Raw genomic sequence first — 72,089 nt, 5'->3', positions numbered from 1 at the left:
CTTACAGGGATGACAGGGTTCCGACGGCGGAGGCCTGGCACGGAGATCTTCCTCTGATGCTGCAGACGGGCAGCGCAGAACACAGGGGTCCCAGGGGACCGGGGCGAAGAGATGCATCCTCCCGTGGAACTAGGAAGCGATGCGCGCCGGCTTGACGTCTGGAGTGGGAGCGCGCCGGCTTGACGTCTGGAGTGGGAGCGCGCCGGCTTGACGTCTGGAGTGGGAGCGCGCCGGCTTGACGTCTGGAGTGGGAACACTGGAAAACCTCCCGTAGAGAATTAGAGAGCGCAGACGGTGTCCCACTCCAGGCAAACGGCGACAGGTGGTGATGGCTGGCACGTCGTCTCATGCCGGAGACGCGGCAGGTGATGGTAACGTCCAGGACTCCATGAACACTGAACACAGATAAAGATACAGAGTCCAGAACACAGAACCAGCATACAGAACGACCCGACAAGGACTGGAGGGGAGGTCCAGGTATTTAAAGCCCTCTGGGGCGCTAATCATAAACTATGACAGCTGTGAAAGGTAGTCCAAGGGTGGGGGCTGGTGAAGAGTAGAGGAGAGTAAAACATCGCAAGGGTGGGGGCTGTTGAGGAGAGTAGACAGGGAAAGTCCAAAGGTGGGGGCTGGTGAGGTGAGGAGACAGGGAATAAAGGTCCAGGGAACAGGCGAATCCTCACAGTACCTCCCCCTCCACGGAAGCCACCGGGCAACCCAAAAAATCAGACAGCGGGGCAGGAGACACGATAAAGCAACAAACAAAAAAAAACTGGGCCATGCTAGCAGGGGAAGCTACACCTAAAGTGGGGCTAGCAGAGGGACTGGGTAGCTGCCAGAGCACTGCTAGCTACAGGGCCTATGCTAGCTGTACTGCTACATTAGCATAGAGGCTGCGCTAGCTGCTGGAGCTAGGCTAGCAGACAGGGCTGGACTAGCAAGGAGAACAAGCTAGCTGGAAGGACAGTCCTAGCTGTGGGGAACAGGGTAGCTAACAGGGGAGCTAACGAGGCTAACAGGGGAACTAACAGGGGAGACTAACGAGGCTACCAGGGGAGACTAACGAGGCTACCAGGGGAGCTAACAGGGGAACTAAAAAGGGCTAACTCACATACACTGTCTGTGCTGGCTGGGGTCGTCGACGGGTCGGGTCATACTGTTATGGTTTGTAACCGACCCCAATCGCACAACACAAGACAGGTATGAGAGTAAGCCAAAACAGGGCATTTATTCATTACATAACAAAAAGCGGCACTGTCCCTTTAAGGGAGAACACAAAAACACTGGAGTCAAAGAAAATAGGGAAAATGCGGCACTGTGCCTTTAAGAGGCGAACAGGCCAAGGGACTAAGGCTAAGGGACAGGGCCAGGGCAAAATGTCAAGGACCAGGACCAGGGGCACTGGAGAGGGGGACAGGGACAGAAGCCCGGAGAGGCGGGCTGGAGACAGGGACAGAGAACAGGGTTAAGGCCTTGGACAGGGCGAGGGCCAGAGCTGCTTACAGGGATGACAGGGTTCCGACGGCGGAGGCCTGGCACGGAGATCTTCCTCTGATGCTGCAGACAGGCAGCGCAGAACACAGGGGTCCCAGGGGACCGGGGCGAAGAGACGCATCCTCCCGTGGAACTAGGAAGCGATGCGCGCCGGCTTGACGTCTGGAGTGGGAGCGCGCCGGCTTGACGTCTGGAGTGGGAGCGCGCCGGCTTGACGTCTGGAGTGGGAGCGCGCCGGCTTGACGTCTGGAGTGGGAACACTGGAAAACCTCCCGTAGAGAATTAGAGAGCGCAGACGGTGTCCCACTCCAGGCAAACGGCGACAGGTGGTGATGGCTGGCACGTCGTCTCATGCCGGAGACGCGGCAGGTGATGGTAACGTCCAGGACTCCATGAACACTGAACACAGATAAAGATACAGAGTCCAGAACACAGAACCAGCATACAGAACGACCCGACAAGGACTGGAGGGGAGGTCCAGGTATTTAAAGCCCTCTGGGGCGCTAATCATAAACTATGACAGCTGTGAAAGGTAGTCCAAGGGTGGGGGCTGGTGAAGAGTAGAGGAGAGTAAAACATTGCAAGGGTGGGGGCTGTTGAGGAGAGTAGACAGGGAAAGTCCAAAGGTGGGGGCTGGTGAGGTGAGGAGACAGGGAATAAAGGTCCAGGGAACAGGCGAATCCTCACACAAAAGCTTATTTCCGCGTCTGCAGTCTCCATATTCTACCGCCGGGCGCCAGGTACGCACGGTCGGAGCTGTGCGTAGATATACGCACAAAGTCAAGCACACGTTCAAATTTGATAAGTCCCACACTTTGCTTAGAAATGATCGTACGCATGGGTTACGCACATATCTGTGCGTACGCAACATTGATAAATGAGGGTATTTATATCCAGCCTCTTCCAATTACTGGTCCTTTCACAGAGGGGGACTCAGTCAGGAGGAAGCAGCATTAGCTGCACTCGGTGATGGTGAACGCAGAATGGACATTGTAGGAGGTAAAGGGTTCCAGAAGATGGCGGTATTGAAGAATTACTGGTCCTTTGCCAGTTGCCACCAGGAAGAGCAGAGCACCGCCCGGAACACCAAACAAACATGTAAGACAAAGAAACAGCATGAGCAAATACAAACTAATGATAAATAAACAATTATGATAAACAATGTAAACTAAGTGTGCACTAACTTAGGACCTTGTAATATATCATAATGCAAATAAAGATGGAAGTATGGTATATGAAACAATAATAATGTGTGGTGTCATTATTTGATTTGTGTATGGGTATTATGGATGTTAACAATGCATAAGGACAAAATGAAAAGAAAGGGAGTGTAGTGGTTACCGACATTAGTGCTGATGTGCGGCAAACGGTGGTGTAGTGGTTAACACTGTCGCCTCACAGCAAGAAGGTCCAGGGTTCGATTCCCGCTTGGGGACCAGGTTTCCATGATGCCAGGTACCCAGGTGGCGTATCTCCCAGGCCTTTCTGTGTGGAGTTTGAATGTTCTCCCCGTGCTCGCAAGGGTTTCCCCCCCGATAAGATAAACCCAATGGAAAAACATGCACAACAACAGATCGCTAACGCTGTGGCGTCCTTGACGAAGACGGACAGGAGCACTTGGATTGGTCCCCTGGCGCGGCTCACGTTGACGCCTGTCTGCTCCCGGCTGCCCTTGGGGGGGAAGGACGACGGGATGGGTTAATCGCAGAGACGAATCGCATCGGCGATCCTAAAGAGACAATGCATGCGTGTGTGTTCCGGTGTGTGTGCTAAACTAACAGCTGTGTGTACCGCTAAAAAAACATTGAGTGTCGTTGCATGCCGAATAAAGACCTATGCAACAGGTCCTGCATTATTATTATTATTATTATTATTATTATTATTATTATTATTATTATTATTATTATTATTATTATTATTATTATTATTATTATTATTATTATTATTATTATTATTAATGGTGTGGCCATCACATGCCTACATGTATGAAATTGCTGATAAACTGTGTCTTGTTTTGTAAGCTTGTCGTCGCGGTCAATGGAAAATATCCTATGTTTCATCCTATTACTTTTCTTTGAACAGCTTACTATTAGCACTCTAGTGTACAGACAGCATGTGTGGAACCATTTTAACACTAGCACAGCCATGGAGAAAATGCCACTAATTCCCGCCAGGAACGGGTCAGGCGACCCGACAGCTTATATGAGAAATATGAGAAAAATAAACAGTGCAAACTATTTACTAATTACCTCTGAATATAAAAATATGAGGTTTACCACAATGACATGTAGGTTTGAGTGACATGAAAAAAAAAATTTAAATAAAAGAATATATATATTATAATAAAAAAAAAATTGGATGGAAGAGCCACACATTGACGGGCAAAGAGCCACATGCGGCTCACGATCCATGGGTTGGCCTCCCCTGCGCTAGACGCTCGCAAAGTGCTGTGACTTTCGTCTGTTCCAACGGCCCATATGTGGAATAACGTTCTAATTACATTTTCCTGAAGTCATTTTGAAACTTCAGAAACCGTGCCAGATAAAACGGGTACTTTTAGTAAAAGTCATTGAGTGACAGAGCTGGAGCTCGACCGAGTGACGAGGATACATTTATTGAAAATGCCTAGGGGTCAACAAATGCTAGTGTTAACAACCAATTATCTAATAACAAAATATCCGTTCACCCACGCTGTTATGAGAACTGCCTGACGTTTCTTCTGTATGCAAAACCTTGTTTTCTTTTACTATAAGGCTGGAAGCATCCTTGGGCTCCGGGCTCACTTCGCAGATTGTCTTCCGCTCTCTGTATCGAACTGTGAGCATTGATCTGTGTGCACAGAATAAACTATCTTTGTTTTTTTCCCTATCCTTGATTCAATCTCAATTTCTACAAGCTCATTGCATTTGCTAAATAAGAATTGTCCACAACAAACCTCAGTGTCTTACGAGTTGAAATAAAGGTTTGAAATTAAATTAACCTTCGGTAGAAGCCTTTAGTGGAGAAAAACAATGACTTTCAACTGATAAGTGTATAAATAAATTAGATTCTGTCCTAATAGTATGGTATCAGTAACAAATACATTGCATGCAATATGCAGTTTTTACTTCACAAAATTGGATCGGATGATCAGTGTAGCATGACCGTCTGTAGCTAATCACCAGTCTCATTTAGAGTGAAGATCTATTCTTGGTTGTAACAGACTTTGTCAAAGAGACTGGAGCAGATAGCATAGAGGAAGTACTCGCCTACAAACGCAGAGATTCTTGGAACGAATCCAGTTGTTAGCGGTACCTCTGGCTTGGTCAGTCGTCCCTACGAATACAGTTAGTCAGTGTTAGTGGGTGGGAAGCCGGTGGGGTATGTGTCCTGGTCATTGTAAACAGCGACTCCTACTGGTCGGCAGTGGCGGCTGGTCCATAGTGGGCGCTAGACCGCCGCCCCCCCTGGTTAAAAGAAGAAGAAGAAGAAAGTATTCACGCCCCCCCAGCCCCTAGCGGCCTAGCCCCGTCCAACCCCTTTTCATGGGCGCTCGATCTCAGCTCCACGGTCTGTGCGCAACTCACAGGGCAAATACATACGTACGTGTAAATAAATACGTACGTACAACATAACACAATCAAATACGATATCCGAGGGCGCTTGGTCTAGTGCCCGAAGTAGTCACTCTATTGGCTGAGAGTGGCACGTGACATCGCCTCGAGGAAATACGCTCTGCTAGTAGTTGTCTGGTTGTCTGCTAGTAGTTAGCTGGTTAGATACTGTACATTCAGACAGTGTTGGATCTAACTAAATAGATTTATATGGAAACTTTTATGGAAAGTTCAAGCCCTGGACCACAAAGCTTCTCGAAGGATTAAGGCTATACTCGGTCAACAATAACAACAACAACAACAACAACAACAACAACAACAACAACAACAACAACAACAACAACAACAACAACAACAACAACAACAACAACAACAACAACAACAACAACAAGCAGCTATAATGGCTAGCTGGATGCAGTCTGGACAGTGGACATCGACAACAGTCTGGACAATGGACATATACTTTGTATTTTATTTTTTTATTATTTTTTAAACAAACACATAAACAAACATGAAAACACACGATAAGATATACAAGCATTAGTTGACAGTGCACATCCAATGAAATCACATTTTAGTTAATTGTCTTATATAGGATATACCCTTAATACCTGTTATCTAAAAACCTACACACATATGCTCCAGCTCGTACCCCCCCCCCCCCCCTCCTGGACCCCCCATTGGATAATCCATCCATTTTCCCTCGCTCCTAACCAGACATTACCATTATATGCTAGCTTTTATTTTCTCCACCACTTCTAACCACAATGTCATTTTGGATTCATTGAGACAATGGACATATACTGTACACTTTATCAAGCCGTGCTGGACCGCGTTTGAACTAAACAAGTGAGTCGCGGTCGCGATATCTCTCTCTCTCTCTCTCTCTCTCTCTCTCTCTCTCTCTCTCTCTCTCTCTCTCTCTCTCTCTCTCTCTCTCTCTCTCTCTCTCTCTCTCTCTCTCTCTCTCTCTCTCTCTCTCTCTCTCTCTCTCTCTCTCTCTCTCTCTCTCTCTCTCTCTCTCTCTCTCTCTCGCTCTCCCTGTTAGAGCGATGCTGTGTTGTTGTTGAACTAACTAATTAATTTCGCAGCAAGGGGCCATAATCACCCGGACAATGGATGGTAACTTGTTTAAAATGACAAGATATACATATGTGATTATTATTGAATGGATCAGAGAGAGAGAGAGAGAGAGAGAGAGAGAGAGAGAGAGAGAGAGAGAGAGAGAGAGAGAGCTGTGCGTGTTTGTGTAGGGCTATTGGAAACGTGGTTGCATTTGACTGACTGTGATCATATATTGATTGATGGCAATGGTGATAATATTCGCCAATGCGTGCCTTGTACATGTTTGCAAAATGTTTGGTATAGCGCCCCTCCTGGAGAATAATTCACCGGCCGCCACTGCTGGTCGGTCTGTTCAGCAGGGAGGGGATCTGGGGGAGATGGTGTGAACCTCCACACGGGTTACGTTCCCCCAGTGAAACTCCTCGCTGTCAGGTGAAAAGAAGCGGCTGGCTGACTCCACATGTATCGGAGGAGGCATGTGGTAGTTCTACACCCTCCCCAGACCAACAATAGGGCAATGCGTGCAACGACCAGGAAGGAAATTGGCATAACGACTAAATTGGGTGATGGGAGGAAATTATGGAAAGACAAAGAAAAAAAATAGACTGGAGCAGGACTGGTGTATACTGTAGATGTTTGTGTGTCTGTTTGGGGAGCAGGGGGGTTGCTGATACAGTGATCTATCTGCGTAGCTGGCTGCTGGCCTATGGTGGTCATGTCACACAGATTGACAGGAATATATCATTTTCTTCTGTGAATTATCCTGCGTCTCCCCCATAGCTGTGTGCCCAGGGCAGCGAGAGCTGACTAATTTGTGAATGAATGGACCCAGCTGTGGGTGGTTATAGGCTTGATTGTGGGACGAATTTGTCCTCGTCTCTCATAGGTGCATGATGACCTGCGCACCTGGGCTTTATAATGGCAGCCCAGCGTTGAGAGGACCGATCAGATTAGATTCAAATGTATTGTCATTATACAGCACAAAAACCAAAAGAAGTTTGGTATCTGACCAGAGTACAAATGTAATGGTAGATTTCCTACCCCCAAAATATTATTCTTTTTTCTTTCCAAATAAATATTTACCTCATAATGCACTTATGAGAGACTAGGAAAAAGTCTTCCCACAATCAACCCTAACCATCCACAGCTGGGTCCACTCGTTCACTAATTAGTCAGCTCTCGACCGTCCTGGGCACACAGCTAGGGAGGAGACAAGATAATTCCGTCAACGGGCACAGAAAAGAAAACTCAGGAAATAGGCAAATCAATCTGACCACCATAGCCTCTGTTACATTTGACATTATTTTTGTCAGCTGACGCTTGTATCCAAAGTGACTTACAAGTTCTGTATGACAAGTCAGCAGGAAGGGTACAACTCTTTCAGCTGAGTGACAGTAACAACATTGTTAGTGGAAAAGTGCATGATAGTAGAAGGTTATATTTCTTTCATATATATTAATTTTTTTCCAGCTAGTGATTGAAGAAATGTGTTTTTAGTCGACGGCGAAAGATTGGTCGGGTTTCGGTCTGTCCTGACTGTGGTGTGAAGTTCGTTCCACCATTGTGGAGCTTCTCTTTGATTACCCTCCTGGAGCTCGGATAAGAGGCAGCCAGAAAATGCAGAGCAGTGGGGTCTTGAGGCCCCTTTCACCCTCCTCCCTCCTTCATCTTTCGCCAGCCCCTCCCTTTGACCCCCGCCCACATGTCTTCTTCTTGTACGCTGTGACCTGCTGGGGCAGCGGACTGAGGCTTTGGTTACACTAAAGGAAAACAACAACGTTTAATTTTCGAATTATTTCGTTTGCATGTCCAAGTTAAAAGGCAACGCCGTTTTAGCTGGCATTTTCGTTTTCCTAGCGGCAACGCTCAAAGGGGGTTTTCGTTGTCAAAACTCCCTTGGAACGGTGGCACGTAAACAAAGCGAGCCGAAGACGGAGCCATTCACGGCCAAAGCCAACGCCCATGCGCACTAGACACTGACGGATGGTGATAGAGGGTTCGTTCGGACGTCTGAAGGGGCGCTTTGCTATGTACAGTCATAAACACAGAGGACCTGCATACACGCGCGCTGTGCCCTCTCATCTGTCTGAACGAGGAGCGGGGCTCTGCTGTGCACGCGAGGACAAACAAGGCACACACACATGCACACACGCTCACTCTGTGCTCTCTCTCTCTCTGTCTGGCTTGTGCACACGACAAATACCTCCTGCGCACACAGGAGACAAACGACGTCTAACCTGACTGCATAAACGCAATGTTCAGAAAAGCGAAAATGAAACGTTGTTGTTTCCCTTTAATGTAACCGCAGCCTGAAAGCAGGGGACGCAAACAGGCTGGATGAGTTGGTCAGGAAGGCCAGTAGCGTGGTTGGGGTGGAGCTGGACTCTCTAGCGATGGTGGCAGAGAGGAGGAGCCTTACATCAGAGAAAACCCCTCCCACCCACTATACACAGACTTGGCTGACAGGAGGAGCATGTTCAGTGCTAGGCTAACACTCCCTAAATGTAGTACTGAACGGCACAGGAAGTCCTTCATTCCGACAGCCATCAGACTTTACAACGCATCAATGTGCCTCACTGCATCACTGAGCACAGGGTGACAGTTACCATCTTCCTGGACTTTTACTTTTAAAACAACACTGTTCAATATTACACTTACTGTTGACTTCTGTATATTTTTACTGTATATTTTTTCTTATTCTTGACTTTGTTCCGTCTAAATGTCTAAATGTTTAATGTGAGCAATGTGAGTGTCAAATTTCCCTCGGGATGATTAAAGTATTTCTATTCTATTCTATTCCATGTCTCATCCTCCTATCCTCTTTCCCCAACTACTGGTTAACCCCGCCCCCATGCCTCATTTACATTTACATTTACATTTAGTCATTTAGCTGACGCTTTTATCCAAAGCGACTTACAAGTTCTGTACGACAAGCCATCAGGAAGGGCACAACTCTATCAGCTGAGTAACAATGTTCATCAAAGTGTTGAGTGCTACAGTGTAGGTTAGTATATTAGGACAAGTGCATGACAGTATCCTCTTTCCCCAACTACTGGTTAACCCCGCCCCCATGTCTCAACCTCCTATCCTCTTTCCCCAACTACTGGTTAACCCCGCCCCCATGTCTCATCCTCCTATCCTCTCTCCCCAACTACTGGTTAACCCCGCCCCTATGTCTCATCCTCCTATCCTCTTTCTCCAACTACTGGTTAACCCTGGCCCCATGTCTCATCCTCCTATCCTCTTTCTCCAACTACTGGTTAACCCCGCCCCCATGTCTCATCCTCCTATCCTCTTTCTCCAACTACTGGTTAACCCCGCCCCCATGTCTCATCCTCCTATCCTCTTTCTCCAACTACTGGTTAACCCCGCCCCTTTTGTAATGTATAAATGTCGATGTACACTTCTATTCTGGCAGCCACTTCTGGGGTCTGCGGGGCCAAGACCTCCGGTTTGGTTTTCTGGAGCCAACTCCTGTTTATTAATCAGCTATTATTGTAATTAATAAAAAATAACAACCAACTATGACTAGCAAATGATTCCTCTGGTACATCCACAACAGTATGAACCAAGATGATTTGATCACGCACATAATTAACCAGGCACAGAAAGGTTTTTTTTTATTTTTTATTATGAAGCCACATCTCGTTTGACATCAAACTTTTCTCCATTTTCAACACAACTCCATTTAAAAAAAATATATGTAATTCCATTGTCTCAAAAGTGATTTTGAGAACCTAAATCTGCCGTGTTGACTCAGTTTTAGATCAAGAATGTCAAAAAATAGATAAAATGACACATTTATAAGACAGGTGTGGGGGTTAAGGGGGAGGTTTGGGGACATCGTAAGTGAGTTTAGTAGGAGGAAATTAAATTTTAAACATCAGTTTGCACGTACCACACTTGAACAGATGTGTCCTTCAGTTATTGGTGTAAAGTTGTGGAATTCTCTCCATAGCGAGCTTATGGGATGTAATAGTGTTTGTCAATTCAAAAAGAATTATAAAAAGAATATATTTAGTCAGTATGAAATTCAAATGTGAATCTGAATAGTGAGATATTTGCTTTTCTTGTTTATTATTATTATTATTATTATTATTATTATTATTATAATTTTTTGTATTTGTTTCTTTAATCTTTGGATTGGGAAGGAAGGAAGGAAGGAAGGAAGGAAGGACGGACGGACGGACGGACGGACGGACGGACGGACGGAAGGAAGGAAGGAAGGAAGGAAGGAAGGAAGGAAGGAAGGAAGGAAGGAAAGGAAGGAAGGAAGGAAGGAAGGAAGGAAGGAAGGAAGGAAGGAAGGAAGGAAGGAAGGAAGGAAGGAAGGAAGGAAGGAAGGAAGGAAGGAAGGAAGGAAGGAAGGAAGGAAGGAAGGAAGGAAGGAAGGAAGTTTTATTTGTCATGGCATACAAGTATACAGTGAAATGCGGGGGGTCTTGCCCGCAACGATTATGCATAATACAATAATAATAATATAATAAGAATCCAATAGAACGACATTGTGCAATAATACAAGTAATCAAAGTAGGGCATATCGGTATATGTACATGAGTTATTTACAGAGCATGGTAGGACATGCTAGGTCCTGTGGTAGTGCAGTACACTGTTAGCTACGGATGTGGCACTGGGTCTTTATGTACACTGCTATACAATGCTATATTATACAATCTCAAGTTATACTATACTATTCTTAAAGTGACCTTCCTTTTGTAAAGTGACATAAGTGTGAGCGTGTGCAGCATGAGTGTGTGTGTGTGCTCATGTTAAAGTGGCTGCTAGTGTGTGAGCATGTGCAGTGTGTGGTGTGTTGTGTGTGTGCTCATTTGTGCTTGTGTGTGGAGAGTTCAGTGTTCAAGGCTCTGATGGCCTGGGGGAAGAAGCTGAGCCGAAGTCTCTCTGTCCTAGTTGCTGGTGAAGGAAGGATCGGAATCGGAATCTAGGTGTGAGATCCAAGCTTGTCATTACCTCCAAGGTGAACACCGGCAGGTTAGGCTTCGGCACAGATGGTTGACGAAAGAGGTCGGCGTTGCTGGAAAGACGGATGTGTGGATACTGGATACGGTGCACATCGCCCACCTGCCGGTCGGTAAACATGGGGAACACTTAACGGTACTTAGGACTCAGGGAGTAAAGCCTGTGATTATCCATGCAGTCAGGACAAAGAAAATCTGTGAGAACATCTATTAAAGGACCGCTTTCACAGTCTACAACTGCCCTACTCTGTAATCATAATAATCATAATTACCTACTTCATACCCATATAACTCTGTATGGTAGCATGTACAATAGTGCTGTATATACCGTATATAAACATAATTTACTGCATATATCCATATCTGTCTGAATTTACCTGCATATAATCATTCTTTACACCTACTTATACACCTGCATATAACTCTGTATGATAGCATGTACAATAATGATGTATATTTATTCTTACCATACATCTATCCACATCTGTCTGTACATACAGTACCTGCATACATGGTGTCAAGATAACAGCCTCTCCCTGAACATCAGCAAAACAAAAGAGATGATTGTGGACTTCAGGAGGTCGGGGTCAGGGACTACAGCCCCCTCAGCATCGACGGGGCACCGGTTGAGAGAGTGAACAGTTTTACCTCGGAGTACCTCGGAGTCCACATATCTGAGGACTTGACATGGACCACACACATTGACAGTGTTGTGAAGAAGGCACGACAACGCCTCTACCTCCTTAGGCGCTTAAGGAAGTTCAACGTGAGTCAGAAGATCCTTAAGAACTTCTACTCATGCACAATAGAGAGCATCCTGACTGGAAATATCACCTCCTGGTTTGGGAATAGCACTGCACAAGACCGTAGCAGACTACAGAGAGTGGCCCGTTCAGCCGAACGCACAATTGCTGGGGGGCTTCCCACTCTCCAGGACATTTACAACAAGCGGTGCATGGGTAAGGCTAAGAGAATAATCAAAGACCCCAGCCACCCAAACAACTGCCTCTTTGAACTGCTGCGGTCAGGCAAGCGATACCGGAGTCTCATGGCAAGCACAGACGCATCCACACGCACATCCACACGCACACACTCACTTTAAATAAACAACACACTGTAGCACCCACTTTACCACTTTAGACACTAACACACTTTACACTTTATATTTATATTATTGGTAAGGAAATTGCACATCAATCTCATTCCTTATTGCACCTCATTGCACATCACCACCACAAGGTGGCACCACAAGCTAAGCTATACCTCACCATTTCTACACTGTACTGTACCTGCACTGTATATACTGTACATACTGTATATAGGTATACTGAAAAAGTTTGCCGTTTACACTTGTTACGTACTTGAATTTCTTGACTTTCTATTTTATACTTATATTATACTTATTTTATACTATCTTGTTATTATCTAGCACACTCTCAGGAGCAAAACAGAAAGAAGCATTTCATGCAAAGTATTCTGTATTTCTGTATGACAACTAATAAAGAAACTTGAACTTGAACTTGCTATCTGTAGATACTATATCTATATCTGTACATATCCCTTACCTACTCTTACTTGTTACACTGCTGGCCAGTATGACTTACTACCATAGTGTCTGTATACCTGTATCACTGTACATATTAATACTACAACTCTGTACATACATCTGATTAGCACCGTTACATTTGCATTCTGGTTGGATGCCAAACTTATTTTCATTGTACTGTACCTGTGCTGTATAATGACAATAGATTTGAATCTAATCTAAACAACAGCCTATATCTTACTGGTCAAGTCTCAGGCCCTGTCCACACGAGCGCTGGATTTAATGTGACCGAAGTTTGAAAAAAATAAACCTCTGTCCACACAGGTGAACAACCGCATATAATTGCGTACCCACGGCGGCTGGAAAAACCAGCAACCGATACATGTAGTACAATGCCAAAACAGTAGGCGGCGATGTTGTTCAGACATGAAGGCCATTTCAACCAATCAGAAAAGGTTGAACGCTCACTAAACTTCCTGTTTAGAAACACCATAGCCGCCATCTTTAAATATCATTTTGCCAACGGAACATATATTTTCAGCAAAGAAAGAAACTGCAATAAAAGTGCAATAAACAAACGGATACATTCACTGTGTGTTCTGCCTCTCATTTGTTGATGAAACAAAACCAACAGCAACACAATTTACCACCAAGAGCGGATAGTTTAGTCTCACAAAAGACCACCAGTGTTGATAGCTACATGCTAATGTGAATGGCTATATCTATGTATAGTATATAGCTTAAATGCTAACGTCATGTGGTAACGTTACCGCTATGAATGGATGCAAACGTTATTTAACACATTGCAGAATGGGTACAATACAATACGGCTCAATACAAACAATTGTTAAGGGGATGCAGTCTGGACTGGGTTCCTTATAACAATAACTTGACAACACATGAGTTTAGTTTAGCCGCAGCTACATGTTTACTCTGAGCATCAGGTCAGGAATGCGACAACAGACATCAGTCGATCACAACACTCTTCAAAACAGACAATACGTTTCGAACAAAAGTTTGTTACAATCATTTTCATATAACGCTACTTGGGACAGCTCTGCTGTAAACACTGGTGTAGCTGGCTCTGCGCTAAACTCTCTACCCCGCGCTCGGTTGCTAACTTGCTATTGTTTGACAGTCTGCCGTGAACATGGGAAATAATTGCGACAGCTCTGCTGTAAACACTGGGAATAACCTCGGTTGCTATGCCCACACGCAACCGCAAAACCGCAAAACTTCACCCTGGACTCCGGTTTTCAAAGACCGGGGTTGCAGTGTAGCAAATCCCCGGTTGTGTGTGGCCGAACAGTGCAACTGCGCACATACAATCATGGTTATATTAAATCCAGCGCTCGTGTGGACTGGGCCTCAGTCAGTGATATAGTTTTTAAAACAAGAGCCTCACATAATGGTTAGTGAAGAAACACTTTGCACATGTGGATTTTGTTTGTCCATCCGTGACATAACCATATCGTACACTATAGTAATAACTGCAGCCTGCAGTATTATCAGCCATATACTATTTTGAAATATGCATCCGGCAGCCTAACTGGGCCATTATGATGTGTTTCATCTGCTCTCCACGGCATCTAAATACATAAAGTGTCAGGCAGATGTTCATGCTGCCTGGTTTACTAACTGATGCTGCTTGAGTCATGTCAGTGTTCTGTATGTTCCTTTACTCCATGAGTTTACTTAAAAGAACAATGTGTGATCATCAGCTGAAACACTGACACCCACAATGCCTTTGTGTAATCTATGGATAATTCATAAAAATTATTTGTATAGTCTGAGATTAGATTTGAGATTACCTTTAGTCTTGATTAGATACAAAGGTATTGTCATCATGCAGCACAAGTACACTGCCCTGCAAAACAAAGCTAACCACAGTAACAAAAACAATTTGAAATTGAATTATGAGTGTGAGGATTCGCCTGTCCCTGGACCTTTTTTCCCTGTCTACTCTCCTCAACAGCCCCCACCCTTGCGATAACTTTTCCCTGTCTCCTACTCTTCACCAGCCCCCACCCTTGGACATTCTTGTTCCTCTACCTTCACGCACCTGTTGGGAGTTTGCATTCAGCTCGGGAGTGTACTTAGGTTGCAGACTCCCCTCCAGTCCTTGTCGGGTCGTTCTGTGTTCTGGACTCTGTGTTCGTTCTGTATTCTGTACGTTACCATCACCTGCCGCGTCTCCGGCGTGAGACGACGTGCCAGCCATCACCACCTGTCGCCGTTTCCGGTGCCCGGCCTCCGCCGTCGGGGCCCTGTCCCCGTGCCCGGCCTCCGCCGTCGGACCCCTGTCCCCGTGACCGGCCTCCTCCGTCGGGCCCCTGTCCCGGTGCCCGGCCTCCGCCGTTGGATTCCTGTCCCCGTCCCCAGGCCCTCTCTCCGGGCCTCTGTCCCTGTCTCTAGCCCGCCTCTCCGGGCCTCTGTCCCTGTCCCCCTCTCCAGTGCCCCTGGTCCTGGCCCTGACCCTTAGCCCTGGTCCTGTTCCTGACCCTTAGCCCTGACACTTAGCCCTGACCCTTAGCCCTGGTCCCTTAGCCTGTTCGCCCGTTAAAGGCACAGTGCCGCAGTTTTCCTATTTCTTGGACTCTAGTGCTTTTTGTGTTCTCCCTTAAAGGGACTGTGCCGCTTTTTGTTCTATAATAAATGTTGCCCTGTTTTGGCTTACTCTCATACCTGTCTTGTGTTGTGCGATTGGGGTCGGTTTCAAACCATAACAATGAGCTAAGTTTTACTTCTCAATATCCATTTTAACTTGTGACTAAGTTTCAACGTTCAATCTTGCTCTGTTTTAGAGAAAAAGGGTATAACGAATTGCAGTAACTACAAAATCACTGAATAGTCAAAGAAGAGAGAGATAGTATACCCATGGTTTTACCAGATCAATGTGGGGTCTATTAAATATACTCTAGATGGAATATACGCCACCATATCTTCCTTGAATCTTGGAGATGTGCGGCTTTGCGCTCAGTGTCTTGCTTTTTCACTTTGAGTAAGAATAGTAGCAGCCTCCACTCATTCTATTTGAATTATGAGCTATTTATAACTTAGACAAGGGGGGGATATCAGCTGTCTTATAAATGTATCATTTCATCCAATAGGTCATATGTTTGACGTTCTTGATCTAGAAATGGGGTCAACATGGCAGAGGTACCTTCCTAAAATAACTTTTTGAGAAAATGGGATTGTTAAAAAAAATATATATATGTTAATAATTGAAAGAGCTTTCTTGTGTCGAAAATGGAGAAAAGTTTGACGAAGTAAGTTGTAAACATGTCAAACGAGATGTGGCTCATCTTTTTCTCAGAACAAACATACCAAGTGAAAAGTCAGATCTCACTTATTATTTCCTTGCACTGACAAGCTCCCGTTGTCTCTCTCTCTCCATATTTTGTATTATATCTGTTGAAGTCAGAGGTTCTGTGTAGGATTGTTAGTAACTGTCTAACTGTATATGTGGCTGTTTACACTAGTAACTGTTTACTTGCATATATAACTGTCTCCACCAGTAATTGTCTAGTTGCATATATATCTGTTTCCACGAGAGGGCGCTCTAGGCAGAACCACTCAGGTACACCACCTTGTGGCGAATATATAAGTAAATGTATCCTCCCACTTCTTTCTCTCCCCCCATGTCTCTGAGTGAGAGAAGACCTGTGTTACTGTTCTTTCCATGTGAATAAAAAGAAACCACGCCAGTTAAGGCTCAAGATAGAAACCATGCCTCTTGACCACATTATTGTCGCCCTATAGCCGAATTCTGTTAACAATATCTTTGCTCCACAATGGTGGAAAGAACTTCCCACCAGTCAGGACAGCTGAAACCTGTCCAATTATCTGCCATCAACTAAAAGACACCTCCTCAAACAAATAAAAATAACCCTATTACTGTATTTTATTATTATGTACCTTACTACTATGCTACTATACTTATAATACTACCTCAATTATGTCTATACTACTATCCACTTGTAGCACTCAAGTTCGACACTATTTGATGAACAATGCCACTGACCCTTAGCTGCCAGAGATGTACCCTTCCTGCTGACTTGTTGTTCACAATTTGTAAGCTAAATTACTAAATGTAAATGCAAAAAGAACGAATCGCTAGCTTAGCATTGCACTGCAAATCAGGTCACCAGACATCACCAGCGTCAGCAGGGCCGGATTAACGACCGGGCCGTCCGGGCTGCGGCCCGTGGGCCTCTAGTGATGAGCGGCCTCCAAAAAAAAGATTTTAATTTAAAAAAAAAAAATGGAGGCCCCTCGTCACTAGAGGCCCCAACATTTTTTTTTATTTTTTTTTAACTTTCATTTAAAAAATGTTTGGAGGCCCCTCGTCACTAGAGGCCTTTTGGAGGCCCCTCATCACAAGAGGCCCCAAATTATTATTATAATTTTTTTAACTTTTATTTTAAAAATTTTTTGGAGGCCCCTCGTCACTAGAGGCCCCAACATTTTTTTTTTTTTTTTTTAACTTTCATTTAAAAAAAATTTTGGAGGCCCCTCGTCACTAGAGGCCTTTTGGAGGCCCCTCATCACAAGAGGCCCCAAATTATTATTATTATTTTTTTAACTTTTATTTAAAAAAAATGTTGGAGGCCCCTCGTCACTCGAGGCCTTTTGGAGGCCCCTTGTCACTAGAGGCCTTTTGGAGGCCCCTTGTCACTAGAGGCCTTTTGGAGGCCCCTTGTCACTAGAGGCCCCAAATTATTATATATTTTTTTTTTACTTTTTTTCTTTTTTTTGATGCCCCTCGTCACTAGAGGCCCCAAATATTTGTTTATTTTTTTTAAACTTTTATTTAAAAATTCTTTGGAGGCCCCTCGTCACTAGAAGCCCCACATTTTATTTAATTTTTTTTCTTATTTTGGAGATCGATGTCATACTGTGACACTGAAATGAAAACATATTTCATCAACTAAAATATTTAGTCAACAAAAATCAACTAAAATATACAGTACGTCACACCCTGCCGTCTGCAAGTGGCTAATCTTGAGTATTTGTTCTCCTCTTCATAAGAGTTTGAGGTTTTCCGTTTGAGGTAAAAACAGCTATAAATAGTCAAAACTTGCATCTCCACATCCCAGCCCCGGCGCCTGAATACTTTTACCAACGGATTTCCAGTTCCGCGTTCGCGTTCTGCGCTCTGATTGGCCACTGACGTTTCTGGTAGCGCCAATCGTGTGACACCTCTTTCTTTCACCGGTTAAGCTTAGGCACTCTTTCGAAGTTGGTTACGGTTAGAGTTTGTCTTAGAGCAGGGCGATAGAACACCAGCCCTGATTCCAAACTCTAACCTTAACCAACTTCGAAAGAGTCTCCTAGGATGGCTTAGAGTAGACGACAGAGTACAGCAACTTGCAATGGGCCTGGTCTACAAGATACACTATGCGACCAAGGTACCCATGTACATATCAAAATACTTCCCAAAGGTCAGTGAATACCACGATCACAACACCAGAGGGAGCTCCACAAATCATGTTAAACCCAGATTCGGCTCAAACAAGGGACTAAACACGTTTCGCAATTATGCCACATCAATGTGAAACGCCCTACCCAAAGCTGTAAAGGAATGTGAATCACTACCCACTTTCAAAAACACTCTCTCTTGGTAAATTACCAAGTATGGCTTTGTCAGTATTCCAATGTACAGTGTACAGTGTGTCCCCCCCCCTACCCAACCCCCCCCCACCCACCTCCAATGTACAGCCCCCACCCACGGTGTCTGTGATAGTAGTGTTGCAGACTGACAGTTGGTAAGCATGCACTCATGTGTGTAGTGAAACACAGATGAGTGCATGCAATAGCAACTGAATATTTTGAAAAATTAAAGATAGAGCTGATAGCGATAGCAACTGAACATTTTGAAAGATTAAAGATAGAGCTGATAGCGGATCTATTTGAGGCACAGGGGCGGCGCAAAGAGGGTCGCGTCCTCCCCGTCTTAATCACGGGACGTTCAACACTCCGGTCATTGCTCCGAGACAGCCGGAGACAGGGAGATGGGGGGCGGCGCAGAGAGGATCGCAACCTCCCCGTCATCATCGCGGGATGTCCAGCACTCCGGTCATCACTACGAGACCGCCGGAGACAGGGAGACAGGAGGGCACGCAGAGAGGGTCGCATCCTCCCGGTCTTCATCACGGGACGTCCGACACTCCGGTCAACACTCCGGGACAGCAACTCCCAGGGAGACGGGACAGGCGTTAGACAGCTTGCGTGATTGTAATTAATAATTAATTACAATATTTAGTTTTATTTATAAAATAAATTTTCCAGGTCTTAACCAGCAGGTCAGTGTCTCCAGGTCTTAACCAGCAGGCCAGTGTCTCCAGGTCTTAACCAGCAGGTCAGTGTCTCCAGGTCTTACCCAGCAGGTCAGTGTCTCCAGGTCTTCACCTGCAGGTCAGTGTCTCCAGGTCTTCACCTGCAGGCCAGTGTCTCCAGGTCTTAACCAGCAGGTCAGTGTCTCCAGGTCTTAACCAGCAGGTCAGTGTCTCCAGGTCTTAACCTGCAGGCCAGTGTCTCCAGGTCTTAACCAGCAGGTCAGTGTCTCCAGGTCTTCACCTGCAGGTCAGCGTCTCCAGGTCTTCACCTGCAGGCCAGTGTCTCCAGGTCTTACCCAGCAGGTCAGTGTCTCCAGGTCTTAACCTGCAGGCCAGTGTCTCCAGGTCTTCACCTGCAGGTCAGCGTCTCCAGGTCTTAACCAGCAGGCCAGCGTCTCCAGGTCTTAACCAGCAGGCCAGTGTTTCCAGGTCTTAACCAGCAGGTCAGTGTCTCCAGGTCTTAACCAGCAGGCCAGTGTCTCCAGGTCTTAACCAGCAGGTCAGTGTCTCCAGGTCTTACCCAGCAGGTCAGTGTCTCCAGGTCTTCACCTGCAGGTCAGTGTCTCCAGGTCTTCACCTGCAGGTCAGTGTCTCCAGGTCTTAACCAGCAGGTCAGTGTCTCCAGGTCTTAACCAGCAGGCCAGTGTCTCCAGGTCTTAACCAGCAGGTCAGTGTCTCCAGGTCTTAACCAGCAGGCCAGCGTCTCCAGGTCTTCACCTGCAGGTCAGTGTCTCCAGGTCTTAACCAGCAGGCCAACGTCTCCAGGTCTTAACCAGCAGGTCAGTGTCTCCAGGTCTTCACCTGCAGGTCAGTGTCTCCAGGTCTTAACCAGCAGGCCAGCGTCTCAAGGTCTTCACTGTACAGGCTAGGAGAGGGGATGAGAATAGAGATTAGGACAAGGTTGATGAACAATAGATCCAGGTGAACAACTTAAGCAACAGAGTAGAGGACAAGAACATAGTAACGTGACTAATGTGGTACGAGAGTTTACGATCTGACACCTGCTCCACGTCTGAGGTGGATTTATATACCATGATGCACTCTGCCTCCAGACCGCAGATCAGCTGCCTCGTGACACACCAGCTGTAACTAATCTAAGATAATGAGAGCGGTAGAGTGGGGAGGAGAACAGAGAGAGGCAGGAGTACTGACATGGTAGAACCATGACAGGTATATTCAGACGGATATATATATATATATATATATATATATATATATATTATATATATATATATATATATATATATATATATATATATATATATGGGTTATATGCAGGTGTATAAGTAGGTATATAGAGGGATTATATGCAGGAATATTCAGACAGAAAAGTCATGGCTGATGGCTGCCTCGGGCCCAGCAGGTATGTAACTGTGTCCAGATGGCCGTGCTCACAGGAGCCCGTCAGGGGCCTCCTCTGCCCCTCATTAAACGTGTCCAGGTTGCCTGCAGCCTGGCCAGAGCAGGTGATTCACAGACATTAAAACACAGCGCATGCCTGGTTATCTGACCAGCGAGGCCCCTCTCTCTTCTGCGACCAGGTGGCCTGTGTGGTGGAAAATAGCCGAGGCGAATAACTCACTCAGTCCAAAGAGACTTGGTTAATACGATGTATTAACTCAATCAAAGTATCAATATGTAGCAGGTAGGGATGCTCGATATTGGCTTTTTTACCGATACCGATATTCCGATATTGTCCAACTCTTAATTTCCGATACCGATACCGATATCAACCGATACCGATATATGCAGGGTTTCCCCCCAAAAAAACTGAATAATTTCAGGTAACTAATAATTTCACTGGATGCATTCAAAAGGCTTTCTAAATGTAAGCATTATCTGTGCAAAATATGATCATTAAAAAAGTTAAAATTAACATTACATATCTCTTGTTGTTGAATTAAACCAACATGCATACTTTTGACAATAAATAAAATAAGAATTGATTCTTACTTGCTTGCCTGGGTAAATAAAGGTTAAATAAATGTATAAAAAAAAAAAAAAAAAAAAGAAAAATTTATTGTTTTTTTTTTTTGTACCGATACCGATATTTTCCGATATCACATTTTACTGCCGATATCGGACATCCCTAGTAGCAGGTATATATAATATACCATTATGCATTCCACAAATAATCCCTCACGTTTAATTTGATTGATTTATTATTATTTATTGTAACTTTTTGTATTCTCAAAGTATTTTATTTTGAAATCGTCACTTCGTCACTTTCTCCCGAAGTGACGTATCTCGTCCCGCGTGCCACTCTCACTTCAGTCTATCTGTGGAGAAGAGAGGTAGGCAGCGTCCACATTACCTGTTTATATATTTCTGGTCTAAAAGAACGTATAATGGGCTAATGTTGTAAATAAATTTCCGGGCAATGAACCAGGGGTGTACACTAATGTTTATGTTAATGATGGGCAGTTGTGCACTTGTTGAAAAGACATTTACGTAACCGTGTTCACTGATTTTTCTGTAAGCACATTTTGACTAAGCTAGCATTGGGGGAGGGGTTACACACGGCTCGTGCTGGTTTTTTCACAAGTACATTGATATATTTCTGGTCTAAGCCATAATATTCTAAATATAATCCCAAACAGTGAACCGGGTTGATAAAGTGATTCAAGGTTGATAATATGCAGTTGTACCGTTGTCTTGTAAGGAATTTAACCGTCTTGGCGAACTTTTGCAAAAGTACGTGGTTAGCTTTTCATAAGACCGTTTGGTCAGTTTCTAGCATTGGGGGAGGGGTTACGTACATGACTTGTGCCGGCAATATTTTAACTGGTGTTTTCCCCACCGCAGTTTGTGAGCTGCTGGCGTCACCTTGTGGCCAATACTGATGTATTGTCTTTATGTCATTACCTGACAGGTATGTGTGTAGACTCTATTGTTTTATTCTATTGTTTTATTCAAATGTTTTATTCAAATGTTTTATTCAAATGTCTAATTCTAACCTGAGTCTATCTGTAGAGAAGAGAGTTTGTGAGCTGCTGGCATCACCTTGTGGCCAATACTGATGTATTGTCTTTATGTCATTACCTGACAGGTGAAATAAATATGTCAGTCACGGCTAAAGAGGATCACAGGCCTGTCTTTCATTAATCTTTCAACGCACACACAACCGACATCGCAGAGTAGTGGCAGCAACTGAGGAGTAGGCCTGAAACCGGTTCCACTGGTGCCATATTGACCCGGATCTGAAACCGGCTACAAATACAAAATAGTAAGAGTTTGAAATTTAGAAATGTATTTGAAGGATAAACCCCTTGAGCTACAATACAATACATAACAAAACAAAACACAGGACAACAAAATACACGTATACACTGAGAGACGCGTTACCAAGCTCACCCCCACAGTCCACACTGATTCCTCCCAAGAGGATCGTCAATATATATATGTTCCCATATAAGTGTACATACAAAATTACAGTTTGATCTGTAAACATGTACAGTAAACCATAACACAGTACATCGATGCAATTAGTAACAAGTGCAAGTAGTCTGCAGATGAGTAAACAAAGATGTCTTAAATAACTGGTAAGAAGTGAGAGATCTGAGTGAACTAGGCAGTTTGTTCCAATCAGCTGGAGCTTTATATTTTATATATATTATATATATTTAGGCAAGTCGACCAATAACTTTGGTGGTTCGAGGTGTGATAAAGAAAGGATAATCTGTGTGTTTTAAATTATAAATTGAACTATGGAATTAGGAACTGCTTTTTGATAGAGAGTTAGGCTGGATGATCTCCACGAGGTGGCTAGCTATAGGACACCAGGGAAGAGAGACCCCTCACTGGATCTTGAACCATCTTTATACATAAAGGGTGGGGGTCAAAGTAATGTGACATCTTTGGGGACATTATGGAAAGGTGGAAGGAATGGGGATAGGGATGTGGATAGGAAGGAAAGATGGGCAGATCAAAGAGAGAGAGAGGGGGGAAGGGGGTCTTATCTCCCCACACCTGGCACCCGACTCTCAGCCACTACCTATCAACTCATCTGCACCTTTGTTTACTTTACACCGTTGATTTTTTCTCATATTTTTATATTCAGATCTAATTTCATTGCCTATATGTCTTTCTACTATTTCCCCATGGCCAGGGGATACAAAAATAAATATCATATTTTAATAAAAGCTTGAAAGGGAAGCCTCTGTGATTTGGGATTTTAATGTGATTTTCCTCTTACTTACCCATCAATGTGGAGGATCACCACCACCGAGAGCAATGTTATCCATGACGGCTGTGGTCTGAATGACTCCAGTGTTGTTATCTCTTCAGACGGGCTAAGATGAGGCTGCCCTGAAAATACCATCGCTATAGGTTCCACAGGAGGACAGATAGTAGAGACTAACTTTAAAGTAGTAACCTATACTCCAGTTGTTGTCTGTGTAATAATCCACAAATGGCATCCTTGGGTCAGTAAGCAAGAGGGGAAAACTGCATATACTTATATGTATTGTAATTATATGTAATTATAGAATTATATGTAAATCACTGAACCGTGCTCTTTATCTGAAGTACAAATCTGGCCTGATACGTCATACTGTACATTGTGGTCCATGCAGGATAGGAGGAGCTAAAATAGCCACGCTACTCTTTAGGGCTCTGTCTCTCCTCCCTGTCTCTCCTCCTGTCTCTCCTGTCTCTACTCCTGTCTCTCCTGTCTCTCCTCCTGTCTCTCCTGTCTCTCCTCCTGTCTCTCCTGTCTCTCCTCTTGTCTCTCCTCCTGTCTCTCCTCCTGTATCTCCCCCTGTCTCTCCTCCTGTCTCTCCCCCTGTCTCTCCTCCTGTCTCTCCCCCTGTCTCTCCTCTTGTCTCTCCTCCTGTCTCTCCTCCTGTCTCTCCTGTCTCTCCTCCTGTCTCTCCTCCTGTCTCTCCTCCTGTCTCTCCTCTCCTCCTGTCTCTCCTGTCTCTCCTCCTGTCCCTCCTCTTGTCTCTCCTGTCTCTCATGTCCCTCCTCCTGTCTCTCCAGTCTCTCCTGTCTCTCCTGTCTCTCCTGTCCCTCCTCCAGTTTCTCATCCCGTCTCTCCTCCTCTCTGTCTCGCTGGTCTTCTTGAGAATCCTGGACACAGCTGGCAGCGCAGGTCCAGGGTCTGGTTTGGGGACAGAGGGCGTAGCATCTGTGGCCTCCTCTGCCCCGCCGGCATCCTCCCCGCAGTGTGGACAGAACCGACGCTCCTTCAGGACGGAGAGGCACAGCCGTGGTGAGAACGCCGGGGTTCACTGCCACATGGTCGACACTCGTTTCGTCTTTTGGGTAAACGTCGATTAAACGGGCTACGTTCACACTGCAAGGCTTAGTGCTCAATTATTATTATTATTATTATTATTATTATTATTATTATTATTATTATTATTATTATTATTATTATTATTATTATTATTATTATTATTATTATTATTATTATTATTATTATTATTATTATTATTATTATTATTATTATTATTATTATTTTTTTTTTTTTTTTCTTTTTTTTTTTCTTCCGTTTTTCTCCCCTCCCAATGTTATTCGTTATGCCAATTCCCAATCCCCTTCCTGGTCGTTGCGCACTCTACCCCCTACCATCGGTCTGGGAGGGCGGAGACTATCACATGCTTCCTCCGACACATGTGTACCCAGACCACCGCTTCTTTTCACCTGGCAGCGCGGACTCTCACTGGGAGAGTGTAACGTGTGCAAGGTCACACTACCTCTCCCAGATCCTTCCCTTGCTGTGCAGGCGCCCCGACCGAACTGTAGGAGTCGCTGTTTACAACGACCAGGACCCACCCACGCCGGCTTTCCACCCGCTAACACTGCCAATTGTGTTAGTATGGACGGTCGGCCAAGCCGGAGGCACCACAGCCGGATTCGATCCCACTGGCTCTGTGGTGGTAGACAGACGCTTAGTCCGCTGCGCTACCCGGCCGCACCCTTAGTGCTCAATTCTGATGTATTGCTCAGATCTGATAATTTTTTTCTTTGGCCGTTCACATTCGTTCGTCGTGTGTTCAATATCAGATTCCAGAGTGATCACATCACCTGTTTGCGGACGACTCAGCCCTGCTGGTCTCTGACAAGAACAAGTTACAGGTTGAAAAAACCCTCAGCTCGGAACTAGGCAGAATCTGCATATGGCTCGCTGATAACAAACTATCATTACACATGGGCAAAACAGAGTCCATTCTCTTCGGTTCAAATAACAAACTCAGCAAGACCGACGGCTTCTCAGTTACAGTGGGTGACAATATTGTCACAAGGAAAGATGAAATTACCTACCTGGGTTCCATCCTAGAGGCTAATCTCTCCTGTGACAAAATGGCATCCAATGTAATAAAAAAAGTCAACCAACGAACTCGATTCTTGTACCGGATCTCCTCTCTGGTAAACAAGAATACCCTGAAGACTCTGGCAGGAGCACTCATTCAGGGGTACTACGACTATGCTTGCACCTCATGGTACCAAAGCACCTCAAAGGCGCTAAAAACAAAATTACAAACATCTCAAAACAAACTGGTCAGACTACTGCTTGACCTTACTCCTAGAACCCACCTCACCCCTGCCCACTTTGACAACCTAGGATGGCTTAGAGTAGATGACAGAGTACAGCAACTTGCAATGGGCCTGGTCTACAAGATACACTACACGACCAAGGTACCCATGTACATGGCAAAATACTTCCCAAAGGTCAGTGAATACCACGATCACAACACCAGAGGGAGCTCCACAAATCATGTTAAACCCAGATTCGGCTCAAATAAGGGACTAAACACGTTTCGCAATTATGCCACATCAATGTGGAACGCCCTACCCAAAGCTGTAAAGGAATGTGGATCACTACCCACTTTCAAAACCTCTCTCAAGAGACACCTACGGGAGACTGCAATTCAACACTGGCCCCTGTAAATATCCTAACCCAACCCCCTCCAATGTACAGTCATTTACCTAGTATGGTTTTGTCAATAGTCCAATGTACAATTTTGTTTGTTTGTACAGAGTCTCCCCCCCCTCAATGTACAGTTTTGCTTGTCTATACAGTGTGCCCCCCCCCCCCCCAACCACCTCCAATGTAAATTACCCAGTATGGTTGTCAATATCCCAGTGTACCCAACCCCCCCCACCCAACCTCCTCCAATGTACAGTTTCTACGTCAAATGTATATACTCCCTTTTCTTGACTCCTTCTGTATCACAAACAGTACTGTATTTGCAAATCTGGTATGTCATAAATGTATAGATGTAGCAGTACTGACTATCTGTATGTCATGTATGTCATATATGTCCTGATGAATTGAAAATGGGGGACCCTGGTGGAAACAAGACGAAAGTCTTTCTCTGGTCTGCATCCCCTTAACAATTGTGTGTATTGAGCTGTACTGTATTGTACCCATTCTGCAATCTGTTAATAAAGTTTTCAATCAATCAATCAATCACACAAGTGCAAAAGTATGAATGACTCAATTTGCATCCGAGCACTGACCTACTGTAACTGCACTGAAGATTACAGTAACGTGGCTGTTTGACGCTTCCAGAGTCGAGGACAGTGTTGAAAGTTAAAGCTGATGGGAAAAAAGATCAGTGAGTAAGATAAGATAAGATATTCCTACGGAGAACAGTGACAGAGGCAAAGGGGCGGAGAGGGATACGGTGGAGCTTCAGTTTGAACAGGCTGATTCCAGAGGTATGTGGCAATATGATAGCAACTCAGTTTGCTATCCACAGATAGCATATCCACAGGTAATATGGGCAGAACACCCCTTTCTTTGCAAATGAGCCTCATCCAAAAATGCTCCCAATCCACAAAGCCTGGCACCAATTGCACAGAGCAGTTAACGCTATGCACCTACCGTCTTCACAGACAAGGTGGCAACTAAATAGAGCATGGTGCGGTTTGCTATTGGTGTGAACGCAATCAAACTTTATATAGTACCTAATCTAGGAAGCGCAGGATTTTTGGAAATGAGTGTGAATGAGAGAGAGTGTGCGAGTGTGTGTGTGCGAGCGAGTGAGAGAGAGTGTGTGTGCGCGAGCGTGAAAGAGAGAGAGAGTGTGTGTGCGCGAGTGTGAGAGAGAGAGAGCGCGTGTGTGTGTGCGAGCAAGCATGAGCGAGCGAGTGTGTGAGAGAGAGAGAGTGTGTGCGAGCGAGCTTGAGCGAGAGTGTGTGCGAGTGAGCGTGTGCTGTTCAGGGGGATTTTCCCCAAAATGATCTGTCCAATAGAATGAATGACCGGGGTGACTGCCTGTCCTTTGTTTACAAATTAGGTTAGCTCAAAAAAGGGCAGTGAGAACGCAAACCAAAATCAAACAAGGTATCATTCTCACATTTTGTCCACCAGAAAGTTTATACAGTTTGTGTTAAACAAGTGAACATCCTCCGAGCTCCTACGAGCTCTCTCTCTCTCTCTGCCTCTCTCAGCACTGTCAGGTGCAGACTGCTCCGCGAGCCAACTGCGCTGGAGCAGATCAGGGAAAAACGCTACACATAATGGGCGTGTCTCATCCGCGCAATGTCCTTTGTGGATAGCTCGCAAAGATGGAGCAGATACCGCGAGCAAACCCCGCACAGTACACTTCCCCTCTGCAGGGGTGTAAAGTACTTGAGTAATTGTACTTCGTTACAATACTTAAGTACTGTTTTGGGGGATTTGTACTTTACTCTAGTATTATTAGGTTTGTATACTTTGTACTTTTACTCCATTACATTTCAGAGAAAAAAATACATACTTTTTACTCCTTACATTTAAAATGCAGACCTACAAAGTACAAAGTACAAATCTCACAGGTCCAACCATTTTAATTAGTATATTTTAATTGTTTATCTGGCCGAACTAACGTTAACGTTATTAATCCTGCGACTGCAGGTAAACAGCCAATCAAATCCCCATCAATGGAAAATGAACCCGCCCATACCCATGTTGATTGGTCCTTGTGCAACACTAGAAAGCGGGGATCTTTGATTAAACACCCGCTATCAGAACAATAGACAGTCAGATCCGCATTATACTGTGGTTAATATAATATTATTCAGGGTACTCCAGTATTCTGTCTTTAATATTGTGATATTATTCAGGATAATCCAGTATGCTGTGGTTAATATTGTGATATTATTCAGGCTGTGATGTGAATGCCGTCCATGTTAGTTTACCTTCAATGGAGAAGTGCATTACATAATTTGTATGCAAAAAAAAGTGTCCTCTGTTCTTTCATTTCAGCATGGTCTATTGCAGAACACATTCCATTGTGGGCAGAGTGTATGCTTGGTTTCATTCCAGCCTTGCCTAAACACCAGCTGATGATTTCACTAATTGGCTCACCTCTTCAACTAACTCACCTGGTGCAATGTATAGTTAAAATGAAAACTTGGCCCACGATGGAATGAGTTAAACCCCTGGTCTATCCCTTTAAAAAAAAGAAATTACTTTAACTTTTTAGTACTTAAGTACATTTAAAAGTAGGACTTTTTTACTTTTACTCAAGTGTGTTTTTAGCCAGATACTTTGACTTTTACTTGAGTCAGATTTTGAGACGGTACCCATACTTTCACTTAAGTATAATTTCTGGGTACTTTTTACACCCCTGCCCCTCTGTCTCTACCAGGTCTACCTAACACCTACCCTTTACCTGTACCATCCCCCTTGTCTCCCCCCTCCCTCCTTCACCCCTCTCCAGCCCCTCCCCGCCCCCATAATCATCCTATCTCCTTCCCACCTAGTCACCTGACCACAACCCTTTGGTCAGGTATAAATGTCTACGTGTAGCATTATTCTAGGAGCTCTATTGGGGTACGTGGCTTGTATACCTGTGGAGTCATCCAGCATAACTCATAAATTGTATTTCGATACTTTGTTTGAATAAATCTGTAATAACCAAGTCTATTTGACTGAGTATATCTTTGCCTCCGGCTAATTTCCACCACAACACAGCCATTTTCTTTTTGATTTATAGGCATGATGTGGCTTTAACTTTTAAACCGCTGGACTCAGTGTAGTGGTGGTGTAGTGGTTAACACTGTCGCCTCACAGCAAGAAGGTCCAGGGTTCGATTCCCGCTTGGGGACCAGGTTTCCATGATGCCAGGTACCCAGGTGGGTGATCTCCCGGGCCTTTCTGTGTGGAGTTTGCATGTTCTCCCCCCGTGCTCGCAAGGGTTTCCCCCCCGATAAGATAAACCCAATGGAAAAACATGCACAACAACAGATCGCTAACGCTGTGGTGTCCTTAACGAAGACGGGCAGGAGCACTTGGATTGGTCCCCGGGGCGCGGCTCACGTTGACGCCCTATCTGCTCTATGAGGGTAACCACAGTGTCTTAGGAGTTGAAATAAAGGTTTGAAATGAAAATAAAATAGGATTTTGTGCGTGGTGAGGCTAACCAACTAGCTGACCCATATTGGTTTGAATTGGAGAACAATGAGCTTGCTGTTTATATAACACATGCCTACATGAACAGTTAAATATGAGTACCTCGTTATCTTTGCACACTTTATCTAACTTAACTTTTTCCAAAGTAGCTTACATTGAAAAAGATGTTCGAGAGTACTTTAATACATCACATGAAACATATGGCATGTGGCTTTATGACATGACATGACCCTCCTCTCCCAACTCTATCCACTCTGAATAAACTCTAGCCTGTTCAGGGCCGTAGCCAGGGTTTAGAAATTAGGGAGGTCCATTTATTTTTTTGTCCCAGACCGGCCCACTATAATCGGTCGGACACCACCCACCGGTACACCATCCTTGCGGCTCCCTTAAATATGCGTACCTACTGTACTATTCCCCCAACCCACTACAAAGCTGGGTAGTAAGTGCCATGGACAAGTGGACCAGTGTACTCACTCGCTCTTGGCTGAATCTTGTTTTGGGTGGTGATGTAAAAACACCTGCATCATAGCAGGCTCAGGACGGGCAAAGTAGTCTATAGCCTGTTCATCCCTGTCTCTCTCCTCCACAACCTGGCATAACTCATAAATTGTATTTCGATACTTTGTTTGAATAAATCTGTAATAACCAAGTCTATTTGACTGAGTATATCTTTGCCTCCGGCTAATTTCCACCACAACACAGCCATTTTCTTTTTGATTTATAGGCATGATGTGGCTTTAACTTTTAAACCGCTGGACTCAGTGTAGTGGTGGTGTAGTGGTTAACACTGTCGCCTCACAGCAAGAAGGTCCAGGGTTCGATTCCCGCTTGGGGACCAGGTTTCCATGATGCCAGGTACCCAGGTGGGTGATCTCCCGGGCCTTTCTGTGTGGAGTTTGCATGTTCTCCCCCCGTGCTCGGAAGGGTTTCCCCCCCGATAAGATAAACCCAATGGAAAAACATGCACAACAACAGATAGCTAACGCTGTGGCGTCCTTAACGAAGACGGGCAAGAGCACTTGGATTGGTCCCCGGGGCGCGGCTCACGTTGACGCCCAGATCTGCTCCCGGCTGCCCATGGGGGGAAGGACGACGGGATGGGTCAAGTGCAGAGACTCAATCGCATCGGCGACAGAGAAAAAGACAATGCATGTGTGTGTGTGTGTATCCCGGTGTGTGCGTGCCGCTCCAATTGCATGTCCAGTTCGTTGCATGCCGAATAAAGACCCCCTAAAGAGGTCCTGCATTATTATTATTATTATTATTATTATTATTATTATTATTATTATTATTATTATTATTATTATTATTATTATTATTATTATTATTATTATTATTATTATTATTATTATTATTATTATTATTATTATTATTATTATTATTATTATTATTATTATTATTATTATTATTATTATTATTATTATTATTATTATTATTATTATTATTATTATTATTATTATTATTATTATTATTATTATTATTATTATTATTATTATTATTATTATATTACTGGTGACAGGTATGACACCCACCACTGTGTCCTTTATGAAAAGGTTGGATGGCCTTCTCTGGTTGAAAGGCCTAACTATCATTGGTATTTGTTTATTTCTAAAACCTTACTTGAAACCTATTCTACATGTTCAAATGACTGGTTGGTTCTTCTCCTCGAGTTTGCTCTGAAATAGGAAAAACATATCTTTATTTTAATGCTTTACCTGGAACACCCTACAACTGACTCTGAAGCTGAAGGTTCTTCCTTCTTTTACTGCATTTAAACGTAGGATCTCCTGAAAGAACGGGGGCATGTTGGTTGATTGCTGCAACGGTGGACAAAGGTTGAATATAACACACAGGTGGTTAAATATAATTATAAGATTGAAACAAAGTCAGATTTCAGAATATAACAAAGGATGAGTTTATTCTAAGTCACAAGAAGAATTAAGAATGTTCTCATGCCTTTATGAACAATGGTGTATTATACGGATATTAGCTGGAACGCAGATGTTCTGACTCGCAGCTAAAATAATCACAGATAACGTGTTCTCAGCAGAAATCCAATGAATGGGATTTGTCCAAAAGTGCTTTAAGGCACTATGAGGCCTTCACTCCTTATCAAAATGGATAAGGAGTGTTCTTCATTAAATCTTTACTGGGTGAGATTCACTTCAAGAGGCGCTTTTAAACAATTAATCATTATAAGGCCTGCCACTATAGGCAAGGTTGATTCATGTTAATTAGATTAATTAATTTATTGTCAATACCTTCACTCCGACCACGTGTGTCGACTTGTAAACCGTCTTAGGTGATTTTCTATTGCTTATTCGTATTTATTGTGTCTATATGAAATTGCTGATACTTTGTCGTCATCACTATAAATGAGGGTAACCACAGTGTCTTAGGAGTTGAAATAAAGGTTTGAAATGAAAATAAAATAGGATTTTGTGCGTGGTGAGGCTAACCAACTAGCTGACCCATATTGGTTTGAATTGGAGAACAATGAGCTTGCTGTTTATATAACACATGCCTACATGAACAGTTAAATATGAGTACCTCGTTATCTTTGCACACTTTATCTAACTTAACTTTTTCCAAAGTAGCTTACATTGAAAAAGATGTTCGAGAGTACTTTAATACATCACATGAAAACATATGGCATGTGGCTTTATGACATGACATGACCCTCCTCTCCCAACTCTATCCACTCTGAATAAACTCTAGCCTGTTCAGGGCCGTAGCCAGGGTTTAGAAATTAGGGAAGTCAATTTATTTTTTTGTCCCATACCGGCCCACTATAATCGGTCGGACACCACCCACCGGTACACCATCCTTGCGGCTCCCTTAAATATGCGTACCTACTGTACTATTCCCCCAACCCACTACAAAGCTGGGTAGTAAGTGCCATGGACAAGTGGACCAGTGTACTCACTCGCTCTTGGCTGAATCTTGTTTTGGGTGGTGATGTAAAAACACCTGCATCATAGCAGGCTCAGGACGGGCAAAGTAGTCTATAGCCTGTTCATCCCTGTCTCTCTCCTCCACAACCTGGCTTGACATAAGGAGAGAGAGATGATTACAATTAACTGGTACATTCAGGTCCAGAATTGTTCAAATTCCCTGACAAAGATGTGCAAAAAGCTGTACAATTTAAACAATACCATACTGGTAATGAGCAAATAGTTGTTTATTCAATGAATGCATGGAGCTGTTCCATCTTATTTCATTTGATACTAACTACTCAGTTCATACAGATTTCAAGTATTCAAATATCAATATCAAAGGTTTACACAGTAGATCACCTTCTTGTTTTATATTCATGTTCAGATAGGAGTAATAGTTAGATCTTTGTATGTGATTTATATGGCAATTAAATCAATGGTGTGTTTGTTTGGGGAGTTTGACCTACAGTTATATTTCGTATGGCTATCGCGTCCCGCTCAAGCCTATTGAGATACCCCTTATCTCCTTGTACCTAGTGTACACCACCACGAACAATTTATGCACCCACACCTGACCGGGTCCCGCCTCTATGGAGGCGTAGCCTATAAGACCATGGTACTGGTCACCAAACACCCTTCCTCTATTTTCGTTCCATCATATTGGATGCTGTGCACAGTATGTAACTAGTAGTATGAAAACATTAGAGAAGGTTCGTAATGTTTACATTTACATTTACATTTAGTCATTTAGCTGACGCTTTTATCCAAAGCGACTTACAAGTTCTGTACGACAAGCCATCAGGAAGAGCACAACTCTATCAGCTGAGTAACAATGTTCATCAAAGTGTTGAGTGCTACAGTGTAGGTTAGTTTATTAGGACAAGTGCATGACAGTATGGTTAGTTAGGGTTAGATTTTTTTTTTTTTTTTTTTTTTTTTTTTTTTTTTGAAAGCTTACCGGAGGTTTGCTTTTCCCTGGCATCTTCGGAGCATGTTTCAGCGACACATTGGGCCGGTGCTGATGTTTCCTCAGCTGACGACGGCAGACCGAGGGGCAGCGTACAAGGTTTGACTATCAAGTCGGCTTGTACAAAGGTAAGGCCTGTGTCATTAGGCATCAATGTCAGTATTGGTAATGCTGTGGAGTATGTTTCGGCGCCAGGGCCGGGGCGGCTTGGTGATCGTTCCACTGCAGTGGATGGTTTCCTGGCAATCCTGGAGCACGCTGCTAACGTTAATGCTACTACTGCTACTTCTGCTAATGCTAACGTTGACGCTGAAATGGGTCGTTGTTCTAATAATCCCCGCCGCGGGATACCGCTTTTCCCTCCTCTTACCAGCTTCATTGATGAAGGTCAGTCGGTGGTTGATGTGGGGGGTTTCGCTGAGTCCTATTTACCTTTTTTACAGGTGAACGGGCTAACAACAGGGTGCAGGCCGGGTGTACCGTGGCTAAGCAGCCAGGTAGCTTTGTTCCTGTACCCGGCGGGGATGAACGACGTCCCGCCCGGCCGATGCTTGATAGCGAATCGGCTCGGAGGGTGGCAGTTTGGACGGATGAGTTGTATACTGCTACAGGATGGTATTTGGCGGCGGCCAGTGTTATGGCTCAGCTGGCTAGTTTCCTATCCATATTGGCGTCGGGTAGTAGGACTTTGGGTCCAGCCGACATTGTAAACATGTTGCATGTTTGTGGTGTTATAGAGATCTTGACTCAGTCGCAAGCTATAACTGCGGGGATGATTAGGATGCTATCAACGTTTGTTGTTAGGCATGTTTGGTTGGAGCAATCTCCTCTTGGGGAAGAGGATAGGTTTTCTCTCCTCACAACTCCTTTTTCCACAGATAGTCTTTTTGCACATTCTGTGGAGGTGCAGGCGGCTGTTGATCTGGGTCCTACACCGCCTCACGCTGTGCAGCCAGAGGTGGGAGCACGGTCTCGTCAACGACTGTGGCGAGATCCTCGACAGGCGGCCAGGTTTCCCCCGTCAGTGGTGCCCTGGGTGGAGAGTCAACAGGGTACCACAAGGCCGACAGCCTTGGCGGCCGAGGGATCGGCCATTTTCGGTGAATTCGAGTTTGGTAAAACAAGCCGTCGTCACTTTGCCGCGAGCAGCCCGCTCCCCGTTCAATCCTCTCTCTGTTACCCACGGAAGCGGGGCTCTGATCGTTCTCCTCTGGCTGCGGGCCGCGAACCTTCATTGAAGCGTATGCGGCCCCATTCTTCACTTCTCATGGGGACAGGGGCTGACACCCAGTTGATGGCTGAGCCTGGGTCTGTACGTGAGAATGTTCCGTCGCGTGGTTCCTGCACCACATGTTGTGTGTTGGATGAGCCGGGTGTTATAGCTGCCACTAGCTACAGTGGTCAGCTGGGGGACTCGAGTCCTCTTCTGTTGAATGCACAGCAGGGGTTACCCCGGCTTCGCCTTCGCCAGGCGGGGTATCGCGCTGGTGCCTCCCACTCCCGTCACAGCGGCAGTGGTCTGCAAAGGAGAGGCGAGCGTGATTTGGGTGGTAGCAATATCACTGCAGGGCTTCGGCGTGTAGGAGCCCATGGAGTCCTCATGCCTTGCGTGTCTAGCTTTGGAACAACTCCTCAGCATGCGCTAGAGGGGTGTTCAGGGGGGGGGTGTGTGTCAACCAGTTTGATGACAGCTTCTCCCGTATCAAACCGACCCTTTCTGTCGGGGTCCCCCTTTGGGTGCGTCGCACAGCGGGAGGGACCGGGCCAAATATCTACTGTTCCTTGCGGCCCAGCGTCAGTTGACGGCGGGTGCGTTGTGGGATTATTTTCACATATGGCGACAAGAATGCCGTTTGGGGGGGTGGATAGAGAGAACGTTGAGGGGGGGGGCTTGTTTTGCAGTTCGCACAACCCCACCCTCCGTTCTCAGGTTTGGTGCCGACCCTATTGTCAGGGTCAGAAGCAGTGACAGCCCTGGCCGACGAGATCCAATCTCTGTTGGCGAAGCAGGCCATCGTTGTGGTTCCGAGAGAGGACGCGATGTCAGGTGTCTACTCCCGTTATTTTCTGGTACCCAAGAAAACAGGGGGGGGTCAGACCTATACTGGATCTGTCCGCGTTCAATCGGTTGATTGTAGCGAGACCGTTCAGAATGTTGACCGTCAAACTCCTTCTGCTTGCTGTCAGGAGGGGAGACTGGTTCACCTCCATAGACCTGAAGGATGCGTATTTTCACATCCTCATTTACCCTCCTCACAGGAAATTCCTACGGTTCCTGTTTCAGGGCGTAGCGTACGAGTACCAGAGGATGCCGTTCGGTTATTCTCTGGCTCCCCGCACATTCACCAGGTGCGTGGCGACTGCACTGGAGCCCTTACGTCGTTGGGGGTTACGAGTTCTATTCTATCTCGACGACATTCTACTCCTCAGTCGTTCGGAGGAGGTTGCCAGGTCTCATACCAGGCTGGTGGTGGAATTCCTCACCAACCTGGGTTTTGCTGTGAATTGGAAGAAGAGTACCCCTCTTCCCAGTCAACAGGTGGAGTACTTGGGCTTGACGTTGAGGTCAAGGCCCATGATTGCAACCCTCTCGGAGCAGCGTCGGGTGGTTCTCCGTCACGCGCTCTGGGGTTTCCGTCTGGGAGGGACGGTCACGGCGTTGCAAGTGATGCGTCTGCTAGGCATTATGGCATCTGCTCACACGGTGGTTCCTCTTGGCCTCCTCTTCATGAGCAGGATACAGAGGTGGTTTCTCTCTATGAGAATAGATCTGGTGAGGGACAAAAGGAAACGGTTGACGGTTCCTTTGTCGATATGGGGAGATCTCGCCCACTGGAGGAGGCTGGGTATCCTCACCATTGGGGTCCCCATAGGCAGCAGGAGCTCACATGTCACGGTCTTCACCGACGCCTCTCTCACGGGTTGGGGAGGGACGTGTCGGACCCACGCAGTGGGGGGCAGCTGGACGGGTCATGCTGGCCCAGCTGCCCCGCATATCAATGTGTTGGAGTTGGAGGCGGTCCTCCTGGTCCTGAAACGGTTCGACCACCTGGTGGTAGGCAAACACGTTTTGGTCAGGACGGACAGTATGACGGCAGCGGCGTATATCAACAGGCAGGGTGGGACTCGTTCCATCCGCCTGCTCCGGGCGGCGGTCGAACTTTGGCTATGGGCATCTCGCAGGCTGCGCAGTCTGAGGGCGCTCCACATTCCTGGTACAGAGAATATGGGGGCGGATATGATGTCTCGGGCGGTCCTCATTACGACAAGTAATGCCCCGACATAGTCAGACAGATCTGAGATCGGTTCGGGGAGGCCTCGGTAGATCTGTTTGCGTGCCGACACTCTCACAAGTGCCCCTTGTGGTTCTCGCTCAGTCGCGCAGATCATCCCCCCTTGGGGGTGGATGCCTTCTCGACCTTTCCATGGCCGCCCGGTCTTCTGTACGCCTTTCCTCCTGTACAGCTGTTGAGTCAGCTGTTGGAGCGGATACGGAGGGAGCGCAGGACGGTGATCCTGGTCGCGCCGGACCGGGGCAAGTCAGTATGGTTCCCGGTCTTGATCCAGCTTCTGGTCGCTCCTCCTTGGGTCATTCCTTGGTCGGCGACGGCCCTCTCACAGCACGACGGGTCACTGTTCCAGTTTCCGATGTTGGGCCAACGGCTGTTGGTGTGGCTGGTGGGAGGGTGAGACTGGAGAGGATGGACCCTTCGCTGGTTGATACCATCCGGTGTGCGCATCAGTGGAGGTTTCTCTATGACAACACATGAAACACAAATTCACTCATAATTCATAATTATTATTAATTTACATATATATATAAATTTATTTTATTTATATATATATAAAAAAATTATTTTTTTAATTATTATTATTTTATATTTTTTTATTAGAAAAGTTTTCCTCTGTAAAAAAAATGTCAGTGAATTTTTTCTTTTTAAAAAATGGCCAAAATTGACAGCTCTGAGCAGGCCTGCACTGCAGTAATGACTGCAGTAATTATTCGTGAAGAAAACTTCACAGGTGTGACCCAATGTTATATAAATAATAAATAACAGCCAATCGAAATAGGCTATTAACTTCGTCTAAGCACGGTCTGTGCAGTTAAACTCTCGCCATTGAATGGAGGATTGAATGATTGACAGCCCTTGCCATCCAATACATGGAGGTTGAATATGATTGGCAGCCTTGCAAATCCAATCAGAGATTGCTGCATTGCAAAGTCAAAACGGGTCCATCTGCAGGGTAGGTTTAGCTCTGGCCAATCTCAAGTTTCTCAAGTTTCTTTATTAGTTGTCATACAGAAGTACAGAATACTTTTATACAAAATGTAACTGAAATAAGCATTTTGTATAAAAGTATTCTGTACTTCTGTATGACAACTAAAACTTGAGAAACTTGAGATTGGCCAGAGCTAAACCTAACCTCCGACCCTGCAGATGGACCCATTTTGACTGTTTGAAAGAGCAAGGAAGTAGTTTAGTTGTTGTTTAGTAGAAGTAAGCTGTACAGCTATAACAAGTAAAGTCAGGCTAAATTAAACTTTGCGCCAACATTAGGACCGAAGTATAAACCAGCAACTGAGCAACATGAAGAAGTGGATCAGAAAAAACGTTGTGGATGAAAAAGTAAGTAGGCTAGTGTTTGTAAAAGCTTGTATGCTAACAGTAGCTAGCCATCTTCTTAGCCTACATCACAATGATAATCACCAAGCTAACTTACTGTACACACTGTAGGGCTGGGCAATTAATCAAAACAGAATCGCGATATCGATTCATAGACCTATGCAATCTCATTTCTAAGTTATGACTATTTTTTTTTATTAACATTTTTTTTTTTTTTTTTTTTTTTACTTTTTAAATTATTTTATCTGGGTTGTACATGATTTGTGGAACTCCCTCTGGTGTTGTGGTCGTGGTATTCACTGACCTTTGGGAAGTATTCCGACATGCACATGGGTATCTTAGTGGTGTAGTGTATCTTGTAGACCAGGCCCATTGCAAGTTGCTGTACTCTGTCGTCTACTCTCTAAGCCATCCTAGGTTGTCAAAGTGGGCAGGGGTGAGGTGGGTTTTAGGAGTAAGGTCAAGCAGTAGTCTGACCAGTTTGTTTTGTGATGTTTGTAATCTTGTTTTTAGTGCCTTTGAGGTGCTTTGGTACCATGAGGTGCAAGCATAGTCGTAGTACCCTTGAATGAGTGCTCCTGTTAGAGTCTTCAAGGTATTCTTGTTTACCAGAGAGGAGATCCGGTACAGGAATCTAGTTTGTTGGTTGACTTAGTTTTATTACATTGGATCCCATTTTGTCACAGGAATGATTTGCCTCTATAGGATGGAACCCAGGTAGGGAATTTCATCTTTCCTTTTAAGATAAGATATTCCTTTATTGATCCCCTTGGGGAAAATCAGGCATCATAGCAGCATGGCGGAAGGGGGGGGGGTTGGTACAGGTAGTGAAAACAACACAAGCAGTGTAAACAAATAGGTCAATATAATTTACTATCTAACTAACTGAAATATATTTTCACAGTGTCACATAAGGTGCAGTATGCATAAGGTAGTGTTATAATTTACTATCTAACTAACTGAAATATACATTATTCAGTATTCACAGTATCACAGTATCCACATAAGGTGCAGTATGCCTAAGGTAGTGTAAGTTGTCCTCCTTGGGTTCCTATAAGTCCCAGGTCGATGTCTGGCAGCAGTTGCTGCCCACTGTTGTGGAGCCTGATGGCCACTGGTATGAAGGACTGTCCGAGGCGGTTAGTTGAGTGTCAGGGGGGTATGAGTCTGTGGCTTCCTTGTCACCTTCACCTAATATGTTTTGATCTGGTCAGGTGCGCTGTCACCTAAAATGTTTTGATCTGATCAGGTGCGCTGTCACCTAAAATGTTTTGATCTGATCAGGTGCGCTGTCACTTAATATGTTTTGATCTGGTCAGGTGGGCTGTCACCTAATATGATTTCATCTGGTCAGGTGCGCTGTCGCCTAATATGATTTCATCTGGTCAGGTGCGCTGTCACCTAATGTTAATATGTTTTCATCTGTGTCCACTGACCACTGACACACAGTGGGGGATGTTTTAAAAATATAATTTAATATATAATATAATATAATAATTTGTGCTTCACCTAAAAATTTGGTCAGCAGCCTCCACTGGTGCGCATGCTCCCTCCACTGTCGCGGTTTACGCAGGCAGGTGGCGTGCGTTCCAAGAGTGGTGTAAGGCGGGGGGCTGGGACCCTGTCTCCTGCCCCCTGGATGCTGTCCTGAGTTATCTCCAGTCTCTTCTTGGTAGACTGTCGGCTTCGACGGTGAGGGTATATGCGGCGGCTATATCCTCCTATCATGTGGGAATTGAGGGGACTGTTTTGTTCAGCCAGCCACCCTCTTGTGAAGCGTTTCCTGCTTGGCGCTCGATGCGTTAAGCCGGTCCAACGCTCCTTGGCTCCGACTTGGGATCTTCAATTGGTCCTCGGTCAATTGTCCTTGGCCCCGTTTGAGCCGCTCGAGCAGGCGCCGTTGGAACGGCTGTCTTTCAAGACTGCGTTCCTGCTGGCTGTCACTTCCGCTAAACGCGTGGGTGAGCTCTGTGCTCTCTCGGTACGTCCAGAGTGCCTGTATTTTCGGGCCGATTGCGGTGCCACTCTGCGACCTAATCCTGCTTTCATGCCTAAGAATATCCGGAGTTCCTTCCGCTCCCGGGATATTGTGGTTCAGGCGTTTCGTCCTCCTCCTCACGCTAGTGAGTTAGATGCGGGCCTTCACCTGTCATGTCCGGTCCGTGCTTTGGGAATTTACCTCAGCCCTACTCAGGACCTCAGGGTTACCGATCAGCTTTTTGTCTGTTACGGTGGTTATCGTGCCGAAACAGCACTTGTCCCATTGGTTGTTCGAGGGCATTGCCCTCTGCTACACATTGGCTGGGCAGGATTCCCCTGGGGGCATCAGGGTGCACTCCACTCGTGGGGTGGCTGCCTCTGCCGCTCTCCTGGGTCGGGCCTCGGTGGAGGACATCTGTGCTGCAGCTTCATGGTCCTCCCCGGGCCCCTTTGTAAGGTTTTACCTCATGGACATGACGGGGGGTTCTGTCTCCCAGGCGGTTCTGGGGTCTGTGGCCTTTCCTGCTTCCCGTCCCTTGGTAGGGTAGCAGGAAAGGTGGAGTTGACTGCGCCCCCCCTTCGTTAGGAAGGATGGGGTGACAGGGCTCCCCGCACCCCTTGATGTGGGCTTACGGGTCCTCAGGGGGTACATCTGTCGGGTCTCGCGTCCGCTCTAACCCATATCTCAATAGGCTTGAGCGGGACGCGATAGCCATACGAAATATAACGATAGGTTATGTAGATAACCTAGTTATATGAGTATTGGCTGAGCGTCCCGCTCTAAGCGGCCCTGAGTTCCCTTTTTGAGGGATCTTTTACTGGAACGGGATTTTGGCGAGGACGGGTGTTTGGTGACCAGTACCATGGTCTTATAGGCTACGCCTCCATAGAGGCGGGACCCGGTCAGGTGTAGGTGCATAAATTGTTCGTGGTGGTGTACACTAGGTACAAGGAGATAAGGGGTATCTCAATAGGCTTGAGCGGGACGCTCAGCCAATACTCATATAACGTTAATGTGCCTACCACGCGAAGGTGCATGATCAATGGACAGCACAAAAACTATTTGTGTAGGTGGATACTAGAGCTACCACAGATAGTAATAAGTTATTAAGAGTAAGTAATCTATACCATATATAATTTATCCTAATAGTTACCTTATTACCATACTTGGCTGAAAATAAACGTTGCTGCCTGTTGTGAATGTGTTTTTCCATGTAGGCTAATACATAAGTAGGCATACATTTTAGCAGTTGAGCAAAAATTTGCAGTTGAGCTATATGTGCTGTGTTTTTATGTCTTCCATCGAGGACCACCTTGGAAATAAGTGTTTTAATGAATGCTTTTAGGTGATATCCTCAGGAATACAAATTGGTCAAGATAATTTGTTTTTTTATGATGTGTTTTTAATTTCCAAATAAATCTAATCAAATCAAAAAAGCAGTTTTTGCAGTTGAGCTACAGGTGTTTAGTTTAGTTTAGTTTAGTTTAGTTTAGTTTCGTTTATTCGGATCCCCATTAGCCATTGCCACAGGCATAGGCTACTATTACTGGGGTCCACACAAATCAATATGATACAATAAAATCAATACAATATAATTAATACAATACAATACAATAAAACAATACAATACACCTCAATAACACATACAAATATTATATAATAAAATATCTAAGTTCACCAATCACACATACCCATCTACTCAATCATGTTTCAAGGCATATATGTTCACTTAAAGCACAACAATACATCTCAATACAATATACAAATATATTAAAAATCTAAGTTCAACAATCACACATACCCATCTTCTCAATCACCCACTATGTTTACTTAACTGACAGTACCACTCTTTCTTATATGATTTTGAATGTGTTTTTTAAATGTCTGTTTGTCTTCAACCCTAGTTAGTGTAGGTGGTAAGGAATTCCATGCAGTCATTGCTCTATACCAGTGGTTCTCAAACTCTGGTACGCGTACCACTAGTGGTACTTGGTGGTACTGCTGGTGGTACTTGAAAACATTTCCAAAAAAGCAAAAAAAAAAAAAAAAAAAGGGTCACTGAACTTAGGCCATGGTTAGACTAGTGTTTTTGTGGCTCGTTTTTATACGTTTTTGAATACGTTTGATGTCCCTATTACACAGAAATGCGTTTTTTGGCGTTTTTTTTTGGATACGGCTGAAACGCTAAATTGTGTTTGCGTTTTGGAGAACCCCTAAAAAATGCGCCGACAACAGCCGTGTACTCTGCACGGAGCCGTTGTTGCGAAAACGCCCATGCGCAGTAGATACCATCGCGTGCCCTCCGGTGACAACAGAGTTTGTGTGTGTGGGTGTGTGTGTGTTTGGGACATAGCTCCCAGCTCCGTGTCCCTGTGTCCCAAATAGCTGCAGCTACCATGTGTTGTCAAGTTATTGTTATAAGGACCCCAGTCCAAGCTACAACAGTCTGCATTCCCTTAACAATTGTTTGTATTGAGCCGTATTGTATTGTACCCATTATGCAATATGTTAAATAAAGTTTACATCCATTCATTCTGCTAGCATTACCGATTGCATGAGCAGCTGGCTAACATTAGCTATCAGGATTCAGACCCTGTTAGCTCAGAGCTCCTCTTTCAACTTAACAAGCATTAAACAAAATGGCCCAGTCATCTATTCACCTTTGTTTAATACACACAGCGTTGTCTCTAATGTTATCTAACTACTGATAGCTCCCGATATCATCAGTTTGGTGCTGGCTAACTAGCGTGAGCTAACGTTAGCTTCTAGCCACAATGCTATACTGTTATAATGGCATACTCCATTGACGTTAGCATGCAGCTAACAATGCTACCGATCTTTTTTTAGACTAAACTATCCGCTCTTGGTGGTCACTTGTGTTGATGTTAGTTTTGTTTCATCAACAAATGACAGGCAGAACACAGTGAATGTATCCGTTTTGTTTATTGCACTTTTATTAGGCTTTGCTGAAAAAGAATTGCTGCATTGAGTAAATAGGCAAGATGGTGGCGCCCATAGGCGCCTGCCTTGTTGACATTTTCTTTGCTGGAGCTTCCAGGAAGTGTATTGGCACATTCAAGTTATGATTGGTTGAAATTGCCTTCATGTTCGCCACCTACTGCCACCTACTGCTTTGGCAGTGTACTACATCAGTGTGCTCAGGTGACAAAAACGAAAGTGTGACTCGAGGCTGCGACGTCGCGGCGAAACGCATATGACAATAAAACGAAAATGAAACGAAAGGTGTAACCGCCGCCTTAGAAGCAGGCCAGGCCAGTGTTTCTGATTGCGGCGGCGCGATAGTTAGATAACCTAAGTGGGGAACAACCAGGAGATCACTGTGACAGAGAGTAATGCAGTCTAAACAGTCATAAATCTTTAATTCAACTTCAGCCCTGATCATAACCATTTATTTTTAGATTTTTTGTAATGTCAGATAAAAAATGAAGTACTCCCACTTTTCTGAAAAGAGTTGGTGTTAAATCTGACATTACAAAAAATCCATCACAATCTGTGTTGCTGCTAATTATTGACACATGCCTAGCCTGTAATAATCCCCCTCAGAAAAATGTACTTTGCATTTGATATATTGAAAATATTTAACTTTTTTGTGTTTTTTTTAACAATAATTTGTGATGCCATCACACAAACTGGCATTTAAAGGGTAAACATTCAAAAATGTATTGAATATGTGTTTTCTTTTCTTTTTTACAATAATTTGTGATGCCCATCACAAACACTGGCATTTAAAGCGTAAAAATTCAAAAATTCCTGCACCAGAATGCAGGAAATTAAGTTTTTGTAACAAAATAATTGTGTGTGTGTGTGTGTGTGTGTGTGTGTGTGTGTGTGTGTGTGTGTGTGTGTGTGTGTGTGTGTGTGTGTGTGTGTGTGTGTGTGTGTGTGTGTGTGTGTGTGTGAGAGAATGATGGACAATTGCTTGCTGTGTGAGAGAGAGAGAGAGAGAGATAGAGATAGAGAGAGAATTAAGTACATTTGCTGAAATACAGTTCTTAATTTTCTCACTTGCTATGTGAGAATGTTAGTTATTATGTTCTCAATGCCCCTTGCATTGTATGAGTTGTGTGGAAGCGTTTGCTAGTTCTAGTGCTATCCCTTTGTACATTGTGGCTGTGTCTGACAAAAGTTAACAATAAATAATGGTATTAGGAATACATTTGCCTCCTGCGTGAACTGTGCATAGCTGAATAGACTGTATTTTAACGCCGGTCATATGGTGGTACTTGGAGAGCCAGCTACGTTCTCAGGTGGTACTTGGTGTAAAAAGTTTGAGAACCACTGCTCTATACATCACAGTTATTTTCATTGCATTTGTTCTTGGCATCTTTACAGTACATCTTTCCATTGACACATGCCTGGTGGAGTAACTGTGTCTGTTGATTGTGAATTGTATCTCATCATATAGACAAGCAGGTTGTATTATACAGCCTTTTCATGCATCTTTATCAAGGGAACCCTTATCTTAATGATTTAAAAAATAATATTATGATGATACGATATGGACCTAGTAGTTGGGTCATCTGTGGCACTTCGTTTCTCAATGGATTTGTCATCTAGGAGGGTTAATAAACTAATTTAGCCGGGGTGAATTTTTTTTAAAGGCGGGGAAAATTTGTGAGAGACCAAAATCCCAAATGGCTGCCGTGGAAATTAACTTTTTAATGGTTTGACCTACAATGATGCACAATACATGGTACCAGCCCCCTCTCAGACATGTACCAGCCCCCTCTCACTGGTCTCAGTCATGTATACCAGCCCCCTCTCAGTCATGTACCACAGCCCCCTCTCAGTCATGTACCACAGCCCCATCTGAGTCATGTACCAGCCCACTCTCAGTCATGTAACAGCCTCCTCTCAGTCATGTATACCAGCCCCCTCTCAGTCCTGTATACCAGCCCCCTCTCAGTCATGTACCAGCCCCCCTCTCAGTCATGTATACCAGCCCCCCTCTCAGTCATGTATACCAGCCCCCTCTCAGTCCTGTATACCAGCCCCCTCTCAGTCCTGTATACCAGCCCCCTCTCAGTCATGTACCACAGCCCCCTCTCAGTCATGTACCACAGCCTCCTCTCAGTCATGTACCAGCCCCCTCTCAGTCATGTACCAGCCCCATCTCAGTCATGTACCAACCAGCCCCCTCTCAGTCATGTACCAGCCTCCTCTCAGTCATGTATACCAGCCCCCTCTCAGTCCTGTATACCAGCCCCCTCTCAGTCCTGTATACCAGCCCTCCTCTCAGTCATGTACCACAGCCCCCTCTCAGTCATGTACCACAGCCCCCTCTCAGGCATGTACCACAGCCCCATCTCAGTCATGTACCACAGCCCCATCTCAGTCATGTACCACAGCCCCATCTCAGTCATGTACCAGCCCCCCTCTCAGTCATGTATACCAGCCCCCCTCTCAGTCATGTACCAGCCCCCTCTCAGTCATGTACCAGCCCCCTCTCAGTCATGTACCAGCCAGCCCCCTCTCAGTCATGTACCAGCCTCCTCTCAGTCATGTATACCAGCCCCCTCTCAGTCCTGTATACCAGCCCCCTCTCAGTCATGTACCAGCCCCCTCTCAGTCATGTACCACAGCCCCATATCAGTCATGTACCACAGCCCCCTCTCAGTCATGTACCACAGCCCCATCTCAGTCATGCACCACAGCCCCATCTCAGTCATGTACCGTACAGCCCCATCTCAGTCATGTACCAGCCCCCCTCTCAGTCATGTATAACAGCCCCCCTCTCAGTCATGTACCAGCCCCCTTTCAGTCATGTACCAGCCCCCTCTCAGTCATGTACCAGCCCCCTCTCAGTCATGTACCACAGCCCCATATCAGTCATGTACCACAGCCCCCTCTCAGTCATGTACCACAGCCCCATCTCAGTCATGCACCACAGCCCCATCTCAGTCATGTACCGTACAGCCCCATCTCAGTCTTGTACCAGCCCCCCTCTCACTCATGTACCTGCACGATTGGCGGGGGGGTGCTTAGTAAGAGATGTGATTGGGCCAGCCCCAGTGTCAGTCATAACCAATGGGCCGCTGTCCCAGCCTAGTAGTGGGCCGGTCGTTGACCAAACAATTTTTTATTTTTTATTATTAAAAAAACAAAAAAAAATTATTAAAAAAATAATTGAATAGTTACCGAGGTCCAGACCTCGGTGACCTCATAGCTGGCTACGGCCATGAGCCTGTTAGAGCTACTTCCAAATCATTAATCGTTTTGTTTTTTAACCCACAACTCACTCAATACTAGGATTCCAGGGTCATTCTGCAGAATTAAAACATCTAAATGATCCCATTTTTGTATTAGGCTCCTAACATTGAAATGCATAACCTCCAAAGTGTTTCCATATTTAAAAGTGGATGAGTTGAGTGGAGAGGTTGGAGCGTGGACATAAACAGAGGTGGGAGGTTGTTGGGGAATGACGCAGTAATGGTACAACTTGCATAGCGAGTAGGATTTCTAGTAGTGATGTGTGTAGGAATTAACTAAGGAGTGAGCTAAATGGTAAATGGTACTGTACATTTACATAACAGCTTTTATCTAAAGCGCTTTACAATTAGTTCCTCACATATTACCCATTAATTCACACACGACAGCAGAGGCAACCATGCAAGGTGCCAACCTGCTCATCTGGAGCATCTAGGGGTTAAGTGACTTATCCGGGGCGGTGAATAGTGCATTGTTTAATTTGTTTAGTACATAATTTTTTATACCTATACAAATACATGATTATTATTTCTGTAGATATTGATAGAAGAAGTGTGTTTTTAGTTGACGGCTAACTGTGGGACTCCATAACTGAAATGTTGTTTTGTGATGGAGATTTCCTTGAATTCGCCAAATACAGTATGACAGACACACATTGCACAGTGACGACAGGTCCAACAAAGATCTGACCAACTCTCTCCGACACTCTCACTTCCTCTTCCTCTCCGACACACACACAGTCTCACACACAGTCTCACACACACACACAGTGGCTCAGGAGGTAGAGGTGTCATCTGGTAATAAGATTCCCAGTTCAATTCTGGCTCCTCCTGGCTGCGCGTTGAAGTGTCCTTGAGCCAGGCACTTAACCCTTGGGTGAATGTGAGGCATAAGTTGCAAAGCACTTTGGATAAAAGTGCTAGATAAATGCAATCCATTTCACATGTACACACATACACACACCCTCACTAGTAATGGCCCCACTCACCATCTGTGTGGTAGCTGTTTTGAATCCATGAAGCCATTAGCGGGGCAGAGGCACACAAGCCTTTACAGAGAGCGAGCTTCTGCTGCTTCACTGTGAGGGTGACAAGGCTGTAAGGTGGCGCCATATGACCCCTCATTTCACATGCAAGCGCACACACACACACACACACACACACACACACACACGCACACGCACACGTGCATGCGCACACGCACGCACACACACACACACACACACACACACACACACACACACACACACACACACACACACACACACACACACACACACACACACACACACACACACACACACACACACACACACACACACACACACACACACACACACACACACACACAAACTAATAGGGAGGTGTAGTCTGACGTCACTTTGGACCGCCCGCGAGGTCCACCCGTATAGGGATTTATCATTGGGAAAATGGATTATCCGCTATTGTAACAATTCTGCCTCATGAACATTGGCACAAAATGAGTTCCCTTCTATCACTAACATTATTGTGTAACCATTTTTGGTTGAAATAAAATTCTGATGAATTGCGAATATTTTCATGTTGAGCTATAGATTGTGGATGTATACGCAGAGAAAGGTACACCATGCAAATGTTCATGCTTTATTTGTTTTAAACGAGACGATTTAGAAATGGGCAATGGGGAAATACGTTGCAATTTTGCGAGGCGGACCGGTCGGAAACCGTAACCACTACACCTCCCTATGGCGGTAGAACTCGAGAACTATTAGAAATGTCTCACCGCTGAGTGTGTCTGTCTCTTAACCTGTTAATGTTCGCATGCGGCACTTTGCCCTTGTCTGTCTGCCTAGCGCTGTATTTTTGCCGGTCAACCAATACATTGTTGGAAAGTTGAATTTGATGCCTTTCGATCATCACCCCACTCGAACTATTGCGTGCTTCCAGTCACGATTAACAAGATGAAACATCCGACGAGCGTCATTTGACAAGCCATTCGGACAAGTGATCACGTCCAGTTTGCCCAGGGCCTGAACGGACCAGTCACCGCTGATGGCGAAAATTATTGACCACTTTTGTAGCCAATGAAATTCTGGAGCCAAAAGTATCTTACATGAGGGCTGATTCCTATGGTAAACGGAGAGAATAATAATAATAATAATAATGCAGGACCTCTTTAGAGAGAGGTCTTTATTCGGCATGCAACGACACAACGACATGCAATGGGCGGCACACACAGCAATACACACACACATGCAATTGTCTCTCAGGGTCGCAGATGCGATTGAGCTCTATCCCGCCGTCCTTTCCCCCAAGGGCTGCCGGGACCAATCCAAGTGCTCCTGCCCGTCTTCGTCAGGCACGCGACAGTATCAGCGATCTGTTGTGCATGTTTTTCCATTGGGTTTCTCTTATCGGGGGGGGGGGGGGGGGACATGCAAACTCCACACAGAAAGGCCTGGGAGATCCCCCAACTGGGTACCTGGCATCGCGGAAACCTGGTCCCCAAGCGGGAATCGAACCCTGGACCTTCTTGCTGTGAGGCGACAGTGTTAACCACTACACCACCGTGCCGCTCGGAGAGAAGAAGACGAAGAGGTTGTTTGTTTGGAGAATTTCTCATTTTAATGAGCGGTCCGCCATTTTGGACGAATTATTACCGATACAAGGATTACAAAAACATCTGTAAAACACACTTTTTCCATGCGATTGTTATAAACTTTGGACATGTACTGTAGATAAGGCTATGGAACCGTTATGTGTGTGTGTGTGTGTGTGTGTGTGTGTGTGTGTGTGTGTGTGTGTGTGTGTGTGTGTGTGTGTGTGTGTGTGTGTGTGTGTGTGTGTGTGTGTGTGTGTGTGTGTGTGTGTGTGCGTGCGTGCGTGCGTGCGTGCGTGCGTGCGTGCGTGCGTGCGTGCGTGCGTGCGTGCGTGCGTGCGTGCGTGCGTGCGTGCGTGTGGGTGTTGGGAGGAATCAGGTTCTGTGGGTGCATTCGCCAGCGTCTTGACAGGGGCTCTGTGTAACGAGGCGTCACCAGAGACATTTATCACCAGAACTTGGCCAGATCAGGAGCACGGACGTCCATGTTGTGCCCACCTCATCAGAGTGAGCCATAAGCCACTGACACTCTGGATCAGTTTCTGAAGCCGCGCTGTCCAAACGCTGGTAATGAATGGCTCTGGGCTTCACTGAGTGTGGAGAGCCGCTGTCTGGTGGCCTTTGCTCCGCCGCCCTACAGCAAGAAATCAGTGAGCTGCCAAGCAATGATGAGCTCAAAGCTGAGCTACTGTAGGAAACTTCCATCACGAGTGTGTCTGACTCTAAGGCTGAGACCACTTACTGTATGGATTTATCGATAACTGCGTGAAATCGATAAGGCACGTATCGTTTTTTTTGCATGTGTAAAAAAAAAGTTAAAGTTTAAATTACTTTAGACTTTTAGAAAAATATATATAATTTAACGTTAGTTTGTGTGTGTGTGTGTGTGTGTGTGTGTGTGTGTGTGTGTGTGTGTGTGTCGTGGGCCAACTACAGCATCGCAAAAACTACACACACAAAAAAAAAAAAAATTAAGAAAAAGGTATTTTAAACAAAAAAAACGAATTACATTATGCAAAATAATAATTAACTAAATCTATATTTATCTGTAATTTTGTCCCGATTTATCGATTCTTCCAAATGGCATATTGTCTCAGCCTTATCTGACTCCCACCTAAAAGGACAATATATAACGTATGAAGTATATCACAGCATACAATACCTTATGCATACTGCACCTTATGTGTATACTGTATACTTACTTCATCAGAGCATAATATTTAGCATTTTTAGCATTTTTAGATTATATATTAGATTATTAGTTTATATTGTAACTATATTTATTGTAGGGCAAATATAACTGAGAGGGCATAGCATACATACCCTCATCTTGCACCTTGACCTTTTACACTGCTTACTTGCCCATTATGCGCATGTCTAGAGTTAATTATATTGTTATATTGTTTACACACTATAATTATATGACCTGTACCATGTCTTCTACTACCTGTACCTCCCCCCTCCCCCATGCTGCCATGATGCCTGAATTTCCCCAAGGGGATCAATAAAGGAATATATCCCCTCGTGTTCCAGAGACTGTATTTACGTGCTGAGGATCTTCCCATTCTGAGTAGACACGCACTGACGTTCGCATCACTGTTTGGGACGACCTACTGCTGTGAGCAGCTATTTTCAAAACGGACTCTTGCAAAGACTCGGTCTCGCTCAAGACCGACGGACCCAAACCTGCGAAAAACCAGCTGCGAGTAGCCTCATCATCACTACCATCTGATACCAAACGCCTCGCCAAAGAGAAACAGTTCCAGCTACCGCATTAGGCGAGTCCGATATACCGTATGTGTTTCGTACGGCCCTTGACAGGAAAAAGGTTCCGCACCCCTGCTTTAGGGACAACAAGGGTCTATTTACCCAGCCTGAATACTTCAAACATCTACAATTAAACACAAACTAATGCTGTATCTCCATTAACTATGTTCAGCCTGGCTGGGGATAGCCACGGCCAGGTTTGGTATGGTATGGTATGGTATGGTATGGTATGGTATGGTATGGTATGGTATGGTATGGTATGGTATGGTATGGTATGGTATGGTATGGTATGGTATGGTATGGTATGGTATGGTATGGTATGGTATGGTATGGAATGGTATAGGGGTGTAACGATGCATCGATTAATCACGATTCAACTGCATCGATTTGAAAATGTTAGAATCGATTATAATCTAAATTAATCGTTTTTTTTTTTTATGTTTAATGTTTTTTGTTGTTGTGTGTATTGTTTTTATTGACCTATAGTCCATTCATGCGGAGTGAATCAGTTCCCCCAGCCACATTTGTGTATTCAAAATGTTTTGGGGAATTGCCTGAATAATCGTAATCGAAATTAATCGTTGTGAGGTCGCATCGTTACACCCCTAGTATGATATGGTATGGTATGGTATGGTATGGTATGGTATGGTATGGTATGGTTGGGTTTGCGTCTCCATTGTGTTTCTTGTCAAATCTCCAGTTGCTAGGCAACCTTTCAAAATCCACACCACCAATCGTGGTACACAAAGCTAAACCATGATGATGCAACAGTCCCGGCAAGCGTTTGGCTCAGGTCTGGCCAGGTCGAGAAAGGTGGCTGTGAAAGGTGGCTGTCTCAGCCAGCGTCCAGCCCGGACTGGCCAGGTCGAGAAAGGTGGCTGTGAAAGGTGGCTGTCTCAGCCAGCGTCTAGCCCGGACTGGCCAGGTCGAGAAAGGTGGCTGTGAAAGGTGGCTGTCTCAGCCAGGGTCTAGCCCAGACTGGCCAGGTCGAGAAAGGTGGCTGTGAAAGGTGGCTGTCTCAGCCAGCGTCCAGCCCGGACTGGCCAGGTCGAGAAAGGTGGCTGTGAAAGGTGGCTGTCTCAGCCAGGGTCTAGCCCGGACTGGCCAGGTCGAGAAAGGTGGCTGTGAAAGGTGGCTGTCTCAGCCAGAGTCTAGCCATCCCTCGGCCAGGTTCTAAAAGACAATGGAGACGACACTCACTGTGTGCCAGACAGGCCCACAGCACGGCTAAACCCTGGCTAGTGGAGACAAGGCATAACAGCTAGGAAAGCTTCAAACACACACTAACAGCTAGGAAAGCTTCTCTTAAAAAGAAAACGTATTAAAAAAATGTGTTTGTTTTAATGCACTGAAAATCTATTTGTGAGAATGTACCGCTTTCATACTGTACCCTTCCGTGCTCTTTTTATATCATATAATCATTATTTTTCATGCTGCGCTTTCTTTTCATCGTTTTTTTGTGTACAGCACTTTGGATTGCCTCCGTGTATGAAATGTGCTTTATAAATACATTTGACTTGACTCGATTTGACTCCACAGCTCAAGAATAATTGTATTGTGCCGTTTTATCTATCGTGCCTTCATGAAGATCCCGGTATCACTTTCCTGAAGCCAACCGGCCCAACGCACTTCTGCCAAACGACGTTATTCACTTCTCGTGCTGGAAGCTGGTAAACCCAGCAGGGTCTCGCTCGGGCTCTAAAGCCGCGTCCCTCTTTGTGTGACAACAGGTTGACTGAGCCGCCCTCTTGTTCCCCCTCGTCTCCCTGAGCGCCAGGGGTGTAAATTACTTGAGTAATTGTACTTTGTTACAATACTTAAGTACTGTTTTTGGGGATTTGTACTTTATTCAAGTATTATTATGTTTGTATACTTGTACTTTTACTCAATTACATTTCAGAGAAAAAAAACATATACTTTTCACTCCTTACATTTAAAATGCAGACCTACAAAGTACAAATCTCGCAGGTCCAACCATTTTAATTAGTATAGTTGCTTCTCTGGCCGAACTAACGTTAACGTTATTAATCCTGCGGCCGGAACTTTATTTAAAAACAGCCAATCAAATCCCCATCAATTGAAAATGAACCCACCCATACCCATGCTGATTGGTCCTTGTGTGCAAGAGTAGAAAGTGGGGATCATTGATTAAACACCTGCTATCAGAAGAATAGACAGTCAGAAAAAAAGTTTTGACTTTTAAATAAAATACAATTTCAAAGTAGAAACTTTTTTACTTTTACTCAAATGTGTTTTTAGCCAGATACTCTGAATTTTACTTGAGTACGATTTTTAGACGTTACTACTTTCACTTAAGTATAATATCTGGGTACTTTTTACACCCCTACTGAGCGCCGTGCGCCCTGGCACACCACAGCCCGACCAACACGCCCTGGCACACCACAGCCCGACCAACACGCCCTGGCACACCACAGCCCGACCAACACGCCCTGGCAACACACATCCTGACCAACACGCCCTGGCAACACACAGCCTGACCAACACACCCTGGCAACACGCAGCCTGACCAACACGCCCTGGCAACACACAGCCTGACCAACACGCCCTGGCAACACACAGCCTGACCAACACGCCCTGGCAACACACAGCCTGACCAACACGCCCTGGCAACACACAGCCTGACCAACACGCCCTGGCAACACGCAGCCTGACCAACACGCCCTGGCAACACGCAGCCCGACCAACACGCCCTGGCAACACACAGCCTGACCAACACGCCCTGGCAACACACAGCCTGACCAACACACCCTGGCAACACACAGCCTGACCAACACACCCTGGCAACACGCAGCCCGACCAACACGCCCTGGCAACACACAGCCTGACCAACACGCCCTGGCAACACACAGCCTGACCAACACGCCCTGGCACACCATAGCCCGACCAACACACCCTGGCAACACGCAGCCTGACCAACACGCCCTGGCAACACACAGCCTGACCAACACGCCCTGGCAACACACAGCCTGACCAACACGCCCAGGCAACACACAGCCCCACCAACATGCCCTGGCAACATGCAGCCTGACCAACACACCCTGGCAACACACAGCCTGACCAACACACCCTGGCAACACACAGCCTGACCAACACACCCTGGCAACACACAGCCTGACCAACACACCCTGGCAACACACAGCCTGACCAACACGCCCTGGCAACACACAGCCCGAACACAAACCCTGGCAACACACAGCCTGACCAACACACCCTGGCAACACACAGCCCGAACACAAACCCTGGCAACACACAGCCTGACCAACACACCCTGGCAACACACAGCCTGACCAACATGCCCTGGCAACACGCAGCCCCACCAACACACCCTGGCAACACACAGCCCGAACACACACCATGGCAACACACACCCTGGCAACACGCAGCCCGAACACACACCCTGGCAACACGCAGCCCGAACACACACCCTGGCAACACGCAGCCCGAACACACAGCCCGAACACACACCCTGGCAACACACACCCTGGCAACACACAGCCTGGAACACACACCATGGCAACACACACCCTGGCAACACACCCTGGCAACATTACTGCTACTGCTGCCATACATCCAACTACTAGGAACCTAGTAGCTGACTCCCACCTAAAAGGACAATATACTACCTTATGCATACCACACCTTATGTGAATACTGTATACTTCATCAGATCATAATATTTAGCATTTAGTATTTAGCATTTTTAGATTATATATTAGATTTAGATTATTGGATTATTAGATAATATATTGCATATTTATTGTAGGGCAACTATAACTGAGAGGGCAGACATACCCTCATATCGCACCTTGTTGCCCATATGCACATGTCCAGAGTTAATTATATTGATTTGTTATATTGTTTACACTGCTTTTTTACTACCTGTACCTCCCCTCCCCCCTCCCCCATGATGCTACGATGCCTGAATTTCCCCCAAGGGGATCAATAAAGGAATATCTTATCGTATCTTATCTTAACACGTGCCCAACCAACCGCCCTGGCTGATAGGGTGGCTTCTAGGTTGGAACCCAAAAGCAGAACACAAGGCAGAGGAGAATGAGGCGGTTTAGGGTGTTTCACCAGGCATTGACAAGGTTGAATAATGAAATGTACAGAGGAAGGTCACTCCATGTGATCCCAAGCTACGTCCAGGCTGGTGACATCCAGGGGTGGGGGGCAGGCCGGGGGTGTGCGATCCTACACACAGTGAGAGCAAGGTTAGGACAAGGCAGGTTCAGAGACAGTGGAGGCATACAGAATAGAGTCCTGGGCCCTCATTTATCAAGGTTGCGTACGCACAGATATGTGCTTAACCCGTGCGTACGACCATTTCTAAGCAACGTGTGGGATTTATCAATTTGAACGTGAACTTGACTTTGTGCTTATATTTCCGCACAGCTCGGAGCATGCGTAGCTGACGCCCCGTGGTAGAAGATTGTTACTGCAGACGGACGGCATATGCGCTCCTCAGTTCATGCATTAGTTTCAACGCGGAAATAAGCTTTCGTGCATTACTCCCGACACTGGCGCGTGTTCTGTATGAACCCATTGTGAAATAGCGACAGTAGTGTAATTATAAAGGGCTCATGCGCAAACAAGAGGTTGGCTTGCTTGTTTGGCACGGGGGGCAGACGCAGAACACCCACCTCCAAACGCCATTAAATATTGTTTCAAATAAAAAGCAACATACTATTATTTTGTGTCATGTTTCCAAATAAGATTGGCCACAACGAAATGCTTTCTACTTCAATTTGTTGGTTAGAATAGATTACCTCGCTCTGTTGAAACTTCACTGAGCTCCACGCACAGACGTGATAATAATAATAACAACAACAATAATAATAATAGCTTCATTTTATATAGCGCCTTTCAAGAGACCCATGCAAGGTCGCTTTACATAGATAGGGGGGGGAAATAACAAAGTAACAAACATAGTGGACAGACTATGTAAATATGATGATGGGATTCAAGTTTGCGTTTTTATTGATCACATAGGCAGGCTATACATAGGCTACATGGCACAGTCCATCGTGATATTGTAGATGGATCGAGTAATAGACTGTTATTACTGTACCACCCATTGTGACAACAGCCTTGTGAGCTCCCGCACACAGACATGATGGAATTCAAGTTCATGTTTGTATTGATCACATAGGCTACATCATACATGGCAGTGAGATTCATTGTTCTTGTATATGCTCTCGTATTATTGTTTATATAGGCTACCCAATACTGACATCAAAATAGATTGTATGCCTCTAGAAATCATGCAGCAGGTAGAAAATTTTCGGAAAATCCGTCGCGATTTGGAATAAAATTGAGGAGAACTTTAATGCCTGGGTATTAATCGAACAAAACGGAAAAGGCAGTCATATTCCAGCACGGCCTTTATTAGTGTTTGCGCTGCCCAGGCAGCAATGGTTAATAGATATCATATCCGACTTCACCGTACGTGTACACGTCTGTCAGCCTGTCACGTATTTCTCCATAACACGCTTCCCTTGGCTTAGTCCACTCTTCCACATTTCATGGGGGTGTTCCATTACCGTATATGGTTAATCGGGCTGTTCTGGTATGCAAATACTTAAAACAGTGCACGAGCTCCAGCGTAGGATCAAAGTGATATTTATCAAGACAGGTGTGCGTAGGACCTGTGTACGCACGTGTGATAAATCCTGTTTTTTTTGTGCGTGCACACATTCTAAATTCTGTGCTTACGTATGAAAATAGAACACTTTCTACGAATTTTTGATAAATGAGGGCCCTGGTACCAAGGTAGGTGAAGCAACACTCGGACGAGGAGTGGCAGGAGTGCAGGCCTCATATCCAGGCTTGGTGATGACATGATGAGTCTCAGGTGTGTAGGATGACCCAGGTAGACAGCGTGCTGATGAGGAGTCAGGAAGCAGCCCATATAGGGGCGTGGGAACCTGTTGCCAGACAGGAGAGAGAGAGGCCCTGGCTGTGGTTGTAACACTGGCAACACCCACATTTCTCAGGGAGGCCTCGTTTATCTATTCAAAACAGGTTTATGGGGATTTTATGTTTCTCCGAGGTCTCTTGCAGAGTGCATGATTCAAACACATGCGCTTATTGGCCCATTGTTGTGTATCGTGTTTGTGCGTCTGCTCATATATCGTTTAGCTGGACGCGTTTATCCAAAGCGACTTACAAATCACGAATAACAACAAGTCAGCAGGAAGGGCACAACTCTGGCAGCTAAGGGTCAGTGGCATCGTTCATCAAAAAAGTGTCGAACTTAGGGGCGCCAGGGTGGCGCACCACGTACAGCACTGCGGTGCAACACGGCCGTCCCAGGTTCGACTCCCAGACCCGGCGACCTTTGCCGAATGTCTTCCCCCGTCTATCCTCTCTCTCTCTCTCTCTCTCTCTCTCTCTCTCTCTCTCTCTCTCTCTCTCTCTCTCTCTCTCTCTCTCTCTCTCTCTCTCTCTCTCTCTACTAGACTGCCCGATAACAAAACCAATAAAATATCTACCAAAAAATTTCGAACTTGAGTGTAGTAGTATAGCCGTAGTAGTATAAGTATAGTAACATAGTAGTAAGAAGTAGTAGTATAGACATATTAGCTAGTTGTATATTAGGTAGTAGTATAAGTATAGTAGCATAGAAGTAAGAAGTAGTAGTATAGACATATTAGCTAGTTGTATATTAGGTAGTAGTATAAGTATAGTAACATAGTAGTAAGAAGTAGTAGTATAGACATATTAGCTAGTTGTATATTAGGTAGTAGTATAAGTATAGTAGCATAGTAGTAAGAAGTAGTAGTATAGACATATTAGCTAGTTGTATATTAGGTAGTAGTATAAGTATAGTAGCATAGTAGTAAGAAGTAGTAGTATAGACATATTAGCTAGTTGTATATTAGGTAGTAGTATAAGTATAGTAGCATAGTAGTAAGAAGTAGTAGTAGTAAACATATTATATGCTGCACGCTTGTATGTGGATGTGTGTGTGTTTCCGTGTGTGTGCAGAATGCATGATCCAAGTGGCAGAGGAGGCGGAGCGGAAGGCTACCTGCTGTCTTGGGACTCGGGGGGTGAATAGGTGATGTTTACACTTGTGTGCTATTTGGTGGAGCTTGGATGAGCCATGCGTGTGTGTGCGTGTGTGCGTGTGTGTGTGACAGAGACAGAGAGAGAGAGAGAGAGAGAGAGAGAGAGAGAGAGAGAGAGAGAGAGAGAGAGAGAGAGAGAGAGAGAGAGAGAGAGAGAGAGAGAGAGAGAGAGAGAGAGAGAGAGAGAGAGAGACACTGAATGGATGCTCTCTCACACTACACTGCTGCTGCTCCAGAGTGACAGACAGAGCCTCCTTCCTCCTCCTCCTCCTCCTCCTCCTCCTCCTCCTCCTCCTCCTCCTCCTCCTCTTTCCTCCTCCTCCTCCTCCTCCTCCTCCTCCTCCTCCTCTCTCCTCCTCCTCCTCCTCCTCCTCCTCCTCTCTCCTCCTCCTCTCTCCTCAGCCTCCTCCTCCTCTCTCATCCTCCTCCTCCTCCGCCTCCTCGTCCTCCTCATCTCTCCTCTCTCCTCCTCCTCCTCTCTGCTCTCTCCTCCTCCTCCTCCTATCTCCTCTCTCCTCCTCCTCCTCCTCTCTCCTCCTTATCCTCTCTCCTATCTCCTCCTCTCTCCTCTCTCCTCTCTCCTCCTCCTCCTCCTCCTCTTTCCTCCTCCTCCTCCTCCTCCTCCTCCTCCTCCTCCTCCTCCTCCTCCTCCTCCTCTCTCCTCCTCCTCCTCCTCCTCCTCCTCCTCCTCTCTCCTCCTCCTCTCTCCTCCTCCTCCTCCTCCTCATCTCTCCTCTCTCCTCCTCTCTCCTATCTCCTCCTCTCTCCTCTCTCCTCTCTCCTCTCTCCTCTCTCCTCCTCCTCTCTCCTCTCTCCTCCTCCTCCTCCTCTCACCTCTCTCCTCCTCCTCTCTCCTCTCTCCTCCTCTCTCCTCCTCCCCTCCTCCTCCTTCTCCATGGTGCCCTCCTCCTCCTTCCTCCTCCTCCTCCTCCTCCTCCTCCTCCTCCTCCTCCTCCTCCTCCTCCTCCTCCTCCTCCTCCTCCTCCTCCGCCTCCTTGTCCCCCTCATCTTTCCTCTCTCCTCCTCCTCCTCTCTCCTCTCTCCTCCTCCTCCTCCTCCTCCTCCTCTCTCCTCCTCCTCCTCTCTCCTATCTCCTCCTCTCTCCTCTCTCCTCCTCTCTCCTCTATCCTCCTCCTCCTCCTCCTCCTCCTCTCTCCTCTCTCCTCCTCTCTCCTCTCTCCTCCTCCTCTCTCCTCCTCCTCTCTCCTCCTCCTCCTCCTCTCACCTCTCTCCTCATCCTCCTCTCTCCTCTCTCCTCCTCCTCTCACCTCTCTTCTCCTCCTCTCTCCTCTCTCCTCCTCTCTCCTTCTCCCCTCCTCCTCCTTCTCCATGGTGCCCTCCTCCTCCTCCTCCTCCTCCTCCTCCCCCTCCTCCTCTCTCCTCCTCTCTCCTCCTTTCACCTCTCTCCTCCTCCTCTCTCCTCTCTCCACCTCCTCCTCCCCCTCCTCCTCTCTCCTCCTCCTCCTCTCACCTCTCTCCTCCTCCTCTCTCCTCTCTCCTCCTCCTCCTCCCCCTCCTCCTCTCACCTCCTCCTCCTCTCACCTCTCTCCTCCTCCTCCTCCTCCTCCTCCTCCCCCTGCTCCTCCTCCTCCTCCTCTGCCTCCACCTCCGCCTCCCCCTCCTCCTCTCTCCTCCTCCTCCTCTCACCTCTCTCCTCCTCCTCTCTCCTCTCTCCTCCTCCCCCTCCCCCTCCTCCTCCTCCTCCTCCTCCTCCCTCAAACTCATTGATGGCGCACCACTAAATCGAGACTAAACAAAGACTAAAATGCTCAGACCTGTCATTGACTGAAACTGACTAAACGAAAAATAAATTAAGATGACTAAATATGATGAAAACGAAAAAAGAGCATTTGACACATGACTAAAACTAAAATGAAAATAGCTGCCAAAATGAACACTGCCCGGTACTCCTCCTCCTCTCACCTCTCTCCTCCTCCTCTTCCTCCTCTCTCCTCCTCTCTCCTCCTCCTCCTCCTCCTCCTCCCCCCCTCCTCCTCTCTCTCCCCTTCCCCCTCCCCCTCCCCCTCCCCCTCCTTAACCGAGACGTTTGCTAACTGGGCGAAGGGAGCGTCGGAAGACAAAAGCCTGAGCAACAGTTCCCTGTTGGAAGATTAGATAAGATATTCCTTTATTGACCCCTTTGGGGAAATTGGGGAAAGGACATTCCCTGACCAGGAATCGAACCCGCACCGCGGCGGTGAGAGCGCCGAATCCCGGTACCAGTGTTAATTTTGTCAACTAAAATGATGACCAAATATGGTCATCAACAAAGCCTTTTTCCCTGACGACAACGAGACGTGACGTCACGTTAATTGCAACCATGTGACACTAATGTGACTAAATTATTCATGCAATATCGTTGACAACAACTGACGACACAAAATGTAGTTTGCTAAATACAATTTAGCTTTATTCTCAAGACTGTTTACTTGCTAGCTAACAGTAGCTTGTTTGCAGACAGGAAAGTATCAAACATAATTGTCCGTGCGGAACCCTATCCCCAACACAGCGTTCCGTATGTAGGGGGCACCACTGTGGGTGTTGTTTCTGAGATATGAGAGGACAGACTGCAACGGAGCGCAACATTATGTTTTGACCCACGCACCACAATAGCTTACATAATGATAGGGAAACATACCTGCCCTCCGTCGTCATGGGAAATGTAAGATCACTGGTCAACAAGACAGATGAACTTTCGGCCCTGGTAAAAAATCCAAGTGGAATACAGAGTCCAGCTTGCATGGAAATATCCCAGACTGCGGTCAGTGCGGTGGAACTGCATGGCTTCACCATGATGCGATCATGCGGTCCGACAGAAACAAAGCCAGCGCCTCCTCTCTCCTCCTCCCCCTCCTCATCCTCCACCTCCACCTCCTCTTCCCCCTCCTCCCCCTCCTCCCCCTCCTCCTCCTCCCCCTCCTTCCCCTCCCCCTCCCCCTCCTCCTCCCCCTCCTCCTCCGCCTCCTCCTCCTCCTCTCTCCTCTCTCCTCTCTCCTCCTCCTCCTCTCTCCTCCTCTCTCCTCTCTCCTCCTCTCACCTCTCTCCTCCTCCTCCCCCTCCTCCTCCACCTTGTCCTCCTCCTCTCTCCTCTCTCCTCCTCCTCCTCTCTCCTCCTCTCTCCTCTCTCCTCCTCTCACCTCTCTCCTCCTCCTCCCCCTCCTCCTCCGCCTCGTCCTCCTCCTCTCTCCTCTCTCCTCCTCCTCCTCCTCCTCTCACCTCTCTCCTCCTCCTCCTCCTCTCTCCTCCTCTCTCCTCTCTCCTCCTCCTCCTCTCACCTCTCTCCTCCTCCTCTCATTACACACAATACTCACCATAAGATCAGCCTCTATGCAGACGATGTGTTGTTATACCTACAGGAACCAACCAATTCACTACAAGCAACTACCAAACTCATAGACTCCTTCTCTAAAATATCAGACTATACGCTATAAATTGGTCAAAGTCAATCATCTTGCCATTGTGGGGGGGTGATAGGAGTCCTGCAGCTCAGAGCCCATCATTCCCCTTCCCCTCAGGGAATATCAGATATCTAGGAATCAACATTTCACCCAGACTGCCAGAGTTATTTCAACTCAATTTCATCGCACTGTTAAAAACAATAGAAGACGACACACAAAACTAAACTTACCACTCTCACTAATAGGTAGAATATCAACTGTCAAAATGTCAATTCTCCCAAAAATAAATAATCTATTCACTATGATCCCAACCCAGCGTTTAATAATATTAATATACATCTACAAATGGATTCACCCTACCCAACAATACAACCCCTGGGAAGACATTGAGAAGGACGTGTGCATGGAAATCTCACCACAAGATCTGCCATTCTTTAGCACAAGGATAAAACATCACTCTTGTTTTAGGAATACAGTCATTTCCACAACTCTGACAGCCTGGTGGAAAGCCAACAAAATCACTGGTAACACACTAACCCCCTGTAAATACACACCAATCTGGCACAACCCTGACTTTCAACTCGGCAAATCACCCATATACTTCCCAGCTTGGAAACAAAAAGGCATTACTCATCTTCACCACATCTTCACAGACAACAGCCTAATCAATTATCAAGATTTGACTGAAGGATACGGCATTGGGACAGACCAACACTTCCATTTTCTACAGCTGAAATCAATTTTGAAATAAAAAATTAACACTACACAGAATGATTTTGAACCACCTCCAATTATATTAGCAATGAATAGAAAATATTTTCAAAAATATACAAAATACTGGCAAGCGCAGACACTACATTCCATCTCCCCTTCACAAAATGGGAACAGGACTTGGCTTTCTCTCCCAATGCCGTATCCTGGGAACCAAACCCCTTGTGAGGTTTTGTCCGTTGCTCACCTACTCGCTCTGTTCCTTTAAGCCTACTCGCTCTGTTCCTTTAGTTTTCTGTTAATCAATTGCACTCTCCTCACCTCACTAGCCCCCACCCTCGCGTTCGTTTGCTCTTCAGCAGCCACACCCTTGGACTACCTGTCATTATGTGTTTGATTGGTCTGGTGCCGAACACACACTTCTAGTTTCAAGTATCAATTACCTTCACGCACCTGTTGTGCATTCTAATTAGTTCCCCTGTGGGCTTTAAGTACCTCGCTCTTCCCCTCTGGCCCTTGTCGGGTCATTCCGTATCATATCTCTATCACCAAGACTCCTTCGGGAGGTTCTCTGTCTGTTATGCTGTTTTCATCTCCGGCGTGAGATGCGCTCTAGCCTTCGCCTCCTGTCGCCGTTTGCCTGGAAGGAGACACTGGACTGCGCTCTCTAAACTTCCACGGGAGGTATTCCAGTGTTCCACTTCAGACCTCCGCGCAGCAGACGTCCAGACGCGCATCCAGACCTCCGCGCCAGATGCACTCAAGCCTTCGCCACCTGTTGCCGTTTGCCTGGAAGGAGACACCGCACTGCGCTCTCTAAACCTCTACGGGAGGTATTCCGGTGTTCCACTCCAGACCTCCGCGCAGCAGATGCGCTCTCCGTACCGGCGCGTACTCAAAGCAGACGCGCACCATCCAGACCTCCGAGCCTGGCGCGCTTTTCCGCGCAGACGCGCTCTTCACTCCAGACGCGCATTCAGACGCACTCCAGATGCGTCCTCCGTACCGGCGCATACTCCAAGCAGACGCGCACCACTCAGACCTCCGCGCCAGATGCGCCCTCCGTACCGGCGCGTACTCCAAGCAGTCGCGCACCACTCAGACCTCCGCGCCAGTTGCGCCCTCCGTACCGACGCGTACTCCAAGCAGTCGCGCACCACTCAGACCTCCGCTTGGACAACCCGTTCCCCGTGGCGACGCCCTGTTGATCCTGCTCTCTTTACGCACAGCGCCTGGGTGAGTTTTGCAAGACTGTCTTTGACCCTATTCGTTTTTCGTGTGTTTTTGACACTGAAGATATCCTGCTTTTTGTCAGACTGTCACTCACCCAGTGTCAGCTTTTTGGATTGTTCATTGGGATAATATTTGCTTGAACATCGCTCACTGTGTGTATTCACACCGAAGATATTATCACTTGGATTATTATTGGGACTTCGCTCACAGTGTTTATTTGCACCGAAGATTCTATCACGTGGATTTGTGTTTGGGACATTACTCAGTGTGTATTTACACCGAAGATTCAGTCACTTGGATTACTCTGTTTTGGGACAAGTCACTTCTCCTGTCACCTGCTCTGTTCCCAACTGTACTCTGAGCTAACCCGCTCCCTCTCTACCTCTCGGTCCCGTTTACCACCTCGGAGAGCTGCCGAGAGGAATCTGCAGAGCGGCTCTGACGTCACCGTCTGCTTCCCCAGACGAACCATCCCGGGAGAAGCTGCAGAGCAGCAACATTCTTCTAATGCTTGTATCCCAGGCCTTGTCTGTTTTCTCTGTCCCTGTAGGCAGCTCCAGTCCTCCCTGTCCCCAGCCCGCCTCCGCGGTCCTCTGTCCCTGTTTCCCCTCTCTAGTCCTCCCTGTCCAGTCCTTCCAGTCCTCTCTAGTCTTCCTAGTCCTCCCTGTCCAGTCCTCCTAGTCATCCTAGTCCTCCTAGTCATCCCTGTCCAGTCCTCCTAGTCCTCCCAGTTCCTGCCCTTGTCCCTTGCCCTGTCCTGTTTCCCTTAGCCTTCCCCTTAGCCAGCTCGCCTCTTAAAGGCACTGTGCCCTTTTCCCTTTTCTTGTTTTCCGTTAATTTGTGTTCTCCCTTAAAGGGACAGTGCCGTTTTCTGTGTGTTTCAATAAATGCCCAGTTCTTGGCTTACTCTCATACCTGTCTTGTGTTGTGCGATTGGGGTCGGTTACAAACCATAACACCCCTACTCGTTTCTCTAGCTGTTGCCAAGAAAACGATCCTCTTAAACTGGAAGACAAGAACAAATTTGAATACTGGGCAATGGTTGGGCCTTCTCTCAAATTACATATCACAGGAAACAATCTCAACCGTGGATCACATCGAAGTCTCACAATTTAATAACATCTGGGAATTGCTTGTGGATAATCTAGGCTCCTAATCATAGGAGATTGACCTGTGAGCCATCCACTCCATAACCCACCCTTCTCTCAATCCCCCTCCTCACCCGCTACTTTCCTTACTCCCCTCTCTGCCCCCCCCCTTTCCCTTGTCATGTGTATTCGTTGTTGTCCTTCATTGTCCTTAGTTGTAATTTGTTTGTCAATGTCTAGTCTGAGTTCCCCCCCTCCGAGAGGGCAATGAAATATATATTTTAAATATTTTTCTTATTTTCCCCCACGTTTTATTTAATTTTGTACTGTAAATAGTTAAAACGTATAATAAATAATAAAGTTGTCCCCCGAAAAAAGGGCCGAAAGACAAGCAAAAAATAATAATAATAATAATAATGAACTTACATTGTACATACTTAAGTATCAAAAGGCAACGTACATGGTTATTTTCATAGTACAAAACAAGACTCCTCTCAAAGCGCCATCAACGAGTTTGAAGTTAATAAAATACCATTCCAACAAGTGTGTGTGTGTGTGTGTAATGACTGAATGGGTGGTCAAATGTAAGCCAACAGCCACTTTAATTTTACGACACATTATACAGCTCACTGTAATAGAAGAAATGGGACATTTCATTGTTCCACAGTAATGGAATCATTGGTTATATATGAGGGAGATGGGACATATCTGCCTGGGGGGGGGGGGGAGGGGGGGGGAGTAAAAAAAAGGGCCGAAAGACAAGCAAAAAAAAATAATAATAATAATAATAATGAGAGAGAGAGAGAGAGAGAGAGAGAGAGAGACAGAAGGAGGGGGACAGAAAAAGAGAGAGAGAGCAATAAAAGAGGGGAGTGATGACACAACATCAACTTGTTCAAACAATCCAGAAACTTGTGGATAAGTTTGATCTCCCTCATTAAAAGGGATCTGAAGTGCTGCACTGCTTGACTAAACACGTAAAGCCTTCTCTGTCCTAATGGAGCAGATAATGGAGCTAACAGGGTTTACTGTACTCAGACATAAGTCCACTAGGTCTCTAAACCAAAGAAGGATCTCCAGATTGGCTACGGGCTCAATGCGTTGGAAAGCTGTACTTAAAAAAAAAAAAATTAAAAGGCACTATTAGTAGGATTTTGACTAGTGCTGTCAGCCGATAAAAAAAAATGTATCTAATTAAATACAGGATTTGTAATTAATTAATCTAATTAATCACATTTTAATCGCATAATCATTCTAGGCCTGATATTCTATATTCTATAATCATATTTCAAATGGCATGTGTCCGGATGGCAGAATGCAGTACTGTATCTACAAAACATTCTGTTTAATCATCTTCCATTTATTCATTTGCTTAGATTTTTCTGGTCTGGTACATTTTAGCATGGTGTTATTCACAGTCAAAGATAAAAAAAAATTTATTGTATTCTCATTTGGTTCCTTACATTTACTCAAGCCTAGTAACATACACAGTATTTCTGATACTGTCATGGTTTTTGCCTTATTTCTGTGAGGGACAGCTGTCTATTTTTGCTTTATTTCACCTGTGAGGGATAGCTGTCAATCCCTGTTCCCTGTGGTTAATTGCCTCATGGGTCGGCAGGTGTGTGGGCTTGATTACAGCTGATGCAGTGCAGCTGTGCCTATGGCCATGTGGAGTCTATTTAAGTTTGGAGATCGCAGTGTCAACTGCTTTTTCATTTCCTAGTGTTGGCTGTCCTTTTGGTCACGCTCATTATATTGAAGTGTAGTCTGATCTCTGATTCAGAATTGAGCTTTATGATAGTCATTTTAGGCTACTCACGTGATTCTACACATAAACTCCCTTAGTGGAGGTTTATTGTTTTACTTTTTCCAATATAAACTCCTTTATTAGGAGGTGTCCTTGTGGCTTATTTACTTTTATACTATACCTCTTTATTGAGAGCAGTCCTGTTTTTTGGGACTTGATTTATTTTCTTAATTACTCACTTTGAGATTTCCACCTGTAAATGTTGTTTCCTGTTGTTTAATTTTTACCCTCTCCTAAAATATCTGCGTATAGCAGTCTAGTTGTTGTGAAGGGCCAGATTAAACCGAATATATATATTTATTTATATATATATATTTAATTGTATTTGTATATTCTCTAATATTCCCTGATATCCCTTGTATATTCCTTGTACAATATGCATTGAATATCCATTCTAGCCTACTGAACATCCCATAATAGTCTCCATTCTACTATTGGTCGAGACCTTGGTGCCAGGCTGCCATACCCCTCAGACCCAGTTCAAACGTACCGCTCGACATGTACGAACAAGTCCTAGTTCCGCGTAGGAATTTGGCTACCGCACCACTAATGGGACTATTTGTTCATAGTGCGTATATATACTGCGCTACTAAAGTAGGACTTTCTTTTCAGTCCAGTTTCTTACCCTCCAATAGAGTCACAGACGTAAAGCCTCCCCGCGATGCCACGTGTGGGAGTAAGGCCAAGTTCGGCCTACCATCGGTATTGAGACATCGTGTATATTAATATTTGAATAGTCATATTTGGCACTATATCGTCGAGTTGGACGTAGTCTATTAAGCTAATAATAGTCTGTTAATATATAGTGCTTCGTGCGGTGAGAATACTACCGTAGTCAGTACCCCATCGTTTCGGGCAGAGAACTGGCTGCTTACCCAGGGTGGTTGACCCTATGTGAAGCTGCACCCGAGGAGCCCCAGAGCCGACGAGCGAGTGGACCTGTATACCGGATTATTCTACCGACGACAGCCCGCCTTCCCAGGCACGGATTATGCTTTGGATACTTTGATTATTCTATGGATAAAGACCCCCGACACTACCGTGTGTTGGAACCCCCCCCCCCTGGAGAGGACGCAAGGTGAGGAGACGCTCTGCAAGACGAGGTCTCTCCACATCTCTCCCCCGTGGACCGGAGAGAGCCGGCCCACAAAGAGTCCACCTGCTTTCATCTGTGGTCCAAGGATCGCTGGCGCATTGAACGGCACTACAGTGGGTTCACCTGGGATACCCTTGGCCGGACGAGGCAGCTGGATTCTACCCCCCCCCCCCCTCCTACTCCTGTCGGCTTACAAGCGACCGGATTAACCCCCTCTAGTGTATCCAGCCTATAATCATTAAAGTATCATTGCTGTTATTCCTTAACTATTCCAGGTCGTATATTTACCACCTGCGCCTTCAGAGATTGGACATTATCTATTGATATACCGACGAATACTCCTTGCCATAAAAGTGCATACTATTTCAATTCATAAATGTAATTAAGTGATTAAGTGCTTATTCTACACACCATCGCTGTGTAGGAAATAAAGACCTGTTTCTAATTCGTACATTTGTGTTGGATCCGTTTCATCTACGTGAGAGTGTTCATGATAATATATTTATGCCGTGTACTGGGTGGCCGAATATTAAGTACAAAGGTAGTGGTAGTAAGTATCATATCTAGTAATACAGTCAGGGAATTGTACCCCTCAGTTACAATTGGTCCTTCGAGCCGGATGGTAATTAGTGTAATATTAATATAGTGTTATTAATATTGAAATGGCCTATGATGAACACTCCACGAAACGATCCTCCTAACCAACGCCCGCAGCGCGAACGACGGCTCCCTCAGTACTTAGAGGCTTACGCTGTCAGTCAACAACCTAGTCTTCTACTAACAGTAAACGCGGTAAAACTAGAAAGTAAAAGTATGTCTAACCCCAACGCCCAGACTACCCCGACCATAGAGGCCCCTACGGGCTCTAATGTAACTGACCAAGTTCACGGTGGGGACCAGTGGGAACCAGACATGACTTCACACCCCGCCAGTACTGAAGAAGTAGTCCCCGATGAGTCCCGGGAGGAATACAACGCTACCGAGAGAGAACTCGGCACGGAAGAAGACGGGGAGAGCACCGTGGAGATAGAGCTCCAAGGCTCCGCAAGGAGTACCCCGAGGGAAGGCTCCCCTATACAACCGCCTTCTCCCAGCGAGGCAGAGAGGACCCTACAGCAGGCATTCCTCGTCAGCCTGAAAGCCTCTACTGAACGCGATAGACTCCAGGGTGAACGCGATCGATTGCAGATACAGCAACGGAGCGAAGAAGAGCACATACGCCTGGAAATAAGACGCATTCAGATGGAAGAGAATGTGGCCCGAGACCGAGCAGACAGCCAGCGAGCAGCTGCTGGTGCTCTACGGGACGCAGAGCGCGACAGACAGCAAGCGCAACTAATAGAACAGCTGATCAGACGGACAACACCCTCTCCCTCCGCCAGAGGCTCCAGGAACTCGTCTAGACACACCTCCAGGGCGGCATCCCCTAGCCGAGTAAACAACCCTGAACTTGACCAACAGACGAGGTCTATACCCCCCACAGACCACCTCCCCCCACCGGTCCAAGCGAGACCTAGCAACCGGGAAGGAGCAGCATATCCTGTGGAGAGGCTAAACCAGAGACTACAAGCACTGGATGACCTAACTGAAGACGAAGAGGAAGAGGAGGAGAACCGCGCCCGAAGACAGCACAGTACTCTACCGGACCAGGAGGTCCGGTACAGCCCAGGCTATACTCCCGCGGAGCTGCGCTACAGACCCCCGACTCTATACACTGGTGAGCACGACGCACGACCCGCACCGAGGAACAGCACCTGGACAAGCGGGCCATGGTACACTGCCGGTACCAGCCCATACCAAGGAGCGGGAGGAGACTCGCCTAGGAGGCCTCCCCCCCAACGCTCGCCGATGTATCCACAGTCAGCGTCATACATTGGCACGCCTATGGTACCCGACTTCACCCAAGAGAACTGGGCCCAGTATACAGAACTCCGCATGTGTCTGGAGACCATGTTGGTGGATGTATTGGATGAACGCCACAAATACGCCATCCTACTGCAGCACTTAAAGGTGCCCCGCGCACATAATATAGCGCTCGCCTACGCGACTTCCACCACCCCATACACAGCAGCGCTGGTAGCATTGGACCAGAGGTATGGGCGCATATGGGATTACGTGATCCAGGAGATCCGACACATCGACCGCTTACCCCCAGCAATAGACAATCGAGCACTGGACGACCTGTCCATCAGAGTGCAGTCCCTGGTAGGGATGTTGGGAGCGCAAAGAGAGAAGGGGAAGTATGAACTTTACGCCAACTCAAATGTGGAAAGGATCCTGGAGAAGCTGCCGCCCGCTCGTCAAGAGCGCTTTAGGCGGCAGAGGGACCACAGAGACCCGAATGGCCCCGAACCGAACCTCCTCGATCTAGCAGACTTCCTGGCGAGAGAAGTCAGCAGCCTACGGCTAGATACATTCGGACGGAGCACCCCTGGCTCCAGAGAAGGAACCAGACGACTAAATGATGGAAGAAGATCGGTGACTGTGATGCACCAATCGGAGTCAGTACCGAGCAGCAGGAGCCACAGTACCCCCTCCAGAACGGAGAAGTGGAAGATAGTGTGCCCCTACTGTGAGAAAGAACACTGGCTAGCGCAATGTGACTCCTTCCCCAAGCTGAACGCGGAGGAAGCAGGTCAATGGATAAAGTCCAACAAGCGCTGTTTTCGCTGTGCGCGCTCACACATGGCAGCCGAATGCCGCTTAAAGAAAAGGTGCACCAAGTGCGATGGAGCCCATCTGGACATACTTCACGACAGTAACAGACGGCGCCCTTCACCTGCACCATCCAGCCGCAAAGCGAGCGTCATGTACATCGATCCCGCCAGCAGCAGTGGAGCCCGAGTACTCCTAAAAGTAGTGCGTGTGACACTAAGCTACCAGAATAAAGTCCTGGACACTTACGCCGTCCTCGATGACGGGTCAGAGAAGACCCTGCTGCTCGCCTCCGCTGTGGCCCAGCTAGGGCTGCGGGGAAGCGAAACCCAAATGACAATTCGGACAATAAGACGAGATTTGAAGACGATAAAGGGCGAGAATGTCTCATTCTCTATCGCAGCAAGCGGCCAGCCTGAGCGACGGTACCAGATTGCAGACGCTTTCACCAGCCAAGAAATAGGACTGTCGCGGTACACATACCCCGTCGCCAAGCTGATGGAGAAATATGCACATCTGCGCAAGTTACCGATCCCGCTCATAGACAATGCTATGCCGACCCTGTTGATAGGCTCCGACCATGCAGACCTCATTGTCCCGATAGACCGGGTTCATACCGGACCCCGAGGCTGTCCTGCAGCAGTCGAGACCCGTTTGGGATGGACTCTCCAAGGCCCGCTCGCCAAATCTCTCAACCGAAGTACAGCCACTAGATGTCTCCACTCCCGAGTCACAGAGGGAGAAACCGCACTCCTGCAACACGTAGAGCGGCTATGGAGCTTGGAACAAATGCCATTTAAGAATGGAAAGAAAGACATTCGCTCTAAAGATGACATTTACGCCATTCACCTCCTCGAGACAGGGACCAAGAGAGTCCCGGTCAACGGCGTGTTGAGATACGCCACGCCACTCCTGCGGCGAGAAGGAATGCCTACTTTCCACGCCAAGACAGACGCCATAGAACGGTACCTGCTGAACACGGAGCGGCGCTTAGCCAAGAACCCCGCCCAAGAGAGTGTATACCGCGCTGAGATTGAGAAGCTCATCACAGCGGGACACGTCACAAAGATGGACATTAAAGAGGCTGACCAGACCACTGAATCGTGGTACGTGCCCCACCACAAGGTCCATCACAACGGTAAAGACCGCATAGTATTTAACTGCAGCTACCAGATCGGATCCCAAAATCTGAATAAAGAGTTACTGCCCGGTCCCACACTCGGCCCCTCCCTACTCTGCGTTCTACTCCGCTTCCGCCAGGAAAAGGTGGCCATCAGCGGGGACATTAAAGGAATGTTCCTGCAGGTGAGATTAGTAGAGGCGGACAAGCCCCTGTTACGGTTCCTATGGAGAGAGAAGCCAGGAGATGAGCACCCAGCCATCTACCAATGGGAAGTCCTCCCCTTCGGAACGACGTGCAGCCCCTGCTGTGCGACATTTGCACTACAGAAACATGTAGCAGAGGACCCAGCAGCGGACAAAGAGGTCCGACACAGCGTAAAGAACAGCTTCTACGTAGACAACTGTCTACAAAGCCTTTCAACCCAGGAAGAAGCCGAGGCTCTCCTGATTAAACTCCGCGCCTCATTGATCAAAGGCGGCTTTGATCTCAGGCAGTGGGCCAGCAGCGATCCGCAAGTACTGCGCAGCCTCTCCTCCGAGGACAAGGCAGCCAGCAGCGAGACCTGGATGGCTACAATCCCGGGAGAAGCCCAGGAGATGACCCTGGGATTGGTGTGGCGATTCAAAACAGATTCGCTTCACTACAGACACAAGCCCCTGACTACGGAGCAGGGAAGGCCGGCGGCGGCGCCGACCACCAGACGGAGTGTGTACACAACACTCGCCCGACAATATGACCCGCTAGGATGTATTCTACCGTACACCACCAGGGCAAAAATGATTGTACGAGCATTGTACCTCATTCCCGCACACCTTGCATCCACCTGGAGAGAGTGGGAGATGGAGCTCCACTCACTCCCAGGCGTTAATATGCGCCGAAGCTACTTCCCACCCACGGTGAGGCCAGAGACATGTAAAATGGACTTACACGTCTTCAGTGACGCCTCAGAGGTCGCATACGGATCAGTAGCCTACTTGCGGGCCCAAGACCAGGGGGGAGAGATCTACACAGCATTTGTCCTCGCCCGCTCGAGAATAGCCCCACGCAAGCAACAATCTATCCCACGTCTAGAGCTCTGCGCAGCCCTAGCCGGAGCGCACCTAGCCACGCTCATCCAACGTGAGCTCACCATACCGGTGTCTAGAACAATCCTGTGGTCAGATTCCACGACGGTACTCGCCTGGATCAAATCGGACTCATGCAAGTACAAAGTCTTCGTGGGAGTCAGAGTCACCGAGATTCAAGACTTAACCGAAGAGTTAACCGGAGAAACAGAGTGGTGCTACGTTGATACAAAACAGAACCCAGCTGACGTCATCACCCGGGGGATCCCCCTGGATGACCTCACCCGTCGCAATGTCTACAGTGACGGCCCCGCATTCCTAAGACTCCCGGAAGGACAGTGGCCCATGCCTATCCCGAGGGAAGCAAGTC

The sequence above is a fragment of the Notolepis coatsorum genome (assembly GCF_963971535.1).
Source record: "Notolepis coatsorum genome assembly, chromosome: 16".
NCBI lineage: Eukaryota > Metazoa > Chordata > Actinopteri > Aulopiformes > Paralepididae > Notolepis > Notolepis coatsorum.
Note: the sequence above shows the minus strand (reverse complement) of the source record.